The 72,089-nt window shown below is 38.0% G+C and overlaps 1 protein-coding gene and 1 long non-coding RNA gene across 3 annotated transcripts; both read right to left on the bottom strand.

Annotated features, from left to right (window-relative positions):
- Positions 1-17,896: 17,896 nt before the first annotated feature.
- LOC131167802 (probable inactive purple acid phosphatase 16) lies at positions 17,897-45,023 on the bottom strand. 2 transcript variants are annotated; one of them, XM_058126710.1, is made up of 5 exons: positions 44,618-45,023; positions 20,143-20,367; positions 19,268-19,541; positions 18,746-18,914; positions 17,897-18,283 (listed from the first exon to the last, which is right to left on the bottom strand). In XM_058126710.1, the coding sequence occupies exons 1-5, from the start codon at positions 44,910-44,912 to the stop codon at positions 18,071-18,073; spliced, it is 1,176 nt and encodes a 391-aa protein (XP_057982693.1). In that variant the 5' UTR covers positions 44,913-45,023; the 3' UTR covers positions 17,897-18,070. The 2 variants fall into 2 exon arrangements, with proteins under 2 accessions (XP_057982693.1, XP_057982694.1); XM_058126711.1 differs by having other exon boundaries at positions 17,897-18,279; positions 44,618-45,000.
- On the bottom strand, positions 24,935-43,530 carry LOC131167803 (uncharacterized). Its single transcript, XR_009140156.1, has 3 exons — positions 42,674-43,530; positions 27,375-27,718; positions 24,935-27,089 (listed from the first exon to the last, which is right to left on the bottom strand). It is a non-coding gene; the product is annotated as an uncharacterized LOC131167803 (long non-coding RNA).
- Positions 45,024-72,089: the final 27,066 nt, after the last annotated feature.

Below are 72,089 nucleotides of genomic sequence, written 5' to 3'. Positions count from 1 at the left end.
TTACCTAGCTGACTCAACCTAATCCTAACCTTCACTAAGCCCTAACCCTTACCCAAACCTGAGCCTGAACCTAGCCTAGGTTAAAACTCAAGTCAATCAACCCGCAATCTCTATTTGGTTCTTAGGAAAATGCAGGAAATTCAAGGAAATTTGTAAAAATCATATAACAACAGGAAGAAAATAAAAAATAGATACTTATCGTTATGGGCTTAGATTTGTTGTACTTTGCTCCTGATCTTGAATCAAAGCTTGCAAAATAAAAGAGAGAGTAAGAAATAGAGATCCAGATTTTGGCGAGGAAAAGAGAAAATGAAAGACAGAGTGATTCGTGAGAGAGAGTTACAAGATCTGCACGAAAAAGAAAATAGAGAAAGGGAGAAGGGAAAAATAGAAAGAAGAAAGAAAGATTTGAGGGGAGAAAAGAGAAAAAATGAGAGGAAAAAGAGAGATAGAGGAAGAGAGAGAGAGAGAGAGAGATAGGAGAGAGAGAGAGAGAGAGAGAGAGAGAGAGAGAGAGAGAGAGAGATAGAGAGAAAGAAAAGATGGATAGAAAATAGAAATGCAAAGAGAGAATCATGCAAGGGAATAGAGAGATTTGGAGAAAGTAAAGAGAAAGGGAGAGAATAGAGAATGTGACAACCCAAATAAAAATGATATTCAAAATAATAAAGAGAAAGGAGAATTATCAGAGGCCTTATCAATGAACACAGGGGATTCGTCGACGAGGAAATACCGAGAGAGGTTTTTGAGATGACTAAATTTCGTCGACAAGGAGTGGATTTTGTCGACGAAATTATTGAAGGACTCATCGACAAGATGACGTGGCTCGTCGACGAATCCAGCCCTATAAATATCAAAAATTCAGATTTTACCTTCAAAATTAAGCAAACTCTCTCCCTCTCTCTCCTCCCTTCGGCTCCCTCTCCTTCTTTCTTCCATTTCAGGCCAAATTTACACCAGTTCAACAATCTGAAGCCACCACGACGCTCCTGGGGAAGTTCCCTCCAAATCTGCCAGAGCGGATTGTTAGTGAAAGTAAGTTGGAAATTATCCCTAAGTTGAGGTAAGGTTTTTTAAGCCAAATTTGGTCTTACGGTAGTTATAGGAAACGATGTACACGTGAAAATACTAAAGTTTAATACTGGGAGTTTTCATTTTCAGAGTATTGATCAGAAAATCCTACGGGTATTAGACCAGGATATTTTAGGGGCTTTCTTAGTAGATAAGTAAGAGAATAAACTAAAGCAGTCATTTTTCCACATATATTATTATTAGTATCAGCAAAGTAATTTTCAGGGAATATGTATTATATTTGAATATTATTGAGAAAATGTATGTTATTGGGAAAATACTACTGTTATACAGGAATGTGATTTTAGAATGAAACGGACGGATTTACTCAACTTTGTGTGGCATGAATATTATTTTTTACGAAATGTATTATGTTACGGCAATTTTACGAATAAGCATGTTTTTAGGAATTACGTAATAATGCAGTATATGATGATTTTGAAATACATGATAATTGATTTATTTTCAAACGTAATTATGAAATGTTTGGCATGAGGCCGTAATTATGAAATGTTCGGCACAAGGCCGTAATTATGAAATATTCGGCGTGATTCCATAATTATGAGATGTTCGCACGAAGCCATATTTATGAAATGATAAAAAATGCTATATTATCATGTATTATATGTTATCAAAGCCCATATGTTAGTGTAGCTCAGTTTTAGGAGTTCGGTACCGTAGCTATATAGATCAGATATCTATGTTCAGACTTGTGCTAACCACCCTATGAAGGGGTGGGAAATGGATAGTCGATGTGACTTTTAGTGCAAATTTGTAGACGTCCACCTAGCAGTCCGGACCAGGGTGTGGCAAGCCCATCGTACTTACAGACATTTTTGACTCGGCAGTAGTCAGCCAGCCATTGTCAGGTCATGCCTTCAGGCTGCACAACCCGTCATGGGGGGTAATACATGACATCAGCTAGCTATTCATCCTAGGTATATTTTCAGTATTATCAGATATAACAAACGATTTATGAATGATACGAGTTACTAGAAAATATGAAAGTATATGATGATTCAGTATGTTAAACGAATGTTTACAGATATATGAAATATATTGTATATGTATAACTGCATTATATATTCATGTTGCCACACAGCTGTATTTAGTTTATTTTCCTTTACTGAGAAGTGTCTCAACCCCAAACTTAATTAATTTTCAAGAGACCCTAAGAGACCAGCGGGTCGTGACCGCCTTTGAGTTTATTGAGTTATCCCGTTATGAGGGTAAGTCTTGTACTAGGATTAGGAGATTTTCGTTGTATGATCCTAGGTTTATTTTGGCATTTTTGGAGATTGTATATAAATACTGTATTTTGAGAATGAAGTAGACTCTGGTATTATGTAATTAATGATTTGATTGATGCAATTTATTTTTACTGTTGCTTAGGTTTCCCCTCTTTTATGTTAGGCTATCCCCACTACCCACGGGTTCGAGTTGATGTTATTATTATTTATGTTTAATATGTGCTAAGTTAAGCAAAACGTTACAGTTTGGTATCAGAGCATGTTAAATGTCATAGTATAAAAAATAAAAAAATAAAAAATAAAAAATAAAAAACCATTAGGTTCTATAGACTCTAGAGTGCAGCAATAATAATACCAGAGTATAGGGTAAGGGAATTTAAGGTTTGATTTTGTAGTCTAGATGCAGGACTTCCATGGTGGTTTGTGTGATTTTCCTGGGTTGACGATTTCAGGAAAGTCATGGTAAACTATCGTCGGGTTGAATATCTAGGTTGTAGAATTGAACCTTGAATTAAGATCAAGAGAGATGAATTAATTAGGAGAATATATTATATGAGTTGGATGATATGTATAGAGGAGGGGGTTCTGAGTTAAGTTACTTATTTTTCAGGATGGACCCTAGTGGCAGTAGTGCCCACGCTAGTGGGAGTGAGGGTGTTGGACCCTCAGGTGCTGCAGGTGGTGATTCTAATGCAGTCTTACGCAGCGTAGCACAACAAGTCATGGCTAAGATTGCCAGAAATTTGAGGGAGTAGGGTGGTCCGCATGTAGGCCACGGTAGCTCGATCGAGAAGTTTATTAAGATGAGTCCTCCTGCTTTCTCAAGAGGGATAGATCCTGTAGTTGCTGAAAATTGGGTACAGGAGATAGAGAAAGTGTTTGCAGTATTGCAGTGTTCGGAAGAGCAGAGGGTACTATTTGCCACATATAAACTGACTAGAGAGGCCGAGAGATTGTGGTCGACAGTGAGATTATTAGAGCAGTAGAGGACTATACCGGTGGAGATCACATGGGAGCGGTTTAAAGAAATATTCTTCAACGGGTATTTTCCAGCCTCGTCTAGGGAGGCTAAGATTGTGGAGTTCCTGAATCTAAAGTAGGGACAACTATCAGTGTAGCAGTACGCGGAGAGGTTCATCGAGCTATCTCACTTCGCCCCGTACATCATTCCAGATGAGGTGAAGAAGGTACGATAGTTTGAAAGTGGCCTGAGGAGAGAAATACACAGGCAGGTATTGATACTGAAGTTGCGGGACTTCACCGAGCTGGTTGACTGAGCCACTATAGCATAAATTGGTGAACGGATGGAGGCTGAGGTGCAGAGGCAGAAGAAGAGATTCGCACCTTTTGGTTCCCCGCAGGGAGTCGGCCGTGCTTCATGGAAGAGAGGTGGCTATTATAAAGACTGGAGACAAGAGACCAAGAATCGCGGTTTCTAGGGTGTGCAGCCACCTCCAGTTTTCTTGACTTATAGGAAGAGGCACCTAGGGGAGTTTCGTGCCGGGCAAGGTGTTTGTTATCGATGTGGGGAGCCAGGGCATGTGATGAGGGATTGCCAGGCTCAGATTGGTGCTGCTCCTGCTCCTAGACCTGTTTGAGGAGGCTACCAGGCGCCACGTGGAGGCCAGCAAAGGAATATGGCCCCAGCCAGGGTTTTTACTTTGACGCCGGGCGATGCTGAGGTGGCCGGTGACGTGGTGACAGGTATGGTTAATGTGTTTTCATTTAAAGTTATTGCAATTTTTGATTCTGGTGTCACACACTCGTTTGTGTCCTTGAGGTGTGTTAAATTATGTGGAATTGAAACACAACTACTAGATCTTGAGTTATTAGTGGCTACACCGACCGGGTCAGCGGTGAGATGTAGTAGGGTACTCTGTGGTTGTCCAGTGGATGTTCAAGGGAAGATTCTATCTGCTGAGTTGGTGGTACTGGATATGCACGAGTTTGATATCATCTTCGGTATGGATTGGCTAGCAGCTAATTCTGCTATTATAGACTATCGTGCAAGAGAAGTAATATTCAGACCTCTAGGGAAACTAGAATTCAGATTTACAGGGTCACAAGTGCAATCCTTACCTCAGATGGTCTCAGCTGTTTAGGCGAAGAGACTGCTCCAGAACGGCTGTCTGGGATTCGTAACTTTTGTGAAGGAAATGTTAGAAAATGAATTGAAACTTATCAATACGCCTGTGGTAAAAGAATTTACAGATGTGGTCCCAGATGAATTACCAGGTTAGCCGCCTGATCGTGAGGTAGATTTCTCTATTGATCTACTTCCAGGTACAACGCCGATCTCTAAAGCACCGTATCGAATGGCGCCAGCAGAGTTGGCAGAACTGAAAGATCAGTTGCAAGATTTTCTTGATAAGGGCTTCATACGACCTAGTGTATCACCATGGGGAGCTCCAATACTGTTCATAAATAAGAAGGACGGGTCTATGAGGATGTGTATAGATTACAGAGAGATTAATAAAGTGACAATCAAGAATAAGTATCCTCTACCCCGTATTGATGATTTGTTTGACAAGCTCCAGGGTACACGGGTGTATTCTAAGATCGATCTCAGGTCAGGCTACCATCAGGTAAAGGTGAGAGCAAAGGATGTATCGAAGACGGCTTTCGGGACTAGATATGGGCATTATGAGTTTCTTATTATGCCATTTGGTCTAACGAATGCTCCTGCGATATTTATGCATTTGATGAATAGGATTTTTCATCCATATTTAGATCAATTCGTAGTTGTTTTTATTGATGATGTACTGGTCTATTCGAGGAGTTATGAGAAGCACGAGATACATTTGAGGCAAGTATTGCAAATGCTTAGGGAAAAGAAGTTGTATGCAAAATTCAGTAAATGTGAATTCTGACTCGAAAAAGTTGTGTTTTTGGGGCATGTTATCTCAGGAGACGAAATTTCTGTAGATCCCACTAAGATTGAGGCGGTAGTGAATTGGGCTAGACCGAGGAACGTCCAGGAGATCAAGAGTTTCCTGGGTTTAGCTGGATATTACCTTCGTTTTGTCGAGGGGTTCTCAACTTTATCAAGACCTCTGATATAACTGACTAGGAAGAATGCAAGATTTGAATGGGACGACAGTTGTGAGCAAAGTTTTCAAGAGCTGAAGAAGAGGTTAGTTACAGCGCCTGTATTGATAATCTCATCTAGGGGTGAGGGTTATACTTTCTACAGTGATGCGTCCTTGAAGGGATTTGGTTGTGTGTTGATGCAGCATGGCAGGGTAGTGGTGTATGCATCTAGATAGTTGAAAGACTATGGAAATAGCTACCCTACCCATGATCTTGAGTTGGTTGCAGTGGTACACGCATTGAAAATTTGGAGGCATTATCTATACGACGAGCAGTGCAAGATTTTCTCCGACCACAAGAGTTTAAAATATTTCTTTACGTAGAAGGAATTGAACATGAGGCAGAGAAGGTGGATAGAGTTAATTAAAGATTTTGATTGTACCATCAGTTACCACCCTGGGAAAGCAAATGTGGTAGCTGATGCGTTGAGCAGGAAGATCGCGAACCCAGTGTTAGCAACTATGGAGATCTAGCATCCGATTATTATGGATCTGGAGAGACACGGTATAGAGTTGGTAGAGAGTAATCCTCCAATATCTATCGCCAGTTTAGTGGTGCAGCCTACGTTGCAAGAAAGAATTAAAGCTGCTCAGAAAGAAGATCCAGAATTAGTAGAGGTGATGAACAGAGTGTAGAGTGGTTAGGAGGAGAAATTCAGCATTGCAGATGATGGAGCTTTACGGTTCCATTCCAGACCGTGTGTTCCTGCTGATGCTGACATTAAGAAAACTATTCTGGAGGAGGCTCACAAATCCTTGTATACGGTTCATCCCGACAGTACGAAAATGTATAGGGATCTGCGAGAGTTTTACTGGTGGAATTGTATGAAGAGGGAGATTGCCGAGTATGTAGCCCAGTGCTTGACGTGCCAGCAGGTGAAAGCTGAGCACCAGAGGCTAGCGGGTGAGTTGTAGCCGCTATTTATCCCAGAATGGAAGTGGGATCATATATCTATGGATTTTGTCTCAAGGCTACCGTCGACATCACATGGCCAGAATGCGATTTGGGTGATAGTAGACCGGTTGACTAAGTCCGCCCATTTTCTCCCTATCAAGATCAGCTATTTCCTTAACCGTTTAGCGGAGATTTACATTTAGGAAATAGTTCGATCTCATGGAGTGCCAGTATCCATAGTGTCAGATCGAGACCCGCATTTCACGTCACGGTTTTGGAGAAGCTTGCATGAAGCTTTAGGGTCTCAGCTATCTTTCAGCATGGCATTCCATCCTCAGTTAGACGGACAGACTGAGAGGACGATACAAATACTAGAAGATATGCTCCGAGCTTGTGTATTAGATTTTGGGGGTAGTTGGACTCAATTCATGCCGCTAGTAGAGTTCGCATATAATTACAGTTACCAGTCCAGTATTGGCATGGCACCATTTGAGGCACTGTACGGTAGGAGATGTCGATCTCCTTTGTATTGGGACGAGATGGGTGAGTGGCAAATTTTGGGTCCAGATATGGTGCAGCAGGCATATGACAAAGTTCGACTCATCAAGGAAAGAATCAGTGCAGCTCAAAGTCGACAAAAGAATTATGCCGACAATCGCCACAGAAATTTGGAGTTTGATATGGGTGATCATGTGTTTCTAAAGATAGCTCCATTGAAAGGAGTTATGAGATTTGGAAAGAAGGGTAAACTTAGCCCTAGATTAATCGGTCCGTTTGAGATTTTAGAGAAAGTGGGACCAATGGCCTATAGGTTAGCTTTACCGCCTACACTATCCAGGATACACAACGTATTCCACATATCTATGTTGAGAAAATACGTCCCAGATTCTTCTCACATTATCAACAATGGTGTGTTAGAACTCAGTGATTCGCTAGTATATGAGGAGGTACTAGTGCAGATTCTAGACCGAAAGGAACAGGAATTACGTAATAAGAAAATTTCTCTAGTAAATGTTCTATGAAGGAATCATGCAGTAGAAGAGGCTTCTTGGGAGCTTGAGGAACAGATCAGATAGAAGTATCCACAATTTTTCCAAGAAGTCCATATGTAAATAAGAAATGTGAGTAAATATGTGATATTTCTTTTGCAGGTACATGTAATGTTTTAGGTAGTATGCGGTATTTTAGTTGTGGGGGAATTTTCTTTTGGTATATGTAATCTCCCAGAACTTGAAATGTAACCACAGTATTTCTCCGCCATAAGTGAGGGTAAGTAATAAAATAAGTAGATCATTTTGCTTAATAAGGGATGATGAATTATATGAATAGTAAATTTCAAAGATGATATTTTATAGGAGGGGAGAATGTGACAACCTGAATAAAAATGATATTCAAAATAATAAAGAGAAAGGAGAATTATCAAAGGCTTCGTCGACGAACACAGGGGATTCGTCGACGAGGGCATGAGAGGGCCTCGTCGACGAAGCCAAATTTCGTCGACAACAAAATATCGAGAGAGGTTTCTGAGCAAACTGAATTTTGTCGACGAGGAGTGGATTTCGTCAACGAAATTATTGAAGGACTCGTCAACGAGATGACGTGGCTCGTCGACGAATCCAACCCTATAAATATCAAAAATCCAGATTTTACCTTCAAAATTAAGCAAACTCTCTCCCTCTCTCTCCTCCCTTCGGCTCCCTCTCCTTCTTTCTTCCATTTTGGGCCGAATTTACGCCAATTCGACAATCTGAAACCACCACGACGCTCCTGAGGAAGTTCTCTCCAAATCTTCCAGAGCGGAACGTTGGTGAAAGTAAGTTGGAAATCATCCCTAAGTTGAGGTAAGGCTTTTTAAGCAAAATTTGGTCTTATGGTAGTTATAGGAAACGATGTACACGTGAAAATACTGAAGTTTAATACTAGGAGTTTTCATTTTCAGGGTATTGATCAGGAAATCCTACGAGTGTTAGACCAGGATATTTTAAGGGCTTTCTTAATAGTCAGGTAAGGGAATAAACTAAAGCAGTCATTTTTCCACACATATTATTATTAGTATCACCAAAGTAATTTTCAGGGAATATGTATTATATTTGAATATTATTAAGAAAATGTATGTTATGGGGAAAATACTATTGTTATACAGGAATGTGATTTTAGAATGAAACGTACGGATTTACTCAGCTTTATGTGGCATGAATATTATTTTTCATGAAATGTATTATGTTACAGAAATTTTACAAATAAGCATGTTTTTAGGAATTACGTAATAATGCAGTATATGATGATTTTGAAATACATGATAATTGATTTATTTTCAAAACGTAATTATGAAATGTTCAACACGAGGCCGTAATTATGAAATGTTCGGAGTGAGGCCATAATTATGAGATGTTCGGCACGAGGCCAAATTTATGAAATGATGAAAAATGTTATCTTATCATGTATTATATGTTATCAAAACCTGGATGTTAGTGTAGTTCAGTTTCAGGAGCTCAGTACCGTAACTATATAGATCAGATATCTATGTTCAGACTTGTGCTAACCACCCCACGAGGGGGTGGGAGATGGATAATCGATGTGGCTTTCAGTGTAGATTTGTAGATGTCCACCTGGCAGTCTAAACCAGGATGTGGCAGGCCCATCGTACTTACAAACATTTTTGACTCGGCCGTGGTCGGCCAACCATTGTCGGGTCTCGCCTTCGGGCTGCACAACCCATCATGGGGGGTAATACATGACATCAACTAGCTATTCATCCTGGGTATATTTTCAGTATTATCAGATATAACAGACGATTTATGAATGATACGAGTTACTAGAAAATATGAAAGTATATGATGATTCAGTATGTTATGACGAATGTTTACAGATATATGAAATGTATTGTATATGTATAACTGCATTATATATTCATGTTGCCATACAGCTGTATTTAGTTTATTTTCCCTTACTGAGAAGTGTCTCACCCCCAAACTTAATTAATTTTCAGGAGATCCTGAGAGATTGGCGGGTCGTGACCACTGTTGAGTTTATTGAGTTACCCCGTTAGGAGGGTAAGTCTTGTACTAGGATCAGGAGATTTTTGTTGTATGATACTAGGTTTATTTTGGCATTTTTGGAGATTGTATATAAATATTGTATTTTGAGAATGAAGTAGACTCTGGTATTATGTAATTAATGGTTTGATAGATGCAATTTCTTTTTACTGTTGCTTAAGTTTCCACTGTTTTATGTCAGGCTATCCCCGCTACCCACGGGTTCGGGTTGATGTTATTATTATTTATGTTTAATATGTGATAAGTTAAGCAGGACGTTATAGTTTGGTATCAGAGCATGTTAAATGTCATAGTATATAAAATAAAAAATAAAAAATAAAAAAACCCATTTAAATAGCAGGTTGTTACAGTTTGGAAACCATTAGGTTCTGTAGATTCTAGAGTGCTGCAATAATAATACCAAAATATATGATAAAGGAATTTGAGGTCTGGTTTTGTAGTCTAGATGTAAGACTTCCGTGGTGGTTTGTGTGATTTTCCTGGGGTAACGATTTCAGAAAAGTCATGGTAAACTATCGTCGGGTTGGGTATCTAGGTTGCAAGATTGAACCTTGAATTAAGATTAGGAGAGATGAATTAATTAGGAGAATATATTATATGAGTTGGATGATATGTATAGAGGAGGGGGTTCTGAGTTAAGTTACTTGTTTTTCATGATAGACCCTGGTGGCAGTAGTGCTCACGCTAGTGGAAGTGAGGGTGCTGGACCCTCAAGCGTTGCAGGTGGTGATTCTGATGCAGTCTTACGCAGCGTAGCACAACAAGTCATGGCTAAGATTGCTAGAAGTTCGAGGGAGCAGGGTGGTCCGGTTGTAGGCCACAGTAACTCGATTGAGAAGTTTATTAAGATGAGTCCTCCGGCTTTCTCAAGAGGGATAGATCTTGTAGTCGTTGAAAACTGGGTGCAGGAGATAGAGAAAGTATTTGCAGTACTACAGTGTTCGGAAGAGCAGAAGATACTATTTGCCACATATAAACTGACTGGAGAGGCCGATAGATGGTGGTCGGTAGTGAGATTGTTAGAGCAGCAGAGGATCGTACCGGTGGAGATGACGTGGGAGCGGTTTAAAGAAATATTCTTCGATGGGTATTTTCCAGCCTCGTCTAGGAAGGCTAAGACTGAGAAGTTCCTGAATCTGAAGTAGGGACAGCTGTCAGTGCAGCAGTCATGGCGAGGTTCATCGAACTATCTTGCTTCACCCCGTACATCATTCCAGATGAGGTGAAGAAGGTACGACAGTTTGAAAGAGGCCTGAGGAGAGAAATATGCAGGCAGGTATCGATACTGAAGTTGCGAGACTTCGCCGAGCTGGTTGACCGAGCCACTATAACAGAAAATTGTGATTGAATATTTAAATATTTTAAAGTATATATAAAGTATATATAATATTTATGTTTTATAATTTTAGTATGTTTTAGATATTTTAAAGTATATATAATATTTATCATAACTAATTACAACTAATATTAAAACATAAATATTTGTTTATAAAAAATTCATATTTTAGAACTATAAAATATGAATGTAGACATATCATACTAGTATGACACCATGTAGAGTTAAAGACATAACGAATATTTAAAATATTAGATATGATACGACAATAATGCTCTAATTCAAATTATAAGTACTAATAGTTTTATATTTAATGGTAAATTTTAATATTTATATACTATTATATACTAGATATCTATTTTTTTATTTTTTTTCTAAACATCAATATATAATATTTGAAAAAAAAATCTATTAGTTTATAGCAATTTCAAATTTTCAATTTGTTACCTAAAATATTTTTAATTATTTTTTAATTATCTAAATGATGTTTGGCGCTTCATATTAATTTTAAAAGGCATTAAAGGAATTAACCTATTTTATTTGAGATATAAATTTTATTTAGCATTATAATACCATTACATTTGTTTTATTTTTATAATCAAATGGGTTCAAACCTTATTAATATATTTAATATAAACTTTCTAAGCGTACCTAATTTTCATTGAATTCCATATACTTTATAAATATTTGTATTTATTTTAATAAAAAAATAAAATTAATTTTGTATACAAAATGATTAATTCAGTCTGTAATTTTATAGAATATATATAGATATTGAACACATGGATTAGATAAGTAATTATTTTAAGGCTCCATTTGAATTAAAGATAAATTTTGTGAACAAAGATGAAGAAAATAAAATAAGATAAAAATTAAATTTCTTTGTATTTTTGTGTATCTCTCAAATATTAATGAGAATAAAAATTTAATAAATGGTTAAAAAAAATAAGAAAGATAAAAAATTAATATGTATAAAATAAAATATTGGTTCACTCTATTTTCCTTTCATTTCCTTCATATTTTTCAATTATTAAAGAGAGCCAAAAGACTCTATTTAGAACTTAAATCGAAAATATTAGGAAGAGAAAAGCAAAATATAAAAGAATATATATATATATATTGATAACCTAAGAACTCCAGTCACTATCATGTCACTTTGGATACGCGACACCAAACTCAAGGGGGTGAAAGCCGCCGCTCGCCCATTGACACATCTCTGATAATTTATCGGGATAAACTCTCAAAAAAAGATCGAACCCGTGACCTTGGGGTCGCCGAAATCATAAATCACCATTACCACTTGAGCCACTGGACAAATATAATGATATTAATCAACCAAAACCCTTAATTATCCCAAAAAGTGAATAGAAAAAGCTTTCCTTGTTGCATTTCCAACCATGAATGCTAACATGGAGCAAAAAGAAGTACCAGAAATAGATAGATGGGTCGCAATAATTGAAGATAACGTACCTTGAGCATGCAATGATGAACACAGTCAAAACTACTCCAAGCTCCTGCCTGCCCAGGGAATGCTATAAAATAATACTCACCTGAGAACACTCTGAATTGAATTGAAGCCATACAATAGAGTACTCTTGGGCCACAATTGGTAAAGAGAGAAAGACGAAATTATAAGAAATAAAATAAAAGTGAGTGCATCATCCAGAATATAGAAAATTAATTTACATTTGTTGATGAATAATTGGATAAGAGTCCAGTTTATATGCATCAAGTTGTGATGAAAAAATACAATATGAGATGGGGATTTGAATTTATATGAATTTAGAAGGAGTTTGATATATTTTGACGTTATATTTTATTAAATCTACTGATATACTCTTGAAATCTATGCTTCTGGTGAGACTGTTTTTCACTTCCCTTTCCATGATTGTGAAAAAAACTCACAGCTTCTTTTAAAATCCAAGAAAGAAATGTGTAGAAGGAAGAATTCAATGGCAAACCCTTTTGCTTCACTTTATACTAATGGAATAACTCACCTCTTTCTACCCATATGACCATATGTCTATACCATCTCAGAGCACACCTTTGAAGTTGGCTAACATCACTTGGACATGTGGTAGTTGTCCGAGTCTCCAAGTGTTGCGAATCACTTATCACCTTCACAATATGGGAATCTAAAGTAGCCATCTAACTGACAAAAGCCACACAACCATTAGACAACGTTGATCGCCTGGTCATTAGGCGGTGAGGCGAACAAGCATTGGGTAAACATGTCAACTATAATAAATTAAACATTTATTGTTATAAAGCAGTTTCATATCATTAGGTTTTAGTTTTTTAGAAACATCCTCCATTATTAGATTTAATATTTTGAATTTATACTTGTAACCAAAGAATTAATGTAAGTTCGACCCGAAAATGGTATAATACGTGTAATCATTATTGTAAGATCTCCAACTCAATTCAACAAATATCATGTAATAGCCTAGCGCTAAGTAGGCTCCAGTGCATTTTATTCATCTTATCTTTTTCCCTCTCACTCTTTTCTCTTCTTAGTTTCTTCCCTCTTTATCTCTACTTACCTTTTCTAATCTATCTTTTCATCCCCTCTATTCTCCCTCCTACGATTTCCACGATTCTTTCTATTACTATCCTTACACTTTTGATGATGAGAGTTAACATAACAAGTCCATTCACAATTAATCTACCATCTACTCATCTAAATCAACACCATTCCTTAAAAGGTGTTTGATTTAATATCAAACACCATAAGACCTCACTCCTTGCAAAGACTCATGACGTGCATATAACGATCAATCACCTAATAAATAACCATGTAGTATTATCTATAATTGATTTTTTATCAAACACTATAAGACTTCACTCCTTGCAAAGACTCAACATGCATATAATGATCAATCACCTAATAAATAACCATGCAATATTATCTATAATTGCCCCTAAAGTCATGACATGACTTTGAAAACAATACTCAAGCCAATATGGGAAATTAATTGAAGCCATGTACATCATCCTATAAAGAGTTTTTAAGGAAGAAATCAAGACATTGCAAAATAAACCATGTATGCGTTGGAAAGACATGCTCCTACTAATGTGTAAAAGAACCCCCAAGGCTAATAAATTAGTCTTGAAAACAAACTTGACATAAAAATGCCCCTAACACCAAACATTTATGCCCATGTAAGATTCAACTTTCAAGCATCATTTTTCCTCCCATTTTTATTTTTATGTTATATTAATTATCATTTGAATAAATTGGGTCCTACCCATGCCTAACAATTCTCTGCTCTCTCACATGTGGTGCCATTACAAAGCTCATATCCTCCACCTTGGAAAAAATCACTACTTGTTTACCGATACTACCAAACTTGGCTTGAAACATAAAATTCCTATGGCCTATTCTTCTCCAAAGGAAATGTCATCACCCTTCCCCCGAAGTCGCCTTTTGGTTTGTTGCCTCGATCACCTTTCGCTTCCTTTGAAAGCACTTCATTTCCCCGAGCACTTGAACCACTCACATTTTCCACAAATGCATCCTTTGGCATTTTAACATACTCTCCTTAGCTGGTGAACTTATACATTCTCAAATCTAATTTTGAAAGCAATATTTTCGAGTCTGATACATTCATAACATCTCACAATACCATTCTATATTTTTATTCAGACCAAATCAACTCCCACCCCCTTAGATTCTAGTTATTTCTTATGTTACATACTATCCTCACATATATCATAATAATAAAACCAAATCTATGTGAACACATATAATAAGTTGCATCACTATCAAGAATTCATTTGTCATGAATATTAGAACCTTTACTAGAAATATGCACTTCATCATCATTACTATCGGCAATGGACTCTTCTACTTAATTTTTCACCTCTATATTTGTTGTCTTGATCTTTCTATTCCAATAGTCCTTCTTAACATGCCCTTTCTTTCCACAATACCAACAAACAACTTTATCATTGAGGTTTTGAATGACTTATTGATGACATCTCATGTTCACTTGACCATCCTCTAATAGTAAAAGCTACATTCCCACTTAACATAATGCTCCCTATAGTTGCATATCTCTGAAGTTTATGGCCAATAATGTGGCTATTACATCATCCAACTTGAGTTGATTTTCCTTAAAGTAACTAAAGTTCATGAAAAGGCCACCATAACTATCTGGTAATATACAAAACCAAGTCACTACCTTATCTTCATCTTGCAACATTGCACCAATGCTCTCCAATTAATTTAGTATATGATTAAAAAAAATTTTCAAGTGATCTAACTCTTTGTCACCTTCAATTCTCTTCAAGGAATAGAGCTTCCTCTCTTTTTTTTCCATAAAAGAGGGTGGCACCTCCTTTCTTTATTAGAAAATGTCTCACTTATGGCGGAGGAATACCTTAGTTCTAGCGGAGCAAGCTACAAACAGATAGAAACGAAACGTAACGAAAAAGAAATGAAAACAAAATGACACATTACACTCTTAAATTAGGAAAACGAATTTTGTCAAGTCGTATCATGCCTCTAACTAGACGAGGTAAATAAGCAAACTCCAGATATCTCATAGTGGTGTCTTCCTCTCCCTAACGTGCCAAGAAGTCCGCAGCCTTATTTATTTCTCTGAATTGGTGAGCAATGGTGAAATTAATCATGGAAAGAATTTGATTGAAGAAATATTTAGCTTATTCACTTTTTATAATGAATAAGATATCATCCACTAGACATGAAATGGTTGTAGAAATTGATCTCATGTCCATTTGTTTCCAATCATCATCAAACATCTTTTCCAACATTTTTTTATCAAGGTTTTGTGTTGCCTAAGTTTACCAACATGTTGTTGACCTTTAATTCACATAATTCAAAGTTCTATTTCTCATCAATTTTTCTCATCTTGAATTGATTGCTCGCAACCTTCTCCATCTTTTTCCTTTAAGCAATTTTGTCAAACTCCTTACCAATAATACCACAACTCTAATGCCACTTTGTTAGGCCATAAGAAACACACACACTATGTTAGCACCAAAAGAGCCCATGGGTAGTCTTGATTTACATACATGGGTGAGCACCAACTTGACCCAAAAAGCTTAAGTCTATTAGGTTTTGAGCCCAACCATGTATATAAACACCTATCATCTACTCAATTTTTTCAATGCGGCACAAACTTACAAGTGGAATTCTCAACAATCTCTCCACTTGTGAATTCCAACTGCTCTCCCTTGAACAGAAACCATCTTCCATATGGGAATAAAGCTCAATTCTCCAACAGTTGCTCAACTGGGTCTTACCATCGCGCCTTACGTTCCTCGGATTGCATTCATGTGCCTCCGAACCAATCCTACCTCACTCCTTATATAGGTCCACCTATGTATAATGATCAACCATCAATAAATGACCATGCTATAATATCTATACAACTTCCCCTAAAGTCAAGACATGACTTTGAAAAATAATACTCACGCATATGAGTCTTCAAGGAAGAAACTATACACATCATTCCATTATGAGTCTTTAAGGAAGAAACTACCGAGTTACACAGTCAGCCATGCATCTCTTAGAAAGATAAGCTCCCATAATGTATAAACAAACCAAAACTAGCAAATTAAACTTGAAAATGAGTCTGACATGAAATTGATACCCTATGCAAGGTTTTAAATACGCTTCTTCCTTCCATTTTTATGGTTATTTTGTTTTAATACAAAGAGCAGAGAAGATTTACAAAGAATAAGTCGCTCCTTATGTCCCTTTCTTCACCATGAAGCCCAAAATGCTTAGTAATTTTCAATATATTACTTTGAACCTCGACCATTCCATACTTTTCTTTTTATTACCATTTATTATGTCGTAATTAACACAATGCTTATGTATTGCATTTGTTTATGAATGAAACAAGAACATATGCACGTTAACATGGATGATAAGAAACTTTTTTTTTTCTTTTTTGAAAGTAGGAAAATAGAAGAAGTAGCTAGAGAATTTAAAGTCCACTATTTCAGATCCTATTGAAAGATAAATTAATTTGATAAAAAATTAATTATAATTTTATATTAAGTATCATTTAAATCAAGACATAAATGAATTCATCGAACCCCATTCTTCCAAATGCAAAGTTAGGAGAAGGATTTCAAAGCTCTGTGTGTTTGCTGTTGGATTAAAAAAAATGAAAGAAAGGGCTAGCCTTTAGAACAATTAATCGCAAAAGAAATTATAGATAAGGATGCATGATCTCTGCTTAAATTTTGTGGGGCACAATATACTACAATCACAAAGAGGCCTCTTGAATTTCAGTCATGAATGATTTGGTGAGACAGTGGACCAAACAATTGCTTCTTTTTTTTTCTGAAAAGAAGAACAATCATTCATTGGAATAGGAAAAAAGGAATTAAACAAATGGAAGAAGAAAGAGACGATGCATGCAACATTGCAGCCTCAAACAAAATGATATTCAAAGCAGAGTATGCTTAGCTTGACCATGTAGAATTATACCACCAACTAGTGTCACCGCTCCATTATAATTGCACACACAGACCTTCACTTGCCAACATGAATGCTTTTTTGTCTACTTCAATTTATTACTCTCTTTTCTTCTTTCCAGAGAAAGTTGGCCTTTAGTTTTTATCATGTTGATTGATTGAATTTCCTACAAAGTTCTCACATAAAAAGGATTTGGCAGAACTTTGAAAATGAATTTAAGTAAAAAATAATATGATAACAATTTTAAATTATAAAGTTTAATTCTATTCTTTTCTTTCGCGCCAAACACTAGTCAGTTTACGGTTGAAATCTTCTATTGCAAAATTAATTTTCAAAAAAATGGGCGCAATTATAAAATGAAGAGACTCAATTTAAATGGGTTAGACAAACATTGTTCTCGTTTTGAATATTTTTTAGGCCCAATTTAGAAATTGTAAAACATTAGAAAGAGAAAAAAATTAATTTTTTTATATTTAGTTGAAACAAAAAGTGAAAAAAAGAAAATAAATATACAGCATCGATAAATAAAGTTTGATTTTAACATCGTTAACTTTTATTTCTTAATTTAAAACTACTCCAGAATGAAATTTTATTTTAAATAGTGTTTGATGTAGAGAAAATAAAATGAAAATATTTTTTTCTTCTTCTATATATTTTCTTTTCCTTTCCTTTCCTCAGATTAATTTCCTTCGTCCAATTAGAACCTTCAAAGCAAATCACCAACAAACATCAACATTCCTTGGCCTTTGGCTAAGAAAAAGATTTCTTCATTGCACATTAAATCATAACTTCATAAAAATTTTCTTATGCTTAAACCTTGCCAACTAAAGGTATTAAATAATACAAGTACATATTTCATATTTTTCTTTTTTATAAATTTTCCTTTCCCTTGATGGTACACAGAAAAAGCAGCTGACCCCTAAGAATTCAAATCTACTTGGCTGTGCAAGAGACCGTCCTCCATCCTTATCCATGACCTGAGAGAGAAGGGCCCTTCAGTTATCTCTATAATTCTAGCTCCTCTGGGCCAGTTTCCATAGCCTCCATACCCAGTATGCCTGGCAAAGCATAGCCACAGCTTCTTGTGAGGGCAGCACCAATCCAATCCATGGTTGTGACCTACAAACACTGCCTGCCACAAAGTAATATATATATATATATATATATAAAATATAACTCAGCAGGACCCAACTTGTATAAAAGAAAGCAAGCTTAAGATGCAAGAAATGCCCACTAACAGCGCTGCTTAAAAGATTTCCATTGCCAAGAACAATTAAGTCATTGTCATAATTAATTAATTAAAGTCATTTTGAACCACATTTTTTTAACAGCTTAAAACATTTTCATTGCAAGTTTAAAGACACCAGACCTAGGACAGTTCTATAGCTGCAACTGGTGGTTGGTTGTAAGCTTCATCTTCCCCCTCCAAGTACCATCTGAGAACCCTAGCCAGATGTTTCAATAAACGCTGGCTTGCACATTTAGATGGCCTCTTAACCCAGCCAAACTGAATTTTTGTATGCCTTCATCTAAGTTTTAAAATACACAAAAAGATATAAAAAATGTACTTGAATATGTATATTCTTGTTGTTACCTTCACAGAAGGCCGCTCTAGAAGAAGCTTCATGATACCCATTTCAGCTTCTTGAGCAGCAACTCTCTCCTTGTTAATCGAACCCACACAAGGCTTATGTATTCCAAACTTTGGAGCCACCTTCTTATAAACTTTACTTGGTATATGCCAGAAAATTATCTCAGGGACCCTGTTGGACAACATTTTCTGTTTACTTGATGAGAAAAGATGCGAAATAAAAGAGAAAGGTATTTGGAAATTTCATCATTTTTCTCAATGCGCCCATCCGCCCACCAAGAAAGGGTCATGTATAGCCACTCAATATCAGTATAGCTATATTTTAAATTTTCTCAAGAAAACAACAGAAAATGCAAGAAATCATACTTCATGTTCTTTCTTTTCTTGGTACTGAATATACAAAAGAAAAATAGCCCCCAAAAGAATAGAAAATCATTATGACCTTCACACTGTGTTCCACGCAATTTTGTAATGAAGTGGAGCAATATGAGTTTAAGAGAAGGGTTGGTCTTCCACTTTTAGTACCTCAAATCAGGGTTGATCTCTTGGGATGTGTATTGAAACCACTTTGCTTGAGCATTTGATATAACTTCAGGATAAGACCCTCCACCAGAATCCAGAAAGTACATGAATGTCACAGGGGACTGTGAAGGGTCTAATGAAACTTGAAGAACATAGTTGGATATACTTGGCCAAAGATCATTAGGTCCATTTCTGGAGTATGATAATACATTTTGATCAATCTCATTTTTCATCAGCTCCACGCGCTGTGTACCTCTGAACCTGCACTCTTCTTCCCCTGACAACCAAATGGTATAAAAATAGTTTTATATATTTACATATATAAGGAGTCCATATAAAAAACACAATTTCTTCATCCTAATGAGGAAAAAAACAACATTTAGAACTGTGTGGGCTAATAAGCATTGATCGAACCCACATTATCAGGAACAAAATTGATCAAAACAGATCAAGTGGTAGTTAAATTAGAAACAATCAAAACAAGAAAAAAAATGCAGTGCTACTCCCTGGTCCATAAATTTGAGAGTATCAGAGCCTATCACTGTTTGTAGGCTAAGCCTTAAGAATATCAGAGCCTATCACTGTTTGTAGGCTAAGCCTATTAGCCCAAAAAGTTGAAGCCAAATTGCTTGGTAGCAGGTTTGCTAAAATTTATAAAACACACAAATCTTCCCTCCACAACTTATGTGGAATTCAGAATCAGGGTATGACAATTGAGAGATAGCATACAAAAACAAAACCCATAAGATAGTAATCATATTTGTGCAGAGTACTGCCAACCTGATGCAGAGAAGCCATGACATTCTATCATCATTTTTAAAAAAATAATTGATGAGCAATAAGTTCAATTTTTTCCTAATTTCAGAATTTATATTCACCTGAATATGACGAATTTGGCACAGGGCAACGAAGTTGAGGAATTCCAGTAGCTGAAAACCACTCCATTGGCCACTCAAAAGGTGCATCATCATGGTTTCCAAACACACTAGCCCATGGTATGCCCCTAGCTCTTGCAGGAGAGATTGCCTGATCCCAGTACAAGCTTGCATTTTGAATGGGAATATTGTTAGCCGTGATCACATCTCCAAGATAAATAACAAAATCTGCTCAAAATATACAACAACAGATTATTAGCAAACAACTTTCATTTTCACTCCACAAAAAACTCGATTCCCATTATAATTATTCACATGATTTTTCCTGTGTTAGACATCCATTTGAGCAGGGATGGCAACTGGCAAGTTGTCTGGTTAGGCCAGGCTATAAGAGTTGAAAGTGCCAAGCCATTTACCAGCCAGAATGTTAACAATGCCTGGCCAATCAAAAGTAATCCAGGGTTTAGTTGATAGACAAATAAAGGTACACTCAGCCACAATTTCACTCTAGAAGGCCATGAAACATTTGCAGATAAGGATTTTTGTGTTTCCTTTTTATGGAAGACACTAAAGTGAAAAAATTGAAGTAATGCAAAATGTATACAACAAAAAAACCAAGCCTTAGTCCCACTAAGTGGGGTCGGCTATATGAATCACTTTTCGCCAACTTATGCAATCATGGACCATTTCTTTTGATAGATTCAAGGATATTAAATCCTTACTCACTATCTCCTCCCAAGTTATTTTAGGTCTACCCCTACCCCTTCTACTGCCCCCCACAGTAACTAAGTCACTCTTCCTCACAGGTGTACTATAAGGCCTACGTTGCAAGTGTCCATACCATCTAAGTCGTCCCTCCCTTATTTTATCTTCTATAGGAGTTACACCTAACTTACCACCAATATGTTCATTCCTTAATTTATCTTTCAATGTTATACCACTCATCCATCTAAGCATCCTCATCTCGGCAACTTTTACTTTTTGGATATTATGTTTCTTCGTCGCCCAACATTCTGATCCATATAGCATAGGTGTTCATTCCTTAATTTATATTTCAATGTTATACCACTCATCCATCTAAGCATCCTCATCTCAGCAACTTTTACTCTTGGATATTATGTTTCTTCGTCGCCCAACATTCTGATCCATATAGCATAGGTGGTCTTATAGCTGTCCTATAAAACGTCCCTTTCAATTTTAAGGGTATTCTACAATCACATAGCACACTTGAAGCACTTCTCCATTTTACCCAACCTTCTTTAACTCTATGCATTACATCATCTTCAATTTCTCCTTCAGCTTGCATAATAGATCCAAGGTATCAAAATCTACAAGTGCTATTTATTTCTTCATCATCAAGTTTAACTTTGTCTCCAATATTCCTCCTATCATTACTAAAATTACATTTCATATATTCTGTTTTATTTTTGCTTATCCTAAAGTCTCTAGATTCCAAAGTTTCTCTCCATAATTCTAACTCAACCTCTATTCCATCCCTAGTTTCGTCAATTAATACAATATCATCTGCAAACAACATACACCATGGAACCTCCTTTTGAATACTCTTAGTCAATTGGTCCATCACTAAAGCAAAAAGATAAGGACTCAAAGCAGATCCTTGATGTACACCTATGGTAATTGGAAATTCTCTAGTTTCTCCATCTATAGTCCTTACACTAGTCATTATTCCATCGTACATATCCTTAATGACATCGGTATACCTACAACATATACCCTTTTTTTCTAAAACCCACCATAGAACTTCCCTAGGTATCCCATCATATGCTTTCTTAAGGTCAATAAATATCATATGCAAGTCCCTCTTCTTTTCCCTAAACTTTTCCATTAATCTTCTTAAAAGATATATAGCTTCTGTGATAGATCTCTCAGGCATAAAACCAAATTGATTTTCTAAGATCTTCGTTTCTAACCTTAATCTTTGTTCAACAACTCTTTCCCATAGTTTCATCGTATGACTCATAAGTTTAATTCCACGATAGTTATTACAATTTTAAATATCTCCTTTATTTTTATATATAGGTATTAAAGTGTTTTTCCTCCATTCATCTGGCATTTTCTTGTATTAAATAAATTAGTTAAACATATAATTCCATTATCACCCAAGCATTTCCAAACTTCAATTGGGATGTTATCTGGTCCCATAGCTTTCCCATTTTTCATCTTTTTTAGTGCAAACTTAATTTCCTTAACTCTAATTTTGCGAATAAATCTTATATTTTTAGTCTTTTCCTCATTTGACAACTCTAAGTTTAAGCCTTCTATTTGGTTTTCGTTAAACAACTTACTAAAGTAACTTCGCCATCTTTCTTTAATATCTTCGTCCTTAACCAAGACAATATCATCCTCACTTTTTATGCATTTTACATTTCATAAGTCCTTGCTCTTCCTTTCTCTAGCTTTAGCAAGTTTAAATATATCTCTTTCCCCTTCTTTTGTACCTAATCTATCATACAAACTATTAAATGATCTATATTTAGTTTCACTAACGGTCATTTTTGTATCTTTTCTTGCCTCCTTATATTTTTCAAAGCTATCTCTATTTCTACATTTTTGCCACGTTTTATACCAAATTCTTTTTGTCTTTATGATTTTTTGTACATCTTTATCCCATCACCAACTTTCTTTGCTATTCAAGAATCTTCCCCTTGATTCACCTAAAATCTCTTTTGCTATCTTTTTAATAGAACTAACTAATCTATTCCAAAGAGTATTTGTATCTATCCCATCCTCTAAGGTCCAAATTGTCCAATTCCTATCTTTGATCATTTTATCTTTAAATTTTATTATATTTTCTCCTTTTAGGTTCCACCATCTAGTTCTCCTACACTGGTTTATTTTATCCTTTTTCTTCCATTTTTTAATACATATATCTAGCACTAAGACACTATGTCGTGTGGTTAGGCTTTCACCTGGAATAACTTTACAATCCTTGCATGATAAACGATCTACCCTCCTAGCTAAAAAAAAATCTAATTGACTTCTCTTTTGTCCACTTTTAAAGGTTATTAAGTGTTCTTTTCTCTTCTTAAAGCAAGTATTCATTATACTAAAACATATGACATAACAAAGTCTAAGATCATCTCCCCTGACTCATTTTTGTCTCCATATCCATATCCTCTATGTATCATCTCATAATTTTTATTATCTCTTCCAACGTGTCCATTCAAATCTCCTCCTATAAATATTTTCTCAGTCCCTGGTATGCCTTGCTAAATGAAAACCAAATTAAAAGCTTAAACTTAGAAGTGACAAATGCGGAAAATATTAAAAATGAGATTTATTCATAAAATTTGAGTCACTAAAATTAAAATGGCTTTAAAAGAATGAAAGCGTGAAATCTATAGGACAGGATGACATTCCAATTGAAGTTTGGAAATGTCCAAGGGATATGGAAGTATATGGTTAACTAATATTTTCAACAGTATTATAAAAACCAAAAAAAAAAGAGGCCGGAGGAATGGAGAAAAAGCATGTTAGTACTTATATAAAAAAAACAAAGGTGATATTCAAAATTCTTAACTATTGCAGAATTAAACTTATGAGTCATACGATGAAACTATCAGAAAGTGTAATGAAAAACAAAGAATAAGATTACGAACGAGGGTCTTAGAGAACCAATTTGGTTCTATGCTTGCAAGATCAACAATAGAAGTTATTTATCTTTTAAGAAGATTAATGGGAAAGTTTGGAGGAAAGGAGCGGGACTTGCATATGGTTTTTATTAACCTAGAGAAAGTCTGTGATAAAATACCTAGGGAAGGCTTACGATAAAGTACCTACTGAAGTTCTATGGTGGGTTTTAGAAAAGAAAGGAATATGCAATAGGTATACTAACATCATTAAGGATATGTATGATAGAGTAATAACTAGCATTAGCAGAACAGGAGGAGAGTCTAGAGAATTTTAATCACAATAAGTGTACATCAAGGTTCTATTATGAGTCCTTATCTTTTTGCTTTAGTAATTGATGAACTCGCTAGAAATATCCCAAACAAGATCCCATGGTGTATGTTGTCTACAAATGATATTGCTTTGGTTAATAAAAGTAGGAGTGGAGTAGAAACTAAGTTAGAACTATGGAGAATAGCTTGGGGTCTAGAGGTTTTAGGATAAGTGAAAATAAGATAAAATATATGAAATGTCAACTATGTAAGCAGGAATATTAGAGAGAAGAATAAACTTGATACTCAAGAAATTGATAATACTAGCAAATTTTGATAACTTGAAATTCCCTTTTCACTTTCACTAGGCAGGTAATTGGTGTGCATTTTTGATAATGAGAAAAGTACTATGAGCTAATAAATGAACAAACTAGCAAAGATTCAAACAGTTAAAACCATGACTATTAATTTGGGATGCATCAACTATGCACTACATTATATGTTAAAGGAATCAAAAAGCAAATCATCACAAATAAATTCAACAACCCAAGCAATTACGATATGCATGAAATGGGACATTTTAGAGATGATATAAACAAAAAAAGAAACAAAAATAAAATCATCACAAATGGATTCACAAACCCAAGAAATTACAATATGCACAAAATGGGGGTGGTTTAGATGTGATACAAACACTGTAATAGAATCTTATATATCAAAACACATTTATAAAACAAGAAAATTCTATCTTTCCTCTGTTTATCTAAAGGAAGAATGAAAAAGGAATCAACATATTTATAATGAACCAAGTTTGATCATAATAACTTTTAATATGTTAAATAATATTTTTGTCATATTTAGCTTGCAAGCATTTGAAGTTCTCATACATCATGTTATGCATCTTTATAAATAAAAAAAAAAATGAAGATATTCACCCTTTATTTTGTTTACTAGATATAAAATAATTTTTTTCAAAAAAATAAAAACACACAAATGTTCATGTATAATACACATGACCTCAATTCTTTCAATTCAACAGCCAATTTTTTATTGAAGAGTTTTTTTATAACCAGAAACACAGTTCAAGGGATTTACATATTACTTTTAAAAGTATCAGGCAGCATTTGAATCAACAGCAGAGTTTATGGCATATTTTCTCCTTTATCTAATGCGTAAGCACAACTTATTTTGTGTAAATGTGTCCATGCTATTTATCTGGGCATGTTTTTACTTTTCTCTCTCTAAAAAATTGTGTTTGAGCCTATAAATAACGATGTATCTATATGGTGACTCGCCTTGGCATTCCTCCAACAATTTTCTAGCTCTATCACGACTTGCATTCATGTGCAGACATAAGTACACGCATATAATTGGCACATGCGCACTCATACACACACATATGCATGTGCATGACATGCATGGAATTCCATGTGAAATAAATGTGCTAATGAATTAAAGATAATATTTTTAGTAAATCGATCACAAATTTACGTTCCTTTTATTTCATATCGCAACATCCCTTGATTTCGAACTAAAGGATTTTAGATTTGTAAAATGACCGAGTCAATTATAATCTTTTTCTACTTTAATTGTGACTGGTCCTTAATTATCGTATCTATTTCAATAAAGGTAAAAAAATGTAGCCTAAATAAAAGAAATATTATTTGTTAATGGTTATTGTAGTCATTTAGTATCACTAGTGTGTTAGTGTTATGTTACTAACTGAGAGTTCATAAGTGTATTATGGTAATTAGAATGTATTCGATATGTATTATAAATAAAGAGAGAGAATACCTACCATTGTGTTAGGTCTTTCATTTTACCAAAAATCTCAATATGATATTAGAGCAAGATCCAACCTAAACCCTACCACCAAATGAAATTCAAGTGTCGCTAGAAAATGTCCTCATGTTGCTACCCTTCTCAGAACCACCACAACACTTCAATATCTCCCAAAACCAACCACAACCGAAAACAGAACCCTCCGAACTATAGCCCTATAAAATCTTGTCATTGGAAACCATCCCACACACCCCCACGTGTCAGATGATTGTTGATAGTCCTAACCTCAAATGTTGGAGCGTGAGACAGTTTCCTACCACATTTTCCGATTTTTTCCTCTTAGCATGTTCTAATTCCTTCCAGAAACCATAATATCACATTGTCGGGCATGTGTTTTGTTCGAAGATCCAATCTTTTTCAACCATACACTGGGCAACCTGTTAGTCGTTGTTCGGTGTTAGTAAAGGCCATTTGTAAGTCTCTTGGAGTAGTGGTAGTGCTCCTAAGTTGATTTTGTGAGGTTGTGGCAGTGTTATATCAGTTTGTTGGTAACTTGTCTGTGGTTGTTTCGGTGGTTCACCTTGTTCATGGTTGTTCCCGTTAGTTTGATTGTTCCTCTTGTTTGACATTGTTCTAGTTAGTGAGTGTTTGGATGAAGTCTATGAATCCCAAAAACATGTTTCCTTCCTCGCTTCCACATATTATACAACTAAAAAGTTGGATGGAAAGAATAACATTTAGTGGTCCAAGGCTGCTAGCATTTATTTAACAGGACTAGGAAAATTTAACCACTTGTTCCAATCTGGACCTTCTAATGAGAACAACAAAAGTGTGCATTCAGGATGATGCTTTGGTTATTTCACTATTATAGAACTCGATGGAACCCCAAAATGCACAGATGTGCATGCATCCAAGAGATTTTTAGTAACATTACGCATATTATAATTTATCACTGGAGTACTTTCAGTTACAACAAGGAGATAAGAATAGGAGTCTTATAGAGTATTTTGGAGTGATGATGTGTATTCATGAGGAGCTTAACACTGTGCGACGTATAATTGCCAATATTCATGAGATGCAGAAGAAAAGAGAGTAGATGACAGTTCTTTAGGTTCTAGCGGGTTACAAACCTGAGTTTGAGGTGGTCTAGTCCCAGATACCTGCTAGTGTAGAGTTTCCATCATTTGCTGATGTTTATCCTCGTGTCCTTCGTGCTTTCTCCAACACAAATTCTCATGCTCTTGCATCTGGTTCTCAGAGGACAACCTTTGCAAAACATAGGGTGGATTTAGTTTTTACCAAGTAGGGGTGAGCATTCGACTGGTTCGAGCGATTTGGTCAATTAACCAAATTAACCGAATTTTTTCAGTTAATAATTTTCCAGAACCGAACTGACTGAATTAGTCTTGTTTACCAACTATTAACCGACCGAACCGAACAAATTAACCGAATTTAACTAAACCAATTAATGTATGTAAAATGTGCTTGAAATCAATTAATGTAATAACACTATTCCACAGGAGATTTGTAAGGAAGTTTGAAAACTTATACCCAATTGAAGCCTAAAACAGGCTGGAATTGTTTGAAAAACTGCAAAATCAGATCAAAGGGATGACGCTGAATCTGTAACATGTTAAATTCGAAATCCAGCTTCAGTATACTACAGACTGCGGAATAGCCAGAGTGCAGACTGCTACTGATCCAGGTCCAGTGGCGACTGCAGACTGCGGTGGCTACTAGTCCAGTCGGCAAGGACGAATCGATTAGATGAGGGCCGGAGGCTGTGCAGTCTCCGGAGTGCGGACTGCGACTGGTCCAGGTTCAGCGGCGACTGCAGACTGCGACGGCGACTAGTCCAGTTGGCAAGGGCAAATCGACTAGATGATGGCCGGAGGCTACGGAGTGACTCCAATGTCATTAATTGATGATTACACAATTTGAATAATTTTGAATTCATCTCAAACAAATACATCAACCAAATACAAATAAAAATCAGTCCAATAACTGTTCTATGTCAATCCATACCCATTAGGATTTAATTCAATTAAGAACGTATCATAAAAATAAAAAAATTATGAATTAGTTTTATATATATTATATATATTAGTTATATATATATATATATATATATGTATATATGTATATATATATATTATATATGTTTATATATGCAAACTGCAGAGTGACTGCGGACTGCAGACTGCGGAGTTGCCGGAGTGCGGACTGCAACCGGTCTAGGTCCAGCGACTGCAGACTAGGGCAGCGACTGGTCCATGTCCAGCAGCGCTTGAGGTCAAGGCTGGAGAGTCTTGGAACCCTAAAATCCCCTGCCCAATTAGAGTTATAAATTATAAATAAATAAATAAATATGTATATTATTATATAACTCGGTTAATTCGATTAACCGATTTTAAAATTACCCCAAACTGAACCGAAAACCAAATTTCCCCTAAAATTAAAACTAAACCGAACTAAACTATTTTTTAACCAAACTGAACCGACCAAACTGGATCGGTTAATTTGGGTAATTTGGTTTTCACCAAATTTTGCTCACCCCTACAACCAAACAACTACTTAAGTTATCAAGGTGGTTCGAGCGGTCGTGGTGGAAAAGATGGACGACATAGAGAAACTACTTGCAAGTGCACTCATTATGGATGAGGTGGTCATACTTGAGCAATGTTGGCATCTCCACAATAAACCTTCACATGTTGCCAATGCAGCGACCACCGACCCCACACTTTTGGGGCCAAGTGGGGAGTGACATACTATATCTATGTTAAAGGAAGGTATTCCAAGTTCCAGCAGTATCAAGCATCACAAAAAGCTTCTTTTCCCCTTGCATCCCTTGCCCAAACAGGTAACCACACAGCTTGCTTGTCATCCAGTACTTCTCGTCCTAGTCCGTGGGTTATTGACTCCGCTGCCACTGATCATATCATAAGTATACCTACTTTCTTCTTTACTCTCTAGCATCCTGAAAAATTACTTCGTGTTATTCTTGCTGATGGATCTACCGTTGTAGTTAAGGGAATTAGGACTACAAATCCCACTTCCTCTATTTCTCTTCCTTTGGTTTTGTATATCCCCAAGTTTCCTTTCAATCTTATGTCAGTTAGTAAGATCACCAAATCCGTGAATTGTTTAGTAACATTCTTCCCTAATTCTGTGGTCATCTGGATTTGAAGACAAGGAAAACGATTGGAAAAGGGCGTGAAGCTAGTGAACTTTATCACTTTAAGCCACAATCTCCTTCTATTACCAGTACTACTGCTACCACACCTCTCCAAATTCATTGTTGCCTTAGTCATCCTTCGTTGGAAACATCTAGTTCTTGATTTGAGTTATGTGTCTAGTCTTGATTGTGAGTCTTGTCAAATGGGAAAGCATCATTGTGCCCTGAAAACATAATGAAATTTCTGTATTTCTAGAATAATTTCGTACAAACCAATACAGTATTTATAATACAATCGGAAAAAACTTAATATGGAAACAATCTCCTAAAAGAATCTCCCTCAATAATATACAATCCTCTACATATATACTTCCCTAAAATACTTCAAGATACTCGAGATTTCTACACTCCCCCTTAAGTTGGGTCATAGATATTGATCATATCCAACTTGCAGATGAAATCATCAAAACTCTGTCGGGCTAACCCTTTGGTAAAGATGTCTGCAGTTTGTTCCTTAGTAGGTACATAAGTCATACAGATGGTTCCTTCTTCAACCTTTCCTTTGATAAAATATCGGTCTACTTCTACATGCTTAGTCCTGTCATGTTGAACTGGATTGAGAGAGATACTGATGGCTGCTTTGTTGTGACAATAGAGTTTGATAGGGAATTTCACCGAGATCTGTAATTCTTCCAAGAGTTTCCGTAACCACAGTCCTTCACATATCCCTTGTGCAACTTCCTTGAATTCAGCTTCGGCACTACTTCAAGCCACTACATTCTATTTTTTGCTCCTCCAAGTTACCAAATTTCCCCATACAAAGGTACCATATCCGGTGGTAGACCTTCTATCTTCCGTTGATCCTGCCCAATCCGCATCTAATTTCTACTTCCTTGCTTTCACATTTCTTGAAGAAGAATCCTTTGCCCAGAGAGCCCTTAAGGTACCTAAGGATCGTGTACACAGCATCTAGGTGAGTCTTTTTCGGTGAATGCATGTGTTGGCTTACCACACTTACCGCAAATGCAATTTCGGGTTTGTTATGTGATAGATTAGTTTACCAACCAATTTCTGATACCTCTCCTTTTCAACTGGTATTCCGTAGTCTTCAACCCTCTTTACTGCTTCCATCTGGGTTTCACTAGGTTTGCATCCAAGCATGCCAGTTTCAGATAGGAGATCAAGGATATACTTTCGCTAAGAGACGCTGATACCCTTTTTTTATCTAGCAACTTCCATTCCCAAAAAATACCGCATTTGTCCCAAGTCTTTAACTTCAAACTCAGCAGCTAGGACTTTCTTCAATCTTTCCATCTCCTTTGTATCATCTCCAGTTAGGATTATATCATCAACATACACTATCAGAATTGTTTTCTTACCACTTTCAGACTATTGGAAGAACATAATTTGATCTAATTGCCCTTGTCGATATCCTTGGTTCTTTATCACCTTCGCAAATCTGTCGAACCATGCTCTGGGAGATTGCTCAAGTCCATACAGGAGCTTCTTGAGTTTACATACTCTGTTTTCTCACCTTTCTTACTGAAACGTGGTGGTATCGTCATATAGACTTCTTCTAAGTTCTAACTCGCCATTTAGAAATGCATTCTTAATGTCGAGTTGTTGTAATGGCCAATCTAAGTTAGCTTCCAAGGATAGGAGGACCCGAACTGTATTCAATTTTTCCACTGGTGCAAATGTCTCTGTGTAGTCAATGCCATAGGTCTATGTAAACCCTTTTGCAACAAGTCAGGCTTTATACCGTTCAACTGTCCCATCAGCTCTATATTTCACTGTGAAGACCCATTTGCAGCCTACTAGCTTCTTTCCTCTCGGCAAACTCATAACATCCCAACTTCCATTTTTTTCCAAGACCCACATTTCCTCCATGACCGCTTCCCTCCATTCAAGAGTCTCTAGGGCTTCCTAGATATTCTTTGGAATTTTTATCCTGTCAAGGTTAGAGGTAAAAGCACGATACCTTGTAGACAGAGTTTTATAAGACATGTATTTTGACCAAGGATATAGAGTACATAACCTAGTTTGTTTTCTGACTGCAATGGGTAAATTGATGTCATCAGGTGCAGATTTATCAGAAGGAAGCTCATGGCCATCTAATACCTGATCGGGATTGGGCGTGGACTCATGGTTGCTCGAAGCTATCACCGATTCCAACTCTCTTGATGCCTCAAGTATGAGATTCTCCCTATTCTTTGTTTTTGGCTTTCTTCTTGAGTAAACAAGTATTTCTTTATTATTTTTTTTTTGCTACGTCTCCCCTTGAGTTTAAGTAATCTTTTGCACATGACAGGTTAGGAAATGATGCAATGGCAGACTCAATAGATGGCACAGATTCATCAACAAAAAAATCAAAGAACCAATCTTCACTCCACTTCTCCCCCTAAAGAGAGGGTTTTTGGAAATGAGGAGTGGTTTCAAATAACGTGACATCAAGGCTAACAAACAATTTTTTTGTGACAGGATCATAACATTTGTTGCCTTTCTGAGTAGGAGAGTAACCAATAAAAATGCACTTAATGGCATGAGGTTCCAATCTATCCCGATTGTGAGCATGAACATGAATAAATGCAGTACATCCAAAGATTTTCAGAGAGAGATTGGAGTGGAGCCGAGAGTTAGGAAAACATTCCTAGAATTTTTGGAGAGGAGTGGCAAAAGAAAGAACCCGACTTGGCATTCAATTAATGAGATGTGTAGCTGTTAAAATGGCATCGCCCCAAAAATATTTTTCATTTGTAGTGAACATCAATGCCCGAGCTACCTCAAGAATATGCCTACTTTTACATTCAGCAACCCCATTTTGTTAAGGGATATCCACACAGGATCTTTGATGAACAATTCCATTTTCTTGAAGATAATGTCCTAAGATATCATTGAAATATTCTGTACCATTATCAGTACGTAAAATTTAAATGTGAGTTTGGAATTGTGTTTGAATTATGGAGTGGAAACTGACGAAAATAGAGCGAACTTCAGTTTTATCTTTCAACAAGTAAACCCAACAAATACGAGTATGATCATCAATTAAAGTAACAAACCATTTCGTATAAGAGCGATTAAAAAAGCGCGAGGGCCCCCATAAATCACTGTGAATCATAGTAAACGGGCTAGATGGTTTGTATGTGGACTTTGGAAAGGAATTATGTTGGTGTTTTGCAAATTCACAAATCTCACACTGAAAATCAGAAGACGTTTTATTTGAACAAATGGAAGGAAATAAACATCTTAAATATTGAAAATTTGGATAACCCATCCTAGAATGCCATAACAAAATTTCACTATCCCTAGAAACAGATGCAAAATCACAAATAGCATTTTGACATTATTTACTAATATTCGCCTTCTCAAAGTAGTAGAGTCTCTCGCACTCCTTAGCACTGCCAATCATCTTTCCCGATGATAGGTCCTAGAAAATACAGTGAGAGAAAATGAATTTAACAGAACAATTGGAATCTTTTGTCAACTGGCTAATGGATAACAAATTGCAAGACAGTCTAGGGATGTGTAGGACAGATTCTAGAGTTACAGAATCAGAGATTCGAATATTCCCTTTGCCTACAACACATGATAATGATCCATCTGCAATTTTAACTTTCAAATTTCCCGCACAGGGTGAATAGGATGAGAATAGATGATAGGGATTGGTAATATGATCAGAAGCACCAGAATCAATTATTTTATGGTGATTTGGAATAAGAGATGGTATTTAAGGCTGTCAAAAAATTACCTCGATGAGCTAACGAACCAGAAGGAATACGTGTGGAAGAAGCCAATACCTCGATTAGCCCGTCGTGCGGAAAAATTACCTCGGGCCCTAGAAGTGCTTTTCCCCCAAATGGTGATCCAGCAATTCAGACCTGGAGGGCGTCGTCGTCGTGAAAGAGGTTAGGTTTAGTGTTTGACACCGGATTCGGCCTCCCGATAGAGTGAAGAAGGCGATTAGCATCCCTAATTGTTGAGTATCCCAAATGACCACTGCGATTGTAGCAACAATGGTGGTCTTCTAGGGGTTGCGATTGTGAGAGGACAGCGACTCTGCGATTGTGACTTGAGGGTGACAATTGCATCTGCCACCAGATGATGGCTGCAACTCGAGGCGAACCTGGCTTATCAACGTTTGAATGGTCGAGTTTTGTCGTGGATGTTCCAGGGTTTTTTGGCTCATGGTGCTTCAACTGCTGAATCAGAAGCTTTTCGTTCGACAGCACTGGCACCTTCATTGGAGCCAACTGATGGAACTTTCGAGAAGGCATCGATTGCAACAATTTAGGGCTCACTCTCTCGTGCTTGCTTGGAGAGGGTTTTGGCGTGGAAAGAATCATCCTTAATGATGATGACGATGACGACAGCGACGACGATAAGGAAATTGAAGCTTTGCGACACAAGATCGGACAGCCTCTGAGAATCCCATCCTGGTCATCATCGGGCAATGCGGCCAGAATGCTAGATTTCTCCGCCTGTGGCATCCCACGACGACGTTGGCAGTGTGCCCGATCTGTGCCGGCGTTGCCAGTTCAGAAGATGTCGTCTACGTCGAGCTTGTCGCCGCCACCGCCACCAACTGCGGTTTTTGGTTGAGATAGAGAGCAGACGTCAAGCAATCGATCAAATGACGAAGCTGTGCTGTTGACGGCGTCGTCTACCATTGCTAACTAAGGTTTAGAAACCCTAACTCTGATACCATGAAAATATAATGAAATTTCTGTATTTCTTGAATAATTTCGTACAAACCAATATACAGTATTTATAATACAATCGGAAAAAACTAAATATGGAAACAATCTCCTAAAAGAATCTCTCTTAATAATATACAATCCTCTACATATATACTTCCCTAAAATACTTCAAGATACTCGGGATTTCTATATGCCCCTTTTGCTTCCCAAGTCAATAAACGAGTAGCAAGCCCTTTCATGTTAGTCCATGATGATGTTTGGGGTCCTAGTCAAGTTATGCCCAAGTTGGGTCTTTTATATTATATAACCGTTGTGGATGATTATTCAAGGATGACTTGGCTATATTTAATAAAAGATCGTTACGAGTTATTTCATATACTTTGTGCCCACTTTTCTGAAATAAAGACTCAATTTGGTTTTTCGGTTCGAATACTTCAAAGTGATAATGCTAAAGAGTATTTTGGTACTCAGTTCACCACTTATATGACTCAGTTTGATATTGTTCATCAATCATCCTATGCCCACACTCCTCAACAAAATGGGGTTGCAAAGAAGAAAAGTAGGCATATCTTGAAATCTCTCGCACTTACTTTATCAAATGCATACACCTAAAGTGTTTTGGAGTGATGTTATGCTCATTGCTTTCTATCTTATCAACAAAATGTTGGCCTCTGCTCTTAGTGGTAAAATTCCATACTTCGTTCTCTTTCCTAATTCACCTTTATTCTCTCTACCTCCTCGTATATGCAAGTGAATGTCCTTTATTCATCAGATAACTCCCACGGTGAATAAGTTGGATCCTCATGCTATAAAATGTGTCCTTCTAGGCTACCTATGCACTCAAAAGGGATATTATTGTTATAGTCCTACTTTGCATTGCTTCTTTTTTGTTTCTAGCGATGTTACATTCCTTGAGTCTACGCCATAATACTCTCAGTCCCTGAGTGCTTCTAATCTCAATGACTCTCTTCCTCTGCATAATATTCTAGATTCTAGTTTGTTCTCCTTACCCAATCATCCACATGTCTCCATGTAGTTTGACTCCTCATCGCCTCAACTGTCCTAATTTGCAGGGGTATTCACGATGGCAGCTCCAAGGAAGAGAGTCCCTCTAGCTTCCACTACCACGCTTTTGGTTTTCTTGTTTGATGATCCTATTTCCCACAATGTTGATCCTCCCATTGCTGTCCAGAAAGTTAAATGCACATGCACACAACATCCCATCTCCAACTTTGTTTGCTATGGCTTCTTTTTTTTTTCTTTTTTTTTTTTTTGATAGAAGAAGAAGATAATTAACAAAAAGTGGAGAAAAAGGAGTAAAAATATGAGGACGGGGAATCCTCTCCAACCAGCTAAAAAAGCGCTATAAAAAAAAACTATAAACAACAAAGAAAGAACCAGCAGAACAGCAAAATACAATACAAACAAAAGGACATTACAAAAGCGCTGCCATCCAGTCTCTAACAAGATCAAATAGTGGAAGACCCCTAAGAAACCCAAGAGAGTGCACCCACAAAGAAACAAGGAAAGTCACTCTATCCCACAAAAGTCATGAGGAGGTTGATCAACTTCTAAAAATTATTGCATTTCCTTGTATCCACAAAGTCCAAAGGATAGAAAAACGGCTGCAACCCATAGAGCTCTACCATTCCTATTCTTTCCAAAGCCCCAAAAGTTAACATGAATCAAGTCCCTCACCATTCCTGGAGCCACCCACTCTTCCCCAGCCATAGAGAACAGGCCATTCCAAAGCTGCCATGCCACATTGCAATGCACATATGGGTTTTCTCCACTGTAGCAGATCATGAATATTAATCCTTTCCAAGATCACGGTGTAGACAAAAATCCAAATCTTCCCCGGCACCTTAACCCTCCAAATACTATGATACCAAGGAAAAGGATTTGGGGTATGGGTTTTCAGTAGGTAGAAGAGAAGATTTAGAAGTAAATATACTTGAAGAGTCCCCCTCCCACACTCTCTCACCCTCACTATTAGAAGGAATGTGTTGGTCCAACAAGGAAATAAGGTAGTGAGTTCATCAACCTCTATTTCGTTGAGATTCCTAAAGGAGTATAAATTCCAAGAAGAGCAACCCCTCTTAGAAGAAATAACGGAATTTATTAGAGCATTATGAAAAGGAGAGAGCTTAAAAAGATGAGGAACCTTCTGTTCCAACAAAACCTCCCCCACCCACACATCTTTCTAGAAGCAGATTTTATTGCCAGCACCCACCTTGAATCGAATGAGAAGAAAGAACTGACTGACTACTTGAGAGACAAATTTCCAAGGACATGCATAATGCCACTGCTCCTCATGTCCCACCATTCCATTTTATCTCATACTTACTCTTTAACACCTTATGCCAAAAGGACTCAATTTCCAAAGGGAATCTCCAAATCCATTTACCTATAAAAGAGGTGTTCTTGGATACCACATTCCCAATGCCCAAACCTCCCTCATACTTAGGTTTCCTAACCAAGTCCCAGCTAACAAGATGGTCGCACCTACCCTCCCCAAACCTTGACCAAAGGAAATCATGCATTAACCTCTCTAAGAATTTTGGCCACTCTGAACAAAAAGAGATAATAAATTGAGATGATCAAAAGAGAAGCACTAATTAGAGTAGCATGAATTCCAAGGGAAAGTAAGCCCCTCTTTCATCCCTCCAATCTCCTAGCCACCTTATTCAAGACTGATCCCAAAAGTTTTCAAAGTTAAGAGCTACCTCCAAGGGGGAGGCTGAGATAATTCAAGGGCCACAAAATGGAATCACAACCTGCACTCAATTTGAAATTTTGAAGAGTCCTCTCATCCATGCTAATACCAATTCAGTGACTCCTAAACAAGTTAATCTAAAGACCCGAGATATTCTCAAAAATTTTGAGCAACAAGATAGCTTTCTTGAACTTAACGACAATCCTCAAGGAAAAGCAAGATATCATCATCAGCAAGCTAAAGGTGTGAAACCTCCACTTCCTCTCTCCCCACAAACCGGCCCCTAATCACTCCCCTAGTATGAGCATGGAAAAACAACCAACTAACGGCATGTTTGGTTCAGCGGAATAGCTATCCATTGGAATAAGATGGAGTATAGTTTAAATTATAGGGATCAAGGGAATAGTTATTCCTTATATATTCCTAATTATTTCATTCAACATGTAATAAGAAAGGAATAGACATCCCCACGATGAAATTTGGGAATAGTTATTCCTTGTCGATTCCTTATCATGGACTCATAAATGTTTCACATTGTTATTTGCTTTATAGTAACAACATAATTTCTTGTATAACTAATTGTAACTAACCAACTGAATTAATGTATTCCTGTGAATAGGCATTCCGCAATGCAAAGGTAACCTAAGGGTATCAACAGCTAAGGTAAATAGGAAAGGAGATGAAGGATCCCCTTGTCTAAGACCGCTATAGGCTTTGAACCAATCTCTTGGAAGACCATTAACAATGACAAACATATGGGACAAAGTGAGACAACCCTTAATCCACTTTCTCCATAGATCCCCAAAACCTTTCTTACTCATCACCTTTTGTAAAAAGCCCCACTTGATCCTATCACAGACTTTCTCAAAGTCTGCTTTAAAAAGAATACCCTTTCTTCCCCTCCTCTTCATATCTACCACTTCATTGGCCACCAACACCACATCTAAGATATGTCTATCATGAATAAAAGCGAATTGGGCCAAGATGATAGTTCCCCCTAAGACAACTCTCAATCTATTAGTTTAGACAAGATTTTATAAAGGCTTGCGACAAGGCTAATCGGTCTAAAGTCCCCAACTCTTCTCGCTCTCTCATTCTTAGGGGTAAGGTGATCAAGTGGAATTAGCACTACTGTTAACCATATCATTATGATGAAACTCTTCAAAAAATTTAAGGATATCCGCTTCCAACACGCCCCAATTTTCTTGAAAGAAAAATATTGAAAAACCATCTAGACCTACAGCCTTATCTCTGCGCATGTCAAAAATTGTTTTTCTAATTTCCTCAACCTCAAACAATCTTTCCAACCACAAGCGGAATTCTCCAAAATGGGGCTCCATTCAAAGCCTTCCACCATTCGCCTATTTGGAATTTCCTCACAAAAGGGTCTTGTGGAAGTTGGTGGCCCAAACACCAATATGGCCTTTGACCCTCACCACAACACCACCTAACCTAAGTCCAAAATCAACTCCTTGATATATCTTTTTCTCCTTCTCTGATTACAACCTTGTGGACCAACTTCTCTCTTAAGAAGGATGTCTAACTCATTTCTAAGCTTGAGCATCCTACACCTACCCACTTCCTCAAGGAGACCACACTCATCCAACCTATCCAGGGCAGCAATCTCGAAGAGGATCCACATTCTTCAACTTGGTTTCCTAAAGTAACAAGATGTTATAACTGAAATTATAAATGAGATCCTTAACCACTTTTCTTTTACCCCTACTACCTAGAGCTCTACCATTCCAATAAAAGGAGCTTCATTTTGTATGCAAAAAGACCTTGGCTAGAATTCCACCCTTATCATACTTAATGAAAGATGCCAGCCTCCCCAACTCCCTCCTCAGTTTCTTAACCTTATTTCTATCCCCCAATCCCCCTTCCTAAGCCCGATTCTTTTCCCCCTTGAATTAACCAAAGCTAGGTACAACTTATTTCGGAGAACTTAGGCATCTAGGTTATCTGTCTCATCCTCTAAAAGGTCCAAAGAAAAAGCATAATCCTCCTCCAACGGATCCCTAATGCAAAGAGGACGAGTTATTCTAGGATACCAACAAAATGAGTGGATTACTCTCAACTACAACAAGTCTATCTTGCGTGTCCTCCAAAAGTTCATTACTCAAATCACAAGAGTTCAAATTGTGGATGGTAATTGGTTCGCTGAGGACTCCAAATTATCAATAAAGGTGTTATGGTTTGAGGGAATTCCCGGGCTTAGGAGCCTATTTGGACTCACCTCGTCCCAAAAGAAAAACTCACCAACTTTTCCAAAAGATGGGATCCCTAAGTAATGACTCTCCATTCCTTTGCACCAATCATTATCTCTTATCTCACTCTACTTGTGGAGATCATCAATAAAAAACCCTTGACTGTCTAAAGAAAAAGGGTTGTAAACTCCTTCTTCCTCTGAAGCTTCAACCACCCTCCTATTACTGTTTTGTTACTACTCTATCATTTGTTGTTCTTCTTAAATCTGTTTTAAAGCCTTACCTCACTTTGACTAGAAGGGTGCAATGATTGAAGATATGAATGCTTTACAAGATGATGATACTTGGTAATTTGTATCTTTTCCTCCAAACAAATTTGTGGTTGGTTGTCATTGGGTATATCCTATTATGAAAGTCAATCCTAATGGTTCTATGGCTCATCTGAATGCACATCTTGTTTCTTAGGAGTATACTCAAGTGTATGGTTTGGATCAATCCAACACCTTTTCCCCGATTTCCAAACTTATATTAGTACATCTCCTTGGCGACCACTTCTCACTGGCCTCTGCATCAATTAGATATGAAGAATACCTTCTTAAATGGTGATCTTGAGGAGGAGGTCTATATAGAGTAACCTTTTGGGTTGGTTGCTCAACGGAGTCAGGCTTAGTATGTTGGCTCAAGAAGGCTGTAACGACCCGGCCCTTTACACGGACTCAGGTGTCACTCACATACATCAAATACCTATACCTGTTCAAGATATGGAAACAACCCGCCCTAAACAGGGACATACGGGTGTAAAACATACATAATCATGATGTAAATGTCGCGGAAAAACATAAACATCCATTGGGATTACTACTAGCCTTATACCAGAGTTCACTAATACATCCATAATTTACATACATTCGGACTTAGAGTAATCGTCATATTACAACCCTCCAAAAAGGACTTTCATCAAGTTTAGTACAAAAATTTAGATGCTTACGTAAGCTAACCAAAATAACCTCCCTAGTCCTTTTATCTACTAGGACCGACGCACGGATGGACCTGAAAACAAAGGTTGTAAGATAGGGTGAGACACCTCTCAGTAAGGAAGAAGGAGTTACAACAGTGTGTGACTGCATACATGCATATTTTCATTCAACATCTGGAATATAAATCAAATATTTTCAATACAGTAATGCATCAGGTATATCATTATTCATATTACAAAATTCCCACATCTGTCTTTCGACCATTTAATGATTTATCAGATGACCAACAGCAAAATATCCCTATAACCAGTTTTACCCCGTGGCTCGGGTTGTGCACTGGTACTCGTCCAATGCCCTGTTCGTGCAGACACTGTCGAGTACCTACATACGATCCGACTGCCTCCATTGGCCCAATATCAGCCAATGGTTTCACCCTGCTAGCCGACCATCTTGGTACCCACATCGTTTAGTACGTGTGGTTGCACGTGTACATCTAGCTACGATATCGTGCCGTATCATATAACAGTAGTTTATTTCAACTCTGCAAAGAAAGTATTTTTCAACCCTCCCGGGACTCTCAAGCTGTGGTTCCGTGTATCATAAATTCAATTTATACAAATATGATTTTATCTCCCATAATCTATATCAATAGTATAGAAATAATTCCAGCGGGTTCAAACCGGCGTCTTTCCACTCAGTTTACCCCTCTTTGTTTACTGATGCGGCTCGGTGTATCACCAGCCTCTGTTTATCACATTGTCAGTATAACAAATTGAAATTTCATTCCCATATTCTATATCAGTAGTATAGAAAATACATTCATTTTCATTTCAACATATATCACACAAGTTTAATACAAAAACCCGCTAAATGATAGAAATTCAATATACATAGTTTAACTAAATAAATAAAGGAATCGAGCCTCTCCTACTATAGTATAAACACAAATAACGATGTTTGTAAAATTTGGAGATCATACGTCGAAATCCTCGTTTTTACCAAAAACCGTAAAATCGTCAAATCGGCATTTCTACGCGGTAGAATTTCACAAATAAGCATTTAAATCATACATAATAACATAAACTAGTTTTTTAGCGGTTTAGTTTTCCAAAATAGCTGTTGTAATCAAGTTCCCCTTACCTTATATTCAAAATGAAACTTCGTACGAAAACGGTCCAAAACGACAACTCAAGATCCCGAAAACCTAAAACCACAGAACATAACCTTACTATGTTTTCTACTGCTATCCAAATATCCAATCAAAATTAGGATCAGATTCCTACCTCGATTCTTGGGAAAACCCGAAACTCTCCGAAACGACGATCCGATCCACTAAAAGTGTAGAGTTTTCTCTTCTGATCCACGCAGTACCCTCCGTTTTTGGAAACGGATGACGAACGGCGAAGGATCTTAGAGAGAGAGAGAGAGAGAGAGAATGAAAGAGAATAAGAGAATTTATAGAATAAATCCTTGTGAGAGAGAGAGAATGAGAGAATGAGAGAATGAGAGAGGATAAGAGAATTTATAGAATAAATCTTTACTTAGCCCTTAAGTAATCTAAATAAATATCTCCTCCAAGATATTTATATATAAATATCTCAAAATATCTTCTCCAAAATATCTTTTTTCCTTTTTCTTTTTTTTTTGGGTCGGATTACTACAAAGGCATTATATGATTTGAAACAATATCTCATAGCATGATTTGGTCAATTTAGTGTCGTAGTACTTGAGTTTGGCCTTCAATGGTTTGCAAGGGATCACTCCATGTTTTATCGTCATACTACATCAGGTAGGATCCTTCTTATCGTGTATATGGGTGATATTGTAATTACCGGTGATGATGATCAAAGGTATTTAAAAAGCTTAAAGCATTTTCTATAGACTAAGTTTCAAGCTAAAGATTTGGGACCATTGAAACACTTCTTGGGTATAGAAGTATCCAGATCTCGTATGGGAACTGTTTCGTCACAAAGGAAGTACATTCTTGATCTTTTGAATGAAACGGGGCTGTTGGGATCCAAACCAGTTGATACATCCGTGGATCCAAATAGCAAGTTAGTGTCAGGTATGGGTGATTTGGTGCATAATCCAAGATGATACTAAAGACTTGTTGGAAAGTTGAATTTTCTCACAGTTACTCAGCCAGACATATTTTTTGAAAAAAATGTTGTGAGTCAATTTTTGGATTCTCCAGGGACAAGCCATCGCAGTGCAATAATACGCGTCTTAAGATATCTCATAGGTGCGCCTTGGAGAGGTCTCCTTTATCAAGTTCAAAGTCACACTTATATTTAGGGATACACTTATGCAAATTGAGTCAGATCACCAAGTTAGCAGCAACTTGGTTTCCTAGAAGAGTAAGAAATAAATTGTAGTGGTTAGGCCGAGTGCTAACTCAAAGTATAAAGGCATGACTCACACAACATATGAGCTTGTTTGGTTAAAAAACATGTTGGGAGAATTGGGTTTCCACATTCTCAATCTATGGGGTTGATATGTCATAATCAAGTTGCTTATCATATTTTCTCCAACCCGGTCTTCCATGAGCAAACTTTATTAGCAGTTTAGCACTTTGCTTGGGAGAAACTTGTGTAGAAGTTCATCACCACCACTTATGTGAAGTTTGATATGTCGCTTGCTGATTTATTTACCAAAGCTTTGTGGAGTGTTTGTGTTAAATTTATTTGTAAGCTAGGAGCAAATGACAATTATGACATCTATGCTCCAAGGGGGAGTGTTAATGGTTATTTTAGTCATTTAGTATCATTAGTGTGTTAGTGTTGTGTTATGTTAAAAAGAGAGAGTTAGTAAGGGTATTTTGGTCATTATAAAATATTTGATATGTATTATAAATAGAGGGAGAGTTCTATCGTTGTGTTAGGTCCATCATTTTACCAAAAATCTCAACATTATCAAAGTCTAAGTTTGAGACTACAATTACAATTGAGGAAAGTATTGATTCAACTACATGTTTCATGATGGTACCAACTAACTTGCAAACCTATCCCTTTAAAATTGATTTGCTGGTTATCGACTCAAGTACATTTCCTATAAACATAATATTGATTATGTGTTTACCAAGTATTCACATATTGGTTCACTCCACCACCTCATCAAATGAATGGGAATGCCCTCGCTTTAGAAGTTTTCCTAGTCATCACTAAAGCTCCCCAAGGAGTGCCTCCTCGCTGATTTGGTTTCACATTTTACCTAAAAGGAATAAATGACTCAGATATAAGCAAATAAGTACAATTAAAATTCATTGATTTGCCATTGATGATGTGTGGAGTTCAATATTGATTATTTGCTTTGTAAATATTTAACTATTGCCTCTCAATTGAATAATAAGTAAAGATCACCTCACCTCCAGAGTATCCTTAGCGACCGCCACTTGAGCAGTGAGCACTAGCTTTCTCTTTGAATTCGTTAAAACACTTAAAATGATAAGAAATAATAGAGACGTGCATAAAATTGTAAACAATTAACATGGTAGAGATAAAAACAAACAGAAAAAATCAAAAACAACAACGAGGTCTTCTTTGGCTCACATCACCAACCCTGTTAAGGTTTCGGCAGTAAAACCATTTGTGGTTTGACTCGAAAGTAAGGTGGTATCTTGTTGTTTCATTATGATCATTTACCTCCCTTGCACTTCCAAAACTATGCAAAATATTAATTACGATTTTTTTTTTGTTAGCAAGAGGTGCTGAAAAAAGCAAAATATCCACAAAAAACAATAAATCAAATTTAAAAATTCCATCAATGGTGCTTCATTGTTGCCTCACTATTCGCAAATTCACCCGTCATTAGTAGTGTCATAACCAGATATTTGACATGCTTGCAGCTCAAGAGGGAGTAAGCCTCAAACTTTGTATGAATACTAATCAAATTAATTACTATCCTAATTAGATTAATTGGTTGTGTGGATATTTTGCTGTTTCTAGCTCATTTTGACAATAAAAAAATTAATGAGATTGTGATTTTATATAATTTTGAAATACACAAGGATATTTAGTGTTAGTAAAGTAATAAAATCATAAAGTATCTCTTTGCTTTTGAGTCTAATAGGGAAACATATTTTTCCCAGTAAATATTATATATTAATTATCAAATATTAAAATTTAAATGTATTTCATACATGCACATACACCATTAATTAAAGGAAGGCATGACTATTTTCAATCTATTTTTTTCCCATTATGTTCCAAAGAAATCTCCTATTTTTACAAATTTTTATTGAAAATAAATTTTCATTTTATGGATAATTCAGTAAACATAAATCCTACCCACGACTACATAACCACACATGATTATAAATAAACATTCATGACTCTCCTTTAATTTTTGTGCACCCATTAAACATGCTATTGATGCGTACCTAAAACCAAGAGGCACGAACAACAGCATGTGCGCACACAAGCATCAATAGCTTTACAAGGAATGATTCCTCCATGTCGGATTTGGAATCAACCAAGTTATTTTAATGTTTAGACATATTGAAGTGATGCGGAACCCACATTTTGGATGCACATCTCTTGGGCCCAAATGCTAAAGTGGCATTTTGTAATTGATTAGTTCAAATCCTACACAAATAAATGGTCCTTGCAAGTCTTTCTCTTATAATATGTGAAATCCAAGGGCTCGGGATGAAAAAGGGGCAAACGTATTTATAAAGAAAGGACCTTCCATCTTTCCCTCTTCTTATCGAAAGTAAGAATGAAAAAGAAATCAACAATTGCAATCAACCAAGCTTGATATAATAATTAATGGATAGCAAACCACCAAGACCTTCCTCTGTTAGTAGTTACTGAAACAGCAAACAGACCTCTGGCACTGAGAGATCTTGTCAGTTCAGTGAAAGTAAATAAGGTGTAGAGGCAAGTAATACTGAGAAAACTATGATCATAGCCTAGGGTTTTTGAAATTCTTGAAGGAAAAAAAATAAATAAAGAACAGCTTAAATTTAGAAGTACGAAAATCAATCGAAGAAGGTTAATGGGATAGCTTAACTGAGGAACGTACCTGGGGTTTCTTGGTCGAGTATGGTGGACATGACTCTGATAGAGTTTCGGTCTTGCAGAGGACCCCAATCCGTCCACGCGTCCTCCCCGAAATGCAGGTCTGCGAAGAGCGCGATCTTGAACGACGAACCTGCCGGCACCCGGAGGTTGTTTGCCGGCGCCGCTCTTCGAGCGACGGTGACCTGATCCAGCACATTACCACACCCGACGGACAAAATGAATTGGGCATGGAATAGAAGGGAGAGAGAGATGAAGTGAAAGATCGTCCAATGGCTTGGAGGCGTCGGCGTTCCCATCTTTCATCGTCGGGGAGCACAGCAGAGCATGGCAGTGAGAGCAGAGTAGTAGCCTGGTAGTGCAGGTGGCTATGGTTTGTTGGCGCATGTGGACAGGATACGGAGTGAAGTAGCCTTTAAATTAGTGGATTTGGTAAGTAATTAATAAATTTATTAATTGAATTTATTAATTGATGAACAGAAATGAAAGTGCCCTTATTTTTTTTTTATTTTTTTTATTTTATTTATTTTTTTTTACTAAATTATAAGTTAGTATTTATACTTTGAAACCAAATCTGGTTTAGTTGTTATTCTTTGACCATGATTTCAAAACATTTATTTCTTGTCATTATTTTTATTATTCTAAATAAATATAAATTATTAAGAAATTTTTCTATGTATATGAAAAACGTTGAATTAGAATAAGAAAGACAAGTTTTAGATATGTAATAAGCTTGTTATTTTGTGGCTAGCTAGTTTTATGTCCGAATTTAAGAAAATAATCTTTTTACATAACAGTAAAGATCAGATTAGGTAGAATATAATGACCCTTTTTACATCCGCTCAAAACTAAGAATTTGGTGGTCCAAAGACACCCTTGTATAAAATGATTATAAATTCTAACCTAGAAAACACAGATATTTCAAAAGAGGAGAAATGTCATTATTGGATGTGGATACAACTCCAATAGGGCTGGATATGTATCCACCAACACATATACATAATTATTTTTTTATTTTTTTGGACATCTTAGGATGCATCAGGACACGTGCAAATATGTTTGGATACGTGTCGGACACATTTTGCCTATAAATTAAAATGCAGCAAAGCAAAGAAAAACAAAAATTTCATATTCAAAAGGATCAAGAAGGCGAACACAAACTTCTACTAATTTGTAGCTCTTGCTCTCAACCTTCATACCTCCCTCTCAACATCCATCACTGGACATCGCAACCCATAAAGAGAAGACAAACATGAACGACTTCTGAACTAGTGAACCCTAGCTCTCGCAACCATCAAACCTCCCTCCTAGCCTTAATGGCTAGTACATGCTCAACAGTTTGAGAATAGTGCAACCCACCTGCAGCCGCAAGTCCCTCTATCGTTCTTAATCTCTCTCACTTTGCTTGTCAAAGGAGATGCCGAATAAGTTACGGAAAATATCATAGTCTTTAATTAACCAAAATATTCGTATTCCTGCATTTATACTTTGATCACTACTGAACAAAAATACCCATTAATTTGTGCACATGAGCTTCGAGAGAAGACCAACCTAATGCATGCAATGTCATGAATTTAACCTTTGGATCTTTATATGCATGAATAAATCTTTTTATACATCATACATACATATTATTAACATTGGCAATACTTTTTCACTAAAAAGGAAAAGCATGCGTCAATATTCATAATTTTAATGTTAATTAATTAAGGTATCTTGGTATCATTATTTTTACAAAATTGTTATATTTTCATATCTATATTATATCGTACCTTTATCGTATACAAGTATTGATGCTGCCTAGCTTCTTACATTGGCTTCAAGTACATAACAAATATAAAATAGTTTAAAATTATATATACTTTTTTCTCGTGACCTATTAAAATTTCAAATAATTTGATAAAATCATAAACTATGAGTGTAAATCTTCTAATATGTTAAATAAGATTTTGGGAAAAGGTAACAACTAGTTTGATCTCTCTTAAAGTTCGGCAAAAAAATAGGAATCTTTCATGAGGTTTTAAAATTTTCATCGACCTTTCCTAATGTTTCAAAAGTCCTAAGGACCTCCCATGATATTTGTAAAAAAAACAAAAAACAAAAAACAAAAAAAAAAAAAAACAAACAAACAAACCTTCCCTTGTGTCTTTTTATAACAAATCTCATGAGAGATTCATAAAATTCTTGAAACCTTAGAAGAGGTTACAAAAAATTTTAAAACCTCAAGAGAGGTTAGTATCTCTTTTGTTAAACTTGAGGAGAGGTCAATATCTTTTTGGAGGGCTTCAAGGGCGATCAGCATCTTCAGGGATGGTCAGTATCTTTAGAGATCTCCCTTAAAAATTGTCAAAAAAAAAAACACAAGTATAAGTTTATATCTTTTTGGCATATAAGCATTTTCAGTTCTCACTAGTCATAGTATGGTGACTACTACGGCTATGCAATCAATTAATACGGTAAATTTGGTGAATTAATCGAATTCACAGAAAAATTTAGGTTAACCATATCCCTTAATCAAACCAAACCAAATTAAAGAGTATACCAAAACTTGAACCCGACTAAATTTTATTACAATTAATTCGTGCTGTACTTCAAATTTACATATATATATATATATATATAACATAAATAGATATTATATAGATATATAAGCATATATATTTCCTTATTTGTATATATTTATATTTTATGTATTTATATATACGCATTCAATCAATTAATTGGCAAAAAATTTCTCTTAAACCAATCAATTAGCAAACACCAAAATTTTTTAAAAATAAAATAGGATCGATTAAAATTCAAATCTTAATATAATTGATTTGACTGAACTTCTTCAATTTGGCCAGTAAATTTAATTTTCATCTATGCTTAGTCCTAATGACTATGTTCCTTTATAAAAAGAAAAAACCCCCACCTCATAAAAAAAAAAATGATACGCCCAAAATAATCTAACCAATGAGGGCAGGTCAACACCTGTCTTGCGCCTTCTTCGGGTCAGACATTCTGATGAGCGATCAGCTCCAACTTAATAAAGAGGAGTAGAGATCCATGTCAGCTCCTTAAATAGTCGAGTAATAGGTGCAAGCACTTTATGACTGGGAAGCGATTCACGCCCCCGCGCAATAAATACGAACCAACCTACGGTCAACTCGAGCCCCTATAAGAAGGGATCTGGAGACGAGGCCAAGGTAAGTGACTAAACACCATTCTACTATTGCATTCAGCCTTTCTAAAAGCGTTCCTCTTACTTAGGCATCGGAGTGATCCCCTGGAGTACACCCCGGGTCCTCTAAGCCTTTCTTTTCTTCCCCTTTCAAGTCAACAGAAGTCGAAGGAGCATCCCAGCAAATTTTACCCCGCAACAGTTGGCGTCGTCTATGGGAACCTGCTTTTAAGAGGCGATCATATCTTACTCTCGACTTTCGACATTCCAGCAATGCCGACCTCACACAATTCTACCTCCATCCCTGCTACAAAAGAATCGTCCCAGTCCATTCATTCCACGCCTACAGAGTCATCGGGTGTCAGTAAGGAGGAGTTCCTTGCTTTCCAAAAAGAAATGAAGGACATGCTCAACCGACTCTTACAACAAAAGAGTCAAGAAGGGCACGTCTTCCACCAACCGCAAGAGAACCGCAGCACAGACAAGCACGCTAACAAATCAATGGAGAACGAGGAGAAAATCTACCTCAACAAGAAGGTAGAAGATGCAAACAGTGTGGACATTAACCAGCAAAGATCCATAGAGAAGATGATGAAAGAGGGCAGAACCAAACCTTACTACGGGGAAGCATCCCCGAGGTCTTCAGAGCCGCTATTCAATAAAGAAATCATGGAGGCTCCATTGCCAAGTAGATTCAAGATGCCCACCTTTGAAAGGTACGAAGGTTTGTCTAACCCAATTAATCACCTGGATAATTTTAAAATGTTGATGCAGTTGCAAGGGGCTCCAGATGCCATCATGTGTCGAGCTTTTGCAACTACCCTTAAGGGTACTGCCAGAGATTGGTACCGAACATTGCAACTCGGATCCATCGGTTCCTTCTCAGAGATGGAACAACTGTTCACTAGCCACTTCCTTAGTAGCTGGAGAATTGCTAAAACAACGGGTCATCTCATGAGTATGGCGCAAGGAGAGTAGGGGACTCTAAAAAATTTCATGCATTGCTTCAACATGGCAACCCTAGAAATCCGCAACTTTGACATGGGGGTGGCCTTGGCAGCCTTGACAAAGCTCTCCAGCCCGGAAGCTTCTTATACTCCCTAGGGAAAAAGCCGCCGGTAGATATGGGGGAGCTGATGGTCCGAGCACAGAAATACATCAATTTGGAGGAGATAATGGATACAAGAGGAAGTCGCATAGAGCGGAAAAGGAAAAATAGTAGCAGGAAAACAGGAGAATCCTATAGATCCGCGAAAAGACACGAGACTAGTGCGCTACATGCGGGTTCAAAGATGAGAGGACAGCACAACAAGTTCTCCACCTACACAACCCTGAACATACCGCGCTCAGAATTACTGATGCAAATCAGAAAGAAGGATTACATCTCGTGGCCTGAACCCATGCGAACGCCTCTTCACAAGCGGGACATGTCCAAGTTCTGTGCATTCCATAGGGATCACGGCCACGACACAGAAGAATGCATTCAGTTGAAGAAAGAAATTGAAGTCCTAATAAGAAGAGGACACCTGTCAAAGTTTATAAATAAAGATCCAACAAGGGAACCTCTTAAGCAGAAGAGGCATGGCGCAAAAGAAAAAGAAGAGGAGGTCATAGGGGAGATCGCGGTGATCTTCGAAGGATCCGCTAGTGGAGGAGATAGCAGGAGTGCCCGCAAAAGATATGCTAAACAGGTGCTATCGATGGAGAAGAGGGAAACCAGTAGCAAACGAAACAAAAAAGATGACATCATAACCTTTGATAGCGGAGATGAAGAAGGGGTGCAGTAGCCACATGATGACGCACTGGTGCTCTCTCTACTTGTGGCCAATTACATGGTTAGACGCATATTGATAGGCAATGGGAGCTCGGCTAACATCATGTTCTAGTCGGTCCTGGTTGGAATGAATATCGGCAAAGAACGACTCAAGTTGATCTCGACCCCCCTATTAGGATTCGAGGGAGACATTGTTCATCCCTTGGGTACAATCACATTACCGGTGACAATAAAGACGACCCCGTAGCAAGTTATGACCCTGACAGAGTTCCTTGTGGTCGACCGACCTTCGATGTACAATGTCATCTTGGGTCGCCCTTTCCTTAACGTAGTTCGAGTTGTAACGTCAACATACCACCTCAAAATCAAATTCCCTACACCACAAGGGATAGGATTTGCCAAGGGAGATCAGGCCGCTGCTCGGAGCTACTATGTAATGGCTCTAAAAGGGAAGATGGAGGCTAGAGAAACTCTAACGGTGGAAGATCTAGAAGTAAGGGGAGAATATCCCCAAATCAGTACAGTAGATGAAGACATCAGGCATATACCCCTAAAGGGCCACCAAAAAAGAAGTATACAAATCGAAAGTCACCTGCCCAACACCTTGAAAGCGAAGCTAAGCAAACTGTTGGACGAATTCGCTGATTTGTTCACCTGGTCAGCCATAGACATGCCCGACATTAACCCTGCAGTCATAGAGTACAGGCTGCAGGTCGACCCCAACCGCCGACCTGTGAAACAGAAAAAAAGGAGCTTTGCGATGAAGCGGATCAAAATAATCGATGAAGAAGTGACGAAGCTGGTGCAAGCCAACTTCATCAGGGAGGTAGACTGCCCGGAGTGACTGAGCAATGTGGTTCTAGTAAGGAAGCCGAACGGAAAATGGCGCACTTGCATAGACTTCACTGACCTGAATAAGGCGTGCCCAAAGGACAGCTTCCCTCTTCCTCGAATCAACCAGCTAGTGGACTCGACCTCGGGGCACAAGCTCCTTAGTTTCATGGACGCCTACTCGGGATACAACCAAATCCCTATGAGTCGAGCTTACGAAGAAAAAACTTCTTTTATCACCGAAAGGGGCTTGTATTGTTACCGGGTAATGCCTTTCGGGCTAAAAAATGCAGGAGCCACATATCAGAGATTGGTGAACAGGATATTTAAAGATCAGCTCGGAAAAACAATGGAGGCGTACGTGGACAATATGTTGGTAAAAAGCTTGGAAGCAGGGTAACATTGTAAAGACTTGAGGGAAACGTTCGAACTCCTTCGCCGGTACCACATGAAACTGAACCCATCGAAGTGTGTATTCGGTGTTTCTACAAGAAAGTTCCTGGGCTTTACGGTGACTCATAGAGGTATAGAAGCAAATCCGGATAAAATAAGAGCGCTACTGGAAATGGAAGCTCCACGAACAAAAAAGGAGATCTAAATTTTGACTGGGAGGATAGCCTCCCTCAACAGGTTTGTCTCCTACTCAGGGGACAAAGGCTTACCTTTCTTCAGAGCACTACGGAAGAAGGGAGGATTCGAATGGGGGGAGGAGCAGGCCAAAGCCTTCGAACAGCTCAAGCAATACCTTGGATCCCTTCCCCTTTTGACGAAGGCAAAGAATGGGGAAGACCTTTACTTATATATAGCATCCACGGAAAATGTCGTCAGCTCAGTCCTGGTCCGGGAAGAAGGCAGGAAGCATCAACCCATATATTACACTAGCAAGGTGCTGAGTGGAGCCGAAAAGAACTATTGCACGGCGAAAAAAGCTACTTTCTCCATCATCTATGCAGCACGAAAATTGAGGCCCAACTTTTAGGCCCACAATGTAATTGTGTTAACAAACTTACCAATGAGACAAATTCTGCAGCAGCGGAGAGTTCGAGATGGATGACGAAGTGGTCAATCAAATTAAGTGAGTTTGACATACAGTATCAACCAAGGCCTGCTGTCAAAGCCCAGGTACTCACTAATTTTACAGCAAAAAGGTTCCCTGAGTCATCCACAAAGTCAGACGTATGGACACTACATGTTGATGGGTCATCTAATGCTGCTGGAGTGGGAGCTAGATTCATCCTTTCAGCCCTGGATGACAGTGAAACTCTTTTCGCACTAAAGTTGGAGTTCACAGCAACCAACAACAATGCGGAGTATGAAGCTTTGTTAGCAGGCCTACGCTTGGCAGAAGCATTAGGGGTGGCACAGATCAAGGTATTGAATGATTCGCAGCTGGTGGTAGAGCAGCTGAAAGGAGAATTTGAGGCTAGGGATCAAAGAATGAAGAAATATCTCGTTAAGGCCCAAGAATACGTGAAAGCATTCGTTCAGTTTGATATAGAACACGTACCAAGGGCAGAGAACAAAAAGGCTGACGCACTCGTGAAATTGGCCTCAACAACCGGTTCGGAATGGAAAGACGCTATTTATCTAGAGCGGATAGGGAAACCCTCATACGAGGAGGACAGAATTAACTCAGTGGAGTCCGAAATCAGCAAGGACGATTGGAGAGCGCCTCTATTCCTATACCTTCAGGAAGGATCCCTACCAGAGGACAACAAGGAAGCTCTGAAAGTGAGAAGGAAAGCAGCAAGATATATGTTGATGGGCCGGGAGCTGTACAGGCGATCCCTAACATTGCCCTACCTTCGTTGTCTAAACAATGAGGAAGGGAAATACATACTAAGGGAAATCCATGAAGGAGTGTGCGGAAACCACGTTGCCAGTAGGGCCCTAGCCCACAAGGCCATGCGGCAGAGATTTTACTGGCCCACAATGAAGAAGGACACGGTCGAGCTCGTCAAACGATGCGACAGATGTCAAAGATGAGCAGAAGTACCACACGTACCCTTTAGTCTACTCTGCCCTCTAACCAGTCCCTTCCCCTTCGCACAGTGGGGCATAGACATCCTGGGACCTTTACTGTAGGCGACTGGTCAAAAAAAGTTTTTGTTGGTAGCAATAGATTATTTCACTAAATGGGTAGAGGTCGAACCTCTAGCCACCATAACAGAGCGGAACATTACGCGCTTTGTGTGGACATCAGTGGTTTGCCGTTTCGGAATCTCTTGGGCAATAGTTACAGACCACGGGAGGCAGTTCGACAACGAATGCTTCAAAAAGTTCTATTTGGACCTATCTATTAAGCTTGTCTTCGCATCTATTGGCGCACCCCCAGAGCAATGGACAGGTAGAGAACATGAACCAGACGATACTGCACGGATTGAGGACACAACTCGAATCTATGCAAGGTAGATGGGCAGAGGAACTCCCTTCACTCAAATGGGCATACCACACCACCAAGAGAGCGGTAATAGGGGAAACCCCTTTTATGCTTGTCTTTGGCGCAGAAGCGGTCATCCCAGTAGAGGTAGGGATACCTTCTTGGTGAAGGCAATACATTAGCGAGCAGACCAACAATGAAGAGCTCAGATCAGAAATAGACCTACTGGAAGAGAGACAGGATCAAGTGAGTCTAAAAGTTGCAGCGTACCAACAGAAAGTAGCTAAGTACTACAACAATTGCGTCAAAGTACGAAATTTCCAGCCAGGAGACTTAGTCCTAAGGAAAACACGGAACAACCCATCGGAGTCAGGGTCGCACAAGTTAAAACCAAACTGGGAGGGTCCATACAGAGTCACAACTGAGATAAAGCCAGGGACATACAAGTTGGAAGATGTAGGGGGGAAAGAGATTAAGAACACATGGAACTCAGATATGTTAAAAAAATACTATTCTTAAAAAAGTGCTTCTTATAGTGCAGTAATAAAAGTACCAATTGCAATAGTTGTACTACGTCAATAAAGTTTGAAAAATTTATATTACAAGTTCAGTTCCTACAGACTAGTTTGTTTTACTCCCCTCTCCAACTTCCTCCTCCTCCCCTTCCTCATCCTTATCCAAATCTTCCGCGGATTCAGGACTCTCATTGCCATAACCGTGTGAGCTCACACCGTCCAGCGGAAGCTCAGGGTGTTTGGTTTTGACTTGGTCCTGACACCTCCTGAATCCCACCCAATAAGCTTTGGAGGTATCAATGACGAACTGGTTGGAGTCCTTGTACTCCTTTACTGCAGTTCGGGAGGCAGTAGCAACAGCGGCAGCTTCTCTAGCATGTGACTCCTCCCTACGAAGGCACTCAACCTCAACTTGCAGAGCCCGCTCACTGACCTCGGCCTCACGCAGTTCGTTCTGAGAAACAACGTACTTCTCCTTAGCATCCAAGGTCTGCCAATACATCTTGACAACCTTCTCCTCCTGGGCTAAAGCCATCGTCACCAGCTGAGGAAGAATACAAAATATAGAACAGTTAACAAAACTATGTATAAGGGGAGAATAATAAATCTGGTTGAAGAATATATACTTGGTATAAGGTGTGGTGGATCTTCGCTGAAAGAGCGTCAGGAAGAGTGCACCGGGCCTGCACAAAATCTTCAGCGTGTACCACCCGACGGAGAATAGAGGCAGAACGGGTCGGCTCTTGAAAAATCGCTTCAGTATGAGATTGGGGGATCGGAGGAGGAGCAGCATTGATCTCATCAGGAAGGGCACCAGAATAACCTATAGCGGGTGCATCCCTTTGGGAGGATTCCCCCTCGATCTCCCTTCTCTTCTTCCTACTCCTACTCACCCTTTGCTTCCTGGCTTCCCCCATGAGAGATTCATATCTGATGAAGTCCATATCTGTAAGGGTAGAGAGAAAAGAAGTAAAAACACCAACAATAGAGATAATATCTGAACACATATATAGAAATCAGAGGCGATGAAAGACTTGAGGAAATGGGGCTGATCCCCCACTGCACGAAGACACGCTCTTGGAGCAGCTTCTCATGAGGGATAATACCTTGCTCTCCAAGGGCTCGAAACTCTTTCAGGATGACCTGCTTTTCGGGGGAAAGCCTTGGAAGAAGGTGGCGCATCCGAACTACAAAGGAAAAGGGATTAAAAGGAAAAAAGGTGAGTCAGCGAATAACCTACTAGTAGCCCTGCAAAAGAACGTGGATAAGGGATAGACAACGTTACCATCAAAAGGATAAGACCAGACCAAAGAGCCCGTGCAGTTCAACTCCTTCGAGGCAAAGAAGTACGGAGACTTCCAATTATATATGGAAGAACTGTCCGGCGAAAAAAGTTTATAACCTGGTAGAGAGTTGAAATAGTATAGTTCCTTCTCTATAGAATGCATTCGCATCTGGAAACAACTCCTAAAGAGAGGAACTGTAGGCTGGTGGCCCAGGCGGAGCAGAAGGACGGCAAAACAGGTGAGCGAGAGATAGGAGTTTGGAACAAGTTGGGAAGGTGCTATCCGGTAAAAACGTAATACATTAAAGACAAAGGGGGAAAAAGGGAGCCTGAGACCCAAATCTAAGTAATCTGTATAGAGGCAGAGCTCCTCGGAGCCTGGATCAAGGGCTGACTCGGAAACAGAGGGTAACCTAACAGTAATACTCTGTGGTATAGCAAAAAAATAACGAACTTTCTGCAAATCAAAGGGGGTGAGGTCACAACGAGCATTCCTTACTGTAGTAGGAACCCTTAAAGGTTGTGAAGAAGACTCCATTGGGAAAACAAAGCGTGAACGAAACAATACCTTTACCAGGATCAAACGGACAAGCACCCGGCAAAAACAAAGAGGAAAAGATGTCAAAGTAGATCAAAACAGAAAAATTCCACACACAAACAACAAGGTTGTCTTACAAGAAGAGATCAAACATACAAAGTGAACGTAAGAATAGTGAAGAACATGAAGAACAACAAAACAAACATGCAGTAGAGAGGGAGAGCGTACCTAACGACAAATGGGGGACCCCGTGGATTGAAGAAGAGAAGAGAATGAAGGAGTCCTCTGGACTGAAGATGAGTGCAGAATGAAGGAGTCTTTTGGCCTTTATAAAGAGAGGATGGCACGAATCCCTGAGGCAAGAATCTCAAAAATTCTCATCTGCAAAAACGGATCGCTTCTCGAGGGAGAAAAACGACACAGAGAATCCCTGAATCCACAAAAGATCTCTGACATATGCACAGCCACGGCTTCCCAAGGACAAACGGTGCCTCGAAAAGACCACATCGCCTCGGACACAACATCAGATCGGCGACCATAAATGAGAACGTTTCATCCAACCCACTTCCCAAGGTATGGCGCGTTTAAAACATGCATTTATCAATCTTTCGCAGGATAAGAAGGATGTGACGACGCCTCGAAAAAATGAGTAGATGAAACACCTAATAAATGAGCACGACTCACTAAATATGACTCACCTGGGGCAGAGGCCATACTACTAAGCATGACTCGGAAGGCAACAACCCAGCAGATGAGCATGACTCGTAAGGCCAAAAACAGCCTAGCAAATGAGCATGACTCATCAGGCACAGAGGCCAAGCTGACGAGCACGACTCGTGAGGCCAAAACAGCCCAACAATGAGCACGACTCATCAGGTAGAGAGGCTAAACTGACGAGCACGACTCGTAAGGCCAAAACAGCCTAGCAGATGAGCACGACTCATCAGGTAGAGAGGCTAAACTGACGAGCACGACTCGTAAGGCCAAAATATCCTAGCAGATGAGCACGACTCATCAGGCAGAGAGGTCAAATTGACGAACGCGACTCATAAGGCCAATACAGCCCAGAATATGAGCGCGGCTCAGTAGACGTAAAAGGCCACGAAACTGCTTAATAAGATCAGTTCGACAAAGTTCGCTCCATGAAGCAGCTGGGCACGAATTGACCTGCAAAATCGCTCTATAAGGACAGGTCGGCCAACCTCCTTGCATGGAACAGGTCAGCCAAATTTCCTTCATAGAACAGGTCGGCCAATTTCTCTCCGTAAACAGGTCGGTCAATTTCCCTAAACGGAGCAGGTCAGACAGGTCGGCTAGGTCGCCAACTACCCTTCATGGAACAGGTCGGATAGGTCGACCAAATTTCTTTCATGGAGCAGCTAGGCCAATTTCTTGCATGGAGCAGATCGGACAGGTCGGCCAACTTCCCTTCATGCAATAGGTCGGACAGGTCGGCCAAATTCCTTGCATGGAGTAGGTCAGATAGGTCGGCCAACTTCCCTTCATTGAACAGGTCGAACAGGTCAGCCAAATTTCCTTCATAGAGCAGCTCAGCCAATTTCTCTCCGTGAAACAGGTCAGACAGGTTGGCTAAATTCCTTACATGGAGCAGGTCGGACAGGTTGGTCAACTTCCCTCCATGGAGCAGGTCAGACAAGTAGGCCAACCTCCCTGCATAGAGTAGGTCAGCCAAATTCCCTTCATTGAGCAGGTTAGATAACTCGGCCAATTTTCCTCCATGGAATAGGTTGAACAGGTCGGCCAACCTCCCTGCATGGAGCAGCTCGGACAGGTCGGCCAAGTTCCCTTTATGGAGCAGGTCAGACAACTCGGCCAATTTCCCTCCATGGAACAGGTCGCGTAGGTTGGCCAAATTCCCCGAATGGAGCAGCTCGGACAGGTCAGCCAAATTCCCTTTATGGAGTAAGTCAGATAGCTCGGCCAATTTCCTTCCATGGAACAGGTCGGACAGGTCGGCCAACCTCCCTGCATGGAGCAGCTCGGACAAGTCGGCCAAATTCCTTTCATGGAACAGGTCGGACAACCTCCCTCTATAAAGCAGCCCAGATAGCTCGGCCAATTTCCCCTCGTGGAGCAGCTCAGAAAAATAGCTCAGACAACTCAGCTCAAACAGCTCAGCAAAATAGCTCGGTAAACCATGCCAAAAAAAAAATAAAATGGAGCATTAAACCTTCTAAAGGGAAATATGCAGACAAAGCAATTATTCAAAATTCTGTCCAGAAATTTGAAACTGAGGGGGGGACAACTGATACCCCCAAAATAATCTAACCAATGAGGGCAGGTCAACATCTGTCTTGCGCCTTCTCCGGGTCAGACATTCTGACGAGCGATCAACTCCAACTTAATAAATAGGAGGAGAGATCCACACTAGCGTCTTAAATAGTCGAGTAATAGGCACAAACACTTTATGACTGGGGAGTGATTCATGCCCCCGAACCAACCTACGGTCAACCCGAGCCCCTATAAGAAGGGATCTGGAGACGAGGCCAAGGTAAGTGACTAAACACCATTCTACTGTTGCATTCAACCTCTCTAAAAGCGTTCCTCTTACTTAGGCATCAAAGTGATCCCCCGGAGCATACCCCGTGTCCTCCAAGCCTTTCTTTTCTTCCCCTTTCAGGTCAACGGAAGTCGACGGAGCATCCCAGCAAATTTTACCCCGCAACAAAAAATATTGATTATTCTTTTTTTTTTTAAGTGTCACAAAAAAAAATTATTAAGTACATTTTTAATAAATTACATAGTTAAAAGTGTAAGTATATTATATCCTTTATTTTTGTATATAAACATCAGTAGATATACCTACTTTTTGTGCAACTTAAATATGAAGTTAATTTAGAAAAATAAAAAATGTAGAATACAACAAATGACGACTTCAAAAGTAAAATCTAGAAAAGAAAATTAGGTATAAACATTTCATTGAATATTTATATATATATATATATATATTATGATCAAATGTATATGTAATTAAAGACTATTTTTATTCTTTAGACCTTTTTTGAACAATTTGTCATGTTAGGATCATATCATAACTAATTAAAAGATTGAATTTTTTAAAACTTTCTCATTTTAATATTTAATATTCAAAATGTTGTTCTAACAACTTTCATCCAAATGTGCAAACAACTCTAGCCGCACTTAAAAGTCAAGTACTCTACTTAGAAACCCTAAATATGATAAGAAAGAATGTGTAGATACAATTGAAATAAAAAATATAAATTATAATAATTTAAATATTATTTAATAATATTACTATTGTATTATTTTGATTGTTGATGAGGGGAGAAAGAGGGACAAGAAAGAGGCAAAATGAAATGGCCCAGCGTGGAGCCCATTGACATGGTAAGGGACCCACCAAGCACTAATAGCCAAGAAGGAAAAAAAGAGAAGAAGAGAATGGGGGAAAACGACTAAAAGAGATGGTGTCGACACTAGTCCAACATAGAACCTACTCATGTGAGATGGGGATCAAGTACTAATACAGAGGGAGAAGGGGGGGAGAAATAGATGCTCAAAAAAAAAAAAGGTAAACAAAGCGAAGGTCACTCACGTGGAAAAAGGCATTTGGGCTAGACCTTGATCACAAGAGAGGGGAGGAACTCATACTATAACCGAAAAAAAAAAACAATGAAGAATAGCCCCCCCCCCCCCTCCCTACCTGTCCCTCTTTCTAGAATGCCCCCATCCTCCTTCACAATTACAATTTATAGGTGTCAAGAATAAGGGAGCTACTAGAATTGGTCAAAATTCAAATATATACTAGTAAACAAGCCCACACTTTACGATGAAACAATTTAAATGTGAAATTAATTTTAAAAATAAAATGTAGATATACATCATACTAATATCCAATGGGGATTTCAAATGTAAAATTTGGAGTAAAAAAAAAATTCTACATATTTGAAGAAATATTTTTAAATAAGTATAATGTATCAATAGTATGTATTGTGATCAAATTGTATATGTAATTAAAATTACTTGTATTTGGTAAACAATTTTTTTAGTGATAAAGTAAATTTTCATGTTAGGGGAGAGGAGAAAGACCCTTCAAAGGATTACAGTGCGAACCAAAAAAAAAATTTAAGAGTATATTTATAATAAATTACATAGATCACAGTATATATTAACACTAGTAGATAGTCCCATGTTTCGCACAACTTGAATATGAAATTAATTTTGAAAAAAAAAACACTCAAAATACAACAAATGAGGACTTCAAATTTAAAATTTAGAAAATAATAATAATAATTCTATGCATTTCATTGAATTTTTTTTTGAAAAAAAATATAATACCTCAATATATATTATGATCAAATGTGTAGATAATTAAAAACTATTTTTAATTTTTAGACAATTTTAAAACAACTTTTCATGTTAGGATCATGTCAAGATTGATTAAAAGGTTGAATTTAAAAAATGTTGTCGACGCCCTAATTTTAACCAGGCTACCCCAAGAAGACCCGGCACATAAAGTTGACTTCATGCCCCGAAAATTGGAGGACCCTTCTGAGAGACCCAATCGAGTCTCGGTTTGTTTTCAATGAGACTCATTGTTTTTGCTAAATCCCGGTTTCATTTTCAATGAGTCTCGTTGTTTTTGTCGAATCCCGGTTTGTTTTCATCGAGTCCTGATGTGTCTATCGAGTCCCGGCTTGTCTTCCAGGAACCTTGGAGTTTCAACCAACTCCCGGTGTGTCTACAGAGTCCCGATTTGTCTTCCATGAGTCTCAGAGTTTCAATCAAGTCTCAGTGTATCTACCAAGTCTCGGTTCGGAGTTTCAATTGAGTCCCGGTATGTTTACCGAGTCCCGATTTGTGTTTTTCAAGTCCCTATTTGTTTTCAATGGGTCCCGGTGTTTCAAACGAGTTTCGGTTCATTTTCAATGAGTCTGTTTTTTTTTACAGAGTCTCGGTGTCTGTCCCGAATTCCGCTTCGTTTTCAGGAAGTCTCAGTGTCATTGCCGAGACCCGTATCGTCTCCAGTGAGTCTGTTTGTTTTTACCAAGTCTCAGTGCCTCTATCGAGTTTTGGTTTGTTTTTAGCAAGTTCAGTTGTTTTTATTGAGTCCTGGTGCGTTTTGACTGAATTTCGGGCATTTTAGGAAAATTAAGTCCGGGTCCTTCGATCCTCGGGAAATCAAGTGTCAATGTTCTGCCGAGTCTCTCTTTTCGGAGGATAGTGTTGATGAAAAAATACAAAATAAAGAATAATAATACAAAAGGGGGGAAAATATCAACAAAAAAAAAAGGGAGCTATAATTATTAGTTTTTTATTATTACTATTAGTAGTATACTATTATTATTTTTACTATTATTATAATTATTATTAGTATTATTTTCATTATTATAAGTATGTTATTATTATTATTACTATATTATTGTTATTATTATTATTATTATTATTATTATTATTATTATAAAACAAACAAAAAGAAACAAAATACAAAAAAAACAAAACAAAACAAAACAAAACAAAAACAAAAAACAAAAATGGCCTTTAAAGGCCGTTCACGCACACAGGGAAGGGGAGTAGGCGCGCACTGTTCATCATTTTTCTCCTGGATTCCCCTCTCTCTCGCCCTCTGGTTCTCTCTCTCGCATAGGCCTCTCAAACTCTTGAGCACCACATCTCCACAACAGCAGATCTAGCCACCCACCATCGCCACCTTCCCATCCACTAAGCCAGCAGCTCCCCTCTCCTCTCTCGGGTCCCCTTCGCACCCACCATCACAACACCAGATCCCGCCACCAGCAACCCAAATGAACCTCCAGATACTGCCTCCTTCACCTCTACCACTCCCTCCTTCTCAGCCAACCTCTATAACCCCCAAACTCTCATCCCCGCCCACAACCACCTGCTCTGACCCCAGCAACACCGGCAGCTCCCCTCATCTCCTTCTCACCTCTTCCTTACCCTCTTGGTACCAGCACAGCCACAGCCCTGGACCTCCTTCCCACTGCCCCCATTCCTCTGCAACCTCCATACCTACAACCAGAGCCGCATCCCATCAACCTCACCACCTCACTGTCGCTAGACTCCCTCTGATAACCACCACCAGCAGCCACCATAACCACCTACACCCTCGACCGTAACCTTCACCAGAAGCCCACGTAAAAAAAAAGACCAGATTTCACACTCTCTCCGAACCTCCATACGCAGCCTCACCCTCGGCAGATCCCCTCTCTCTACTCCATACCAGCACCACCAGCCGAAGCTGCATCCTCATCCAAGCGCCACTGAACCAGCAGCACCTGCAGACACACCCGAGGTCTGCTCTCCCCAACCACACCTCTCGGGTCTCCCCCGGCACCACCGAAGCCACCATTGCCAGTCACCCTTCACAGATCCCATTCTCTTGGTGTGCTCTCCATCTTCCCCTCTTACATTTCGTGGTTTTTCAATGGGACTCTTGCTAATGGTGGGTTGCAGTGTTTTTGAGAATGTCTGAATGAAAACACAGCTTGCACACACCACTACACACACATTGTTCACACACCACACACACAGTGGCACCCACTGCTACACACACACTCACCTCACTGCATGCTACACACACCCGCACACATGCTTGCTCACTCACACTCACACAAGCACACACTACAACACACACTAATACCCCTCTATCTACACAACACACACACACTGCCAACCCATTAACCCACATACGTACACTGTTTTCACATATTCACTTATACTCCACACACGGTTTGAACACAGCACCACGCACACTATTAACAATGCACACCAAGTGTTCGACATAAGTCCCTTGTGGCTTTTTGCAACTCACTAACACACACCATCCACACACATTTACACACACTGCTCACCCACTTTTTCACACACCCTCACATGCTAATTTACTAACTTTAACTAATATTTTATTTCTTTGCTTGTATTCATACTAACTCTAAAACGTGCATATTAACTTTTAATTTCCTGTATGCTAACATTTTAATTTCCTGCACTCTAACTTTTAATTTCATATATACTAACATTTAATTTCCTGTATACTAACATTTAATTTCTTGTACTCCAATTTGCACACTAACACTTGTATTTTATTTCATTTACACACACTTTGCACATGTCCTTTACACACATTAATGCACACACATGTAACACATGTTGTATACGTGCATGCATTCACATACACCCATGTCCACATGCACGCATATACACGCATGCAATTTCACATGCATTCACATACACTTACATGCCCAGGCACACACATGCAAACATGCACTCACATACATATGTGTTCGCACACCCATGCATGCAGTCGCACATATTCACACATTCACATTCATGCATATACATGCATGCAACTTGACTCATATGCACCCATTCATACACCCATGTATGCATGCATGCAGTTGCACATACACACCAATTCACGTGCTCATGGATGTACATGCATGCCATCTCACACATGCACACGAGTGCATGCATTCATGCACCACGCATACATGCTCATTCCCATCCATGCACACGCACACTTGGGCAATCTGATATCACCCATGACATTATCATCTAGGTTTTTGTCCATCCATGCTGGTATGCATGTGCATGCTCATTCACACACCGTATATGTCGTTGCTCATTCATGCATGCATGCATATGCATGCTCCTTCACGCACCGTGCATGTGCATTCCTTCCTTTCCGTGAATACATATGTTCATGCGTCATGTCATCATTTAGGTCATTACTCACGCACGCACGCATGTGCATACCTGTTCACACACTACGCACATGCATGCTTACTTGTGCCTCACATGTAGACGCATATTCATGCGTCGGTGTCATTGTCCATTCATGCATGTAGGCACGTGTGTGTGCACATTCTTGCACGTACTCATTCAAACACGTGCACTTCATTCATGCATGTTGACACGTGCACATGCTCATTCTTGCACGTACTCATTCATACATGTGTACATTGTCCGTGCATTCACGCACATTCATGCATGTACTCATTCACACATGTTCACATTCTTGCACGCACTCATTCATACATGTGCACTTTATTCATGCATGTAGGCACATGCGCATGCTCATTCTTGCACGTACTCATTCATACATGTGCACATTCATGCATGTACTCATTCACACACGTGCTTATTCTTGCACTACTCATTCATACACATGAACATTCATGCACGTATACATTCATATGCACGCACATACATGCACATTCACACATTCGCGCACGTGCTTATTCATGCATGCACACACATTCATGCATGTACTCATTCACACACGTGCACATTCATACACATACAGATTCATACACGTGCACATTCATGCACATACACGTTCATACACGTGCATGTCATGCACGCACACACATTCGTGCACATGCTCATTCATGCATGCACGCACACTCACGCATGTGCTTATCCATGCATACACACGATCATGCATTCGTGATCACACATGCATTATATATCATTCATGCATGCTAACACACACCTGAACATACACAGCCCGCGCGTTAGGCAACGCGTGTTGACTCATGTTCTCAACCAAGACCCTAAACTGGTTTTTCTCCCGGACCGGTCAACGTTTGACCGATTCATCATTCCCGGAGCCGGTTCACATTGGTTTTCTCCATTTCGCTTGTATATTATTATTTATATACCTAGAAAATTCACAAAAATCATGAAATTCTCAAAAATATTTTCATACTTTGATTTCCATTGATTTTATTTGTATTATTTTGAAGTTTGGGAAAAATCACAAAATAATGTTTTCACACTTAGAAAAATCACAAAAAAAAATTTTATTAGGCACAGAAAATCATTTTCATCCCAAACAAATTTCAAAAAGCTCCCGGAATAGTATTTTCCTACTTAGAAAAAAAAAACCTACTGCTTTCAAAACCTCCGGGAGCATATTTTGTATCCTATTTTTTATTTTCCTTCCCGATGATTGCAACCAAGGGCATAGATTCTTCCGAGTATTGGATTGTCCCGATTCTGAGGGAATACTTATATAGTATTTTCTTTCTTTTGATTTTTTAAAGTGAGTAATCTTTAAAGGCTTATTAGATTTATTTTGGGATATTTAATTAATCTGGTACCGTTCGTAAGAACGGGCGCGTAGGGGGTGCTAATACCTTCCCCTCGTGTAACCGTACTCCCGAGCCCGACTCTGGTAACGCAGACCGATTTTACCTCCAATGGGGTAATAATCAAGTGTTCTAACCACACTCCAAAAGGTTAGTGGCAACTCCATCACACATGTTTTCTACGAAAAAAATCACATTTTCAAAATACACATCCATTTTTCCTAGTTCGCGTCGTACCCACATTTTTTTCAGAGTAGGTTCTCTGGGGCCGCGTCCGGGACGTCGCGACAAATGTTGCTTATATTAATTTGATGTTTTTTCAATTTGGATTAATTGAATTATATTAATAACTTTAATATAGATCAATTGTGTCATAATGTAGTTATCAGAATTATGTTGTATTCCCAAGAGGGGGGGGTGAATTGAGTATTTAAAAAAAATATTCCTAAGCATATGTCGTATCTTCAAAATCCACAATTAGTATAACACAACCTAGGGCCTTTCAATGTAATTACAAACTCCACGGATATAATGCAAATATAATTAAAATATGCACAACAAATCAAATATAAATATAAGTGTAGAAATGTGAAAAGAGATAAAGAGAGAGCGCATACACCGAATTTTTAACGAGGTTTGGCTAACCCGCCTACATCCTTGCCTTAGGCAACACACCCAAGGATTCCACTATCCGCTCCTTAAAACCGGGCGAAACCTCCCATTACAATCCGCTTCTTAACTCACTCAAAAAATGAGCAGCTCGGAAGTTATCCCAAGTATAGGAGTTTTGTCGTGTAATACTCAACTCAAGGGCTAGATCATCTCCTCAGGGAATGCGTTTTAATCTCAGATTTTAGGTTTTTCCATTCGAAAACACAAATGTATAGAACTTAGTTCAGATTCGGGATTTTTGAGATGGTTCAATTTCACTTTTACCAAATTAAATAACACGCAAATTAAACCCTAAAAACTAGCATTCATTAAATTAAAAAGCAAGAATGGAAACCCTAGCCTACTTAAGGAAATACTGGAACGTGCACTAATTAAAGATGGTAACTTTGGACACGAATTAAAACACGCAATAATGGAGACTCAACTAGACATGAATGCACACGATAAAAAAACCGAACTTTTAACAAGAATTAGGACCTCGACTTTAATTTGATTAAACAAATAAATTAAATAAAGAAAATTAAATACTAAAGAAAAGAAACTAAAATTATATCAATATTCAATCAAATAACAATTAAATAACAAAAAAAAAAAGAGAGACAAAAATAAAGAACCTTATAAACTTAAAATAGCAGTAACTACATAAACAAAGAAAGAAATAAGAAGAGAGAGAGAGAGAGAGAGAGAGAGAGAGAGAGAGAGAGAGGTTGGCTCGGTTTGTTCTTGAAGAGCCTGAGGAACAGAGGATGGCCTCTGCTGCTATGGTTCTGGTGCTTGGCTGCAGGCAGGTCCTCGGGTTGGAGATAGAGAAAGGCTCGGAGGCTTTTTGCTGGTCTCGACAAGCTGCTGGTATGGGCGGTGGTCATGGGTTCTGTTGTGGATTCTGCTGCAGGCTGGAGTGTGGAGCAGAAGGAAGTCCCGGCTGCACGAGTTTCCAACTGGTGTGGCAGTTCTGATAGTGCAGAGGAGCCGTAAGACTGCTGGTGGCCGAAGGGACTACTGCTGCTGCTGGTATGCTGGGAAGGTCTGTGGGTGTTGCAGCTATGGAGAAATAGGGGAAAGGGGAAGAGAAGAGAGGAGAAGAAAGGCAAGAGAAACAACAAGAAAGGAAGAAGGAGAGAAGAAGAAGAAGAAGAAGAAGAAGAAGAAGAAGAACAAGGTTCGAAGAGAAGAAGGAACAGCGGAAGAGAAGCTGCGAGAGAGTAGAAGAAGGAAAAGAAGAGCCGAGAGAGAGAGGGTGCCGGAGGCACACTGTGCGCAGGGCAGAAGAGGGGACTAAATAGGAGGGGCTTTGCTGCCCTAGACCCACGAGACCAACCCGACCCAATTGGATCTGACCTGGCTTGCATGGCCGGGTCACATCACATATCCTTATATTTTTTTTTTCATTTTTTTCGTTTTCTGTTCATCGCCAAATTTGACCATTCTGGAGCCCGTTTCTCATAAAACTCAAAACATTAAAGTTGTAGATAATCCTTTCCTATTTCTCTAAAAAATTTAATCATCTCGATCAGAACTCGGACGGAAAAGTTATGCACGAAATACAAACAGGTATCAGTTTTGGTTCCCGGGACTTTTCCTGCAATAAAAAATTATCAAAAATTCATAAATTGCACAATAAAACTCAAGAATGATAATTTTGACACTTTATTAAAATATTGGACAAATTTAGACATTTAATTAAAAATATAAGCCGTAAAGACTGGATTAAAGTGCCCAATTACGCAGTTTTGACGCGTAATCACTACTTACATGAGGCATAACTACCTCTTCACAATCCGCTGCTTACACGAGGCGTAGCTACCTCTTTACAATATACTGCTTCCACAAAAGGCGTAGCTACCTCACAATTTTTCACAATCTGAATCGCCAATACAAATGATATATAAATATTTTTGCATACAACCGGATGCTTCTCAAAAAGCTTATGTGTACAATTTGAAGCACTAAATGCACTCTCAAATGATTTACAAATGAAGTTCAGTAGAATATGTAAAATCCTCTCAAATTTTGAACCTTTAAATTTTTGAGTGAACTTCTTATTCTTTTTGAAGAATTTTCCAAGTCTTCTAGTAATGAAAGTTATATCATCATCGTTTAATTTGTTGTCTTCTTCTTCTTCACTAGAGCTTTCTTTAGCAGCCTTGAGCGTTATTGATTTCTTGTGTTCGTTACTTTCAGAATTTCTTTCATTTATGGTCATCTTATATGTGAGAAGCGATCCAATCAATTCATCAAGGAAGGTGTTTTTCAACTTTCTTCCTTCCGTAATTACAGTGGCTTTAGGTTCCCAAATTGGTGGAAGTTCTCTAAAAATTTTCCAAATCATCTCATATGTAGAGTAGTTTTTCCCTAGGGCATTGAGGGAGTTTATTATGTGGGTGAACCTAGTGTACATACTGGTGATGGTTTCATTAGGGTTCATCCTAAATGCTTAATACTCATTAGTAAGCATGTCAATTTTACTATCTCTTACATCAATCGTTCCTTCATTGGTTACTTCAAGTTTATCCCATATTTCTTTAGCTAATTTGCGTCCTATAATCCTATTGAACTCATTCACATCTAGAGCACAATATAGTGCCTTCATAGCACTATAATTTATTTGTAACATCTTTAAGTCATTATCGATCATCTCTTTTTCTTCCTTTAATATTTCTTTATTGTCTATGGTTTTAGTAGGGATGAGGTCACCATGTGTGACTACTTTCCAAACTTTCCAATCCATAGTTTGCAAGTATATTCTCATTCGTTGTTTCCAAAAGATGTAGTTAACACTGCAGGATATAGGTGGTCTAGAAGAGGATTGGCCTTCGGCAAAAGAAGATACACATAGGTGTGCCATAGGGATCTTTATGTAACTTCTAGTTTAGGATTTACTACAACCTAACGCTCTGATACCAATTGAGAATCTAGATATACTCCCAAGAGGGTGGGTAAATTGAGATTTTAAAATTTCTTTGCTTCTTTGTATTACAAATATCATAGTTGAATTTTAACTTCAAATCAACTTTAAACAATCACTCAAATATAATTTTAATAATCAACCAAGTATAGTCAATATTTAATTCAAATTCAAGTCTTTAATGTTGAAGCCCAACTGATAAATTCTAAGTTTCAATTTTGAATTGTTATAAACAAATCTCAGAATCTTTTAAATTTAAAACTCAGATGATGAAATGTAATTTCAAATATTTGATCAAACTTGCAACTTTAGCAAAATACTTTTTAGCTGTGATATTCAAAATCAGAATTTTACTTTCCAATATATCAATCAACCAATACTATAGTATGCTGATTTCAAATACGAATCAAAAATCAAAACTCCAGAAATTTCCAAAATTCAGCAAGTGTTAAAGATCATGCACGAAGGTTATATACTCACAATATATTAGAGAGAGTAGGGAGAGGAGCTAAGAACCGAATTTTTTACAAGGTTCAACCAACAGCCTACGTCCTTGCCCCAAGCAACCGCTATGAGGATTTTCCTTTCCAACTTTCTTTACTAGGCAAAGTTACAACCTCTCTCCTTATCAGGTGGAGTCCCCTCTCTAACAAGAATACGCCTTCTTACTAGGCAACGATCCAACAACCTGAATCGTCAATACAACAAAAAAAAAAACAAGAACAACGTTGGTTCGTATAAGAAAAATCTCAGTTAAAGCAGATTTGTACAATTAAAATCACAATATACTTCAACAATTAATCAATATAAAGATTGAAGCTCAAGTAAATATCATCGTGATTCTGATTGATTTGAAAAGCTCAGTAGAATGATCATAAATCGTGAGTATTGATCAGCAAGAACACAGCAAAAACTTGAACAGAAGATTTTTCAACAATATAGCTTTGAACGTGTAAGTATAGGCTTGATTGTTGATTGATGTTGGTTTAATTATTGGGATTAACATGCATTTATCGATATAAAAATTAAAATTTCATATTCCTCAAATTACTTGCATTATTTCCCAAGTTTTCTCAAAGTTTGGGGGCCAAATAATCAATTTTGGAAACTTTTCCTCACTATTTAAAATTTAAAAATACGAACATCAGTCATGTGTGCCACAAGGGTCAGTCGCATGTGCCTTTTAAATTCAGCGTATTTTTCAAACACAGAATGGGGTCAGTCACCTGATCCTAAGAGGTCAGCTGCCTATCTCGATTTTGTATGTTCAGTTTTTAACAACGTGAAAATGTCAGTCACCTAATGCTATTTCACCAGGCGCCTGTCTCAATTCTGTTTGCTCAATTTTATTAACATAATTATGTCAGTCGCCTGATGATGATTCATCAATCCCCTGTCCTTGCAGCTTTATATGCTTTCAAAAACTTTTTTTTCCAAAACTCTTTAATTTTAACTTAGAATATTGAAATAAGACTTTAAAATATATTTTCCATGGTTTTCAAAACGCGAGTCTCTAAGTCAATAATAAATCCTAAGAGCTTCAAACATTCATATTGAAATTGTGAAGTACTTACATGAGACTTTTTAAGAACTATGACTTTCTAATCACTAAGTCTTCATGTTTTGCTTCCATTCTTTATGTTTGATTTGACTTTTTACTTCAATAGTCTTTAGCTTCATTAGATCTTCTAGATTTAAGTACAAGCTTTCAATAGACTTCTCAATCACTTCATTTTGATCTTCTATCAACACACTTAAGTCTTGAAACTTCACTTAATGAAATATGTTAAGTTCCTTTGATTTTTTATCATCAAAATATGATTCTAAGCCTTGTTAGGCCATTAATGTAACAACCTGCTTAAATATATTCATATAATAAAACATAATTAATAACAAAGTCAACCTGAACCCATGGGTAGCGGGGAGACCTGTCATACACAGCGGAACCTAGACAGCAGTAAATGTAAATCACATTCATCCACTATAAATTACATAATACCAGAGTCTACTATATTCCCAAAGATACTGTATTTATATATACAATCTCCCAAAATATCAAAATAAACTTAGGATCTTATAGCAAAAATCTCTTGATCCTAGATCAGAACTTACCTTTCTAGTAAGGAAGCTCAACTCACTCAGCGGCGGCCCTGACCCACCGGTCTCTCCAGGTTTCCTGAAATAATTTAAACTTGGGGCGAGACACCTCTCAGTAAGGGTAGATAAATTAAAATCAGTTATGAGGCAACACAAATAATAATACTGTAATATATATACCGTACATTTCACATAGCATAAAACATAAATCATAATATGGTTAGATAAACATATAATTTCATATTTCCAAGTAATCATACTAATCATGTATTATCTTATATAATCTATAATACTGAAAACTACCCAAGATGAATAGCTAGCTTATGTCATGTATTACCCCCCATGACGGGTTGTAGCCCGAAAGCAGGACCCGACAATGGCTAGCCGACCACTGCCAAGTCAAAAATGTCAGTAAGTACAATAGGCCCGCCACACCCTGGTCCGGACTGTCAGGTGGACGTCTACAATTCTACACTGAAAGTCACATTGACTATCCATCTCCCACCCCTTCGTGGGATGGTTAGCACTAATTTGAACATAGATATCTGATCTATAAGCTACGGTACCGTGCTCCTGAAATTGCACTAAACTAATATCTGGGTTCTGATAACATATAGTATATAACCATATACTGTTTATCGTAAATCAAATAATAGCATTTTATGAATCTTACTTTAACATAATAATTACGGCCTCGCGCCGAAAATATGAATAAATGCGGCCTTACGCCGAATAACATGAGTAATTGCAGTATTACGCCGATCATCAATTATGGCCTTGCGCCGAACATATCATATACTCTGAAATCATAATTTACTGTGTTTATCATGTTATTCGTGAAAATATTTGTCAACATGCTTATTTTGTAAATTTAACTTGACATGGTATAATATATATATATATATATATATATAAAATAATATTCATGCCACATGAATTGAATGAAACCATATATTCCGTTCTGAAACCACATTTCCTATACAATTGGAGTATTTTCCCAAACTTAGATTTTCTCAATTATACTCATATAATCACATGCTTTCTGAAAATTATTCTACTATTAAATAATAGTAATTTCAATGGAAAATTATTGTTTTAATTTATCCCCTTACCTGGCAACTGAAAAGCCCCTCTATATTACTGGTCTTACACCTATAGGAAAACCTAAGCAGTACCCTGAAAATAATAATTCTCAGAACTAAACTTCAGTATTTATTCGAGTACATCATTTCCTTCAACTATGGAAAAACCAAATTTCGAATAAAAAGTCTTACCTCAACTCAGGGATGAATTTCGACTAGCGTCCACCAATGATCTGCTCCAGCAGTTTGGAGAGAACTTTCCCAGGATAGTCGTGGTGGCCTCAGATCTTTGATTCGGTGACTAACGGGGCTGAAATTGAAGAAAGAGAAGGGGGAGACCGTAGAGAGAGAGAGAGAGAGAGAGTTTCTGTGAATTTTCTGCGTAAAAATTTGAGTTTCAGCTATTTATAGTGCCAGATTTGTCGACGAGACACGTCACCTCGTCGATGAGTCCTGTAGAAAGTTCGTTGATGAACCTGCACCCTCGTCGATGAATTTCAGACTTCCAAGAATCCTCTCGCGGTATCTTCTCATCAACGAAACTTGTCTTCGTCAATGAGGCCCTCTTGTGCCCTCGTCGACAAATCCCCTATGTTCATCGACGAAGACCTGATAAAATTTTCCTAGTCATTGCATCCCAAAGTGCAATGTCATCAAAGAATGCTTCGCGTTCGTCGACGAAGTCGGCTGCCTCCTTCTGTTGTTGTTTCCATTTTCCTCCCTCTTTATTATTTAAATATCATTAATCTTCGGGTCATTACAATTAATCTCCCCTTTTTTTATGATGACAAACTAGGAGCAAAAATGAGTAAGCCTTAAAAAAGCCCTCCCTAACAATAAGCATCAACTTAACAATATTTGAAAAGTATGTCAGTATTCATATAAACATATATCATGAATGCATACTAACTCAGTGTACATTTCAAAGATTAATTTCAATCTCATGCTCAATATCACATCATGTTAGAATTTAAAGATCAATTCCAATAGCATGCACAATATCACATCATGTCAGAATTCAAAGATCAATTTCAATATCATGCTCAGATTTTTATAGTTGAGCCAATTTTAGCCAATATTAAGCAATTCATTCATAGGTAAGCAATATTTATGCTTTTGTTCATGCCTTTTATGTGTCATGT

The sequence above is a fragment of the Malania oleifera genome, chromosome 11 (genome assembly GCF_029873635.1).
Source record: "Malania oleifera isolate guangnan ecotype guangnan chromosome 11, ASM2987363v1, whole genome shotgun sequence".
Lineage (NCBI taxonomy): Eukaryota > Viridiplantae > Streptophyta > Magnoliopsida > Santalales > Ximeniaceae > Malania > Malania oleifera.
This window is presented reverse-complemented; position numbering and strand designations above follow the sequence as displayed.

Bases quoted from the DNA above. Each gene is read 5' to 3' on its own strand.
- LOC131167802 (XM_058126710.1), bottom strand. From the start codon at position 44,912: ATGGGAACGCCGACGCCTCCAAGCCATTGGACGATCTTTCACTTCATC. The intron at 20,368-44,617 runs GTACGTTCCTCA...TATTTTGAGCAG, and splicing joins ACTCGACCAAGAAACCCCAG to ATTTTGTTATTTATCTTGGA. The intron at 18,915-19,267 runs GTACTAAAAGTG...GTTGTCCAACAG, and splicing joins GAGATCAACCCTGATTTGAG to GGTCCCTGAGATAATTTTCT.